General features: G+C 30.9%; 3 protein-coding genes across 3 annotated transcripts; 1 reads left to right on the top strand and 2 right to left on the bottom strand.

Moving 5' to 3' along the window:
* Positions 34,186-35,214, bottom strand: LOC110013171 (uncharacterized mitochondrial protein AtMg00810-like). Its single transcript, XM_020699157.1, has 3 exons — positions 34,730-35,214; positions 34,569-34,624; positions 34,186-34,514 (listed from the first exon to the last, which is right to left on the bottom strand). Exons 1-3 carry the CDS (start codon positions 35,212-35,214, stop codon positions 34,186-34,188), a joined length of 870 nt encoding a protein of 289 aa, XP_020554816.1.
* On the bottom strand, positions 49,351-50,743 carry LOC105178274 (putative clathrin assembly protein At4g40080). Its single transcript, XM_011101722.2, has one exon. It carries the CDS (start codon positions 50,553-50,555, stop codon positions 49,524-49,526), a length of 1,032 nt encoding a protein of 343 aa, XP_011100024.1. The 5' UTR covers positions 50,556-50,743; the 3' UTR covers positions 49,351-49,523.
* LOC105178417 lies at positions 57,595-58,851 on the top strand. Its single transcript, XM_011101879.1, has one exon. It carries the CDS (start codon positions 57,595-57,597, stop codon positions 58,849-58,851), a length of 1,257 nt encoding a protein of 418 aa, XP_011100181.1.

Here is a 66,264-nt window from a genome sequence, read left to right as displayed (position 1 = left end):
TTAAGGATCTTCAAAATACGGAAAGGATTTTCAACCACTTCTTAAGGAAATAAAAAACTCGAAGTGAAAATGGGAGGAAATTCACACCTAAAGGGTTCGTGATTGAAACAGGCTTGCAATAACCTGTCAAAGCTTGTAATCCCACATGATGAAGATAAATTGATAGTCCATACAGACGCCATGACTACAAACATGCAACAGTGCTCATGAAGAAGACCACTACTGGTGAAGATATATGTAGATGTACAGGAGGGTTGTTCAAAGAACAACAAGCCAAAGTTTGGCATATAAATAAAAAGGAGTTCTTTGTTGTTTAGAATGCATGTAAGAAATGACCTTTATCTCTACTAGCCAAAGAATGTATTTAAAAAGTTGATAATATGATATTAAAGCTTTCCTAAAAATAAACTTGAATAAAAAATCAAGAAAGCTTGTATTATTAGATGTCAACCTAAATATCAATATTATCCTTATAATATTGTTATTATTTAAATCTAATAAAAATGTTCTTGCAGCTTTCTTGGCAAGAGATGGAGGCATCTGAACAATCTTCATCACCATAAGGCTCAGGCATCTTAGAGAAGACCTTGAAAAGTTTGATAAGAAATTTGGACAACTGACAATTAAAGCCCAAATAGTTGGCCAAGTCCAACAAGCTAATCTTGAAACTGTCCCAATCACCATTGGGAGCACCATCATTATGAGACGAGTTACTCGAACCAACTTGAAAGGCATCACTTTCAGTGATGGCTCGAGAATTAAGAGGGAGGGATCTAAACCTGCAGTTAGAGAGTAGGGCCTTAAATATGTAGCACCAGATTCAAGTATTGCTTGCACAAGGCTATTACTAGGCTCTAGTGAAAAGACAACAGTTGAATTACAGGAAGTGCAAACTATTAATAATTGCAACAGAATGAATCCTTTTAATTAAGAGATAAGAATTCGAATTTATTCTTCAAGAAGTACAGTCCTAGAGTTAAAAAGAGAAAAAACTGATACTAACAGATTAAACTACCAGAGAACTGCTTAACTAATAAAGGTAACGACTAGCTAAAGTTGTCAAATAAAAAACACGACTTTCTTTACTCTCAAATGAGTACACTGTAGCTCTATCTTCTTTCTTACCCCTTCAATCAGCATTCTGAAGCTCTGCTCTCTGATCTTCAATCATCTCTACTGGTTTATCACAAACTCTTGATGATTTAAATTAACACAGCATCTCTAGAGTAAAAGAGAAAAAGATTAACCTTAGATCGATGACAAACACTTCTAAGGTTAATATTAACGAATCACTATCTTTTGTTTCCGCTTGGTAGGTGTACTAAAAAATATGGAATAAATTGGTTTTGTGCAGAGGAATCAACCCAAGCAAGACTGTAGTAGACGCATCAGAAAATATAACCAAATTTGGATGCTCGAATGGTCAAAATGGGCATTGAAGGAGACAGCAGCCTTCCTGATCCTAAGAGAAATTCAAGAATGATATGATTTTAGAGCTCTTTTTTCGATTCACACTATGTCACCAAGATTTTTAAAAATCTAAAAGCTTCCGGAATGGATCAGTGGAACATTTATGACTCATGAAAAAATAATCCGCACCTTAAACGAGGAGATATTTTGGAGCTTAAGTTTATTTCAACAGCTCCAGATATCGCAGGAAAATGGTCTCATCCAGTATTCCATTCTATCAAGTTACAGAGACCTGACATGGTAGTGTTCAACAAAGTCAAAGCTACCATAGAGAAATTCCCTTGGTATCATCCCTCAATAAAGATGAAAGATCTACTAGAAGAGCTTGGGGATACTTGGTCCATCTCACTGAGATGGACAAAGTCAAATATCCATTTAAATTATTTTTGAATAAATTAAATTGATCATTTTTGTTAAACTTTATGATAGAGGAAACATCGAGTTTGCAGAGAGCTTATTTGAAAAGAAGAGAATGCTCGTTTGGGAGAATAAGCTGCCTGTAACAAAGGCCACAAAGAAGATGCGTGCAACATGATGCATGCCAAACAATGGTATAACCACATATGCTCTTGTTGTAGAAAACAAGAAAAATCCTTGTTCGACAAAGATCCAGGTTACCTAAAAGAAATTAAAAGGAAGACTATTGGTAGAAGAGGACAAAGGCGCTAATAGTAAAAACAAGAGAAGGACAACAACTAGCAATCACATGGTCGACAAGCCATAATGACCACAGCCAGAAAGTTGAAGGATCAAAATTGGTAACGAATGCAATTACGTCATCTAAAGCAAGTTTAAAGTCCATCATTAAAGTTCGCAGACTTTTATAAATAAAGAGGTAGGAAGCAGATGGAGGACATCAGAAAACTTCCCCAACACTTCAGAAAAATAAATTGAGTCTTTAGAATTTTAATTATTAGGATTTTTCAGTGTATGAAGATTTCCCCAAAGAGTTAAGTCCTTTTTTCATGAGAGGTTAAATAGTTGTCTCCTTAAATAGAATAATAAATATCCAAATAATATTTCATATATTTCTTCAATAAGTTCAAGGCTTCTGTTCAACTTGCTTATCCAAAATCTTAAATGAAGTCTTTATTTTGCAGCATCTTTACGCCCTAAAATAGGAAAAGAAATAGGTTTTGTTGTTTATTGTTGAATGAGCTAAATACTTGCGAACCATCTGTATGATAATGTGGTTGGAAGAAATCTATAAAATTGAGGACTTGGAATACATGGGAGTAAGGCAGTCAAAAAAACTTATAAAAATTTATATAGGCTTAATTTTATTTTTAAAAGTATATTGATCCTGATTATAAACATAAGTATTTACTTTATGGTATTACTCAACTATTGATAAGTCTAGGTTGAGTCCTACTTTATCTTAAATTATTTTATAATTAATTAGTATTTTATTTATGGCTTTATATATCCTCCCCAAGTGAAAAGGTGCATATTAACCTCTAATATGCAACTTTCCACAAGTGAAGACTAAGCTAGCATGAAAAACACAAAAATTTACATGTGCTTTTTGGTACTTGTAATGCTACTGCTTGTCTTCTTCCAGCTCTTGATTGAGTAATATATTGTGAATGAGGGGTTTTCCCAGACAGGAATTTTTCACTGAAAAAGGGTGGATAAAAAGGTGAAATTTCAGGGGGAAAGTGAGAGAGAAACGCACAGTTAAGTGGGTCAGTGAAATTGTCGTTGGCAGTGGATGGAATCCATGTGACAAACCACACCCAAACAAATGGAAATCTGCCATCCTTTTCTTATGATAAAAGACCACTTTTATTCTCCAAAGACTCTAGAATTACATCTTCTAAATAACACTCCTAATTATTTAAAAAATTATTGAGACCTCCTAAATATATGATGTAATTATGTAATCTTTAGACGATAAGGTGCAAATATGAATTTTATCATTACAGAAATTTTAATTTTTTGAAAAGAATTTTCAAAACATATAAAAAATTTGATGTTTAGCGGACGTTATTATATAAACATCTGATATTGGACAGATGTTATTAGCAAAAATATGTAAAATATTTACAAAAGCTTAATTCAGGGTTTAAAAGCGCATTTTGACAATTCAGTACGAAATTTGGATGAGATCCCCTAACGGAAGCTAACAACATGGACTAATTATAGGATATCGATAATTTTTTAAACATAAAGCGGTAGTTTTAATTGTATGAAACTTCAGGAAAACTCGACGTAATTTACTCCTTTCTTTTCTATTGTTTTTTTTTTTTTTTGTTTTGAATACAAATTAACATTTGCTTGTTATTTTATTACAACCTTAGTTTTTTAAACCTTCTGCAGACCAGTTAACTTAGAGCAACCTAGATTAATTCTCCCATGGATTATATATATTCCCGTGATGGTGTGACCTAGTTCTGCCAGGAGTTCCCTGTTCAGCCATGTGCAATAGGAATGAGACTTACGAGACCTGGATCCTCGAATATATTCTCCTACGGTACTAGTTTATGAGATTTACACCCAAGAACACGAACCACCATTTCACGTAAAATAGTTGATATAAATTATATGTATATAGTTGCATACAATACAGTACTATTTCCTTAAGGACAATCGGAGGTCATTTGTTCAGATCTTTTCTTTAGAAAAAATATAATTTTCATTGTAATATTATCGTGGTGGAAAATAAAAGACGTCATGAATAATCGTTAACTATATATAGATGAGGGACAACTATTAGGGTCTGTTTTAGCATATGCGGCTAAAATAATAATCATAGTTAAATATCATGATAAATATTTCATCATAGGATAAACCATAATAAATGTTAAAAAGTTATGTTTGGTTTCATTTTTAACTTGTTGTGGTGTGCTCTGTGGAGATAGAGAGAGAAAAACAAAGATAAATAAGTATGTGTTAGAGATAGTGTGTATGTTTGGATTTTTTTTTTTTTTTGAGATAATATAAAATAAGTATTGTATGTTTGATTCTGTTTAGTGGGAGACAAAAACTACTATTCATTGTCAAATCATGTCTCTTTTATATATATATTCATATATAATGTATGAGTATGTCAATAATGTTTTTAATTTTAGGGCTTATAATTAGTGTAGACTTATTTTGACAAAAAACAAATGAGGCACTCTTTTAATACATCTCAAAATACCACCAAAACTTTCAAAAGCAATTCAAGAGAAATATTTACCATGTCGGAGATGGGCCAAAAATGAAAACAAATACTATGTTAAGTTTCGACATTGATTTGCTTGTTTTTAGTTGATAACATTGATTTTCTTATGTTTTTAAGCCGTAATAATTTGTCATGTAGGAAGTAATGTTTTTTTTTTAAAGGTAAATTACATTGATATTTTTGAAATTAGGCCAAAATACATGACAAACATCCCGAGTCTTCTGCAAAATTACAGCCACATCCCCTAAGGTTATAATTGTAATTACAACTACACCTACTATTCACTAGCAAAATTTACACAAACAACCCCTGAATGACATTACACCCCTAGAAGATGTAGCTATATTTTATAAAAGCATAAAATATTTGTGTATTATGATCTAACCTCTGAAGGTATCAATACAATTTACCTCTTTTTTTTTTTAAGAGCGATTGGGTATTTGTGTGGTGTTTATTAATTCAATTAAACATTCTTAATGGTGAGCATTAGGACAAGTTAGGTCTGAAGTATGTCTGGTAGAATCTAAGTACTTTATGTTTATCTCTTGAAATCTATGTCACAAGATTGGTAGCAATGCAACTAAGTATTGTTGATAATTTGATACTTTTAAATTATTGATTGATGATTATTAATTGGTTATCACTTAATATATATATATATATATAATAAAATATTTAGCTCAGAAAAATATGATTATTGTCATAGTTAATTATCATAGTTAAAATTAAAAAATGACAACTAATACTAATTAACCATGGTTATGCAACAACGACTAGCCGTTGTCTTTGTAGGTGAGTCCAGAACATTAACCATAAATAAAAACTCTGATAAATATTTTAGTTAAAGTTATAATGAATTAACCATAGTCAAAATTTAAATTTTCGTTGATTTTGTATGATCATAGTAAATAATATAAATTTGTCTTGATTTTTAAACCAAGGTAATTTATAGAAAATAATTGATTTTTTTGCCGTCACTCGTAATAAAAGAAGTTTATATTATGTTAGAGTTTGCAGATTTAGAGTTTCTTCACTTGTTCCCTTTGTTGTATGTGAACTTTTGGTTAGTACTGTGAATAATAAACCATTCAATTTGTACCATTCAAACATATATATTATAATTTTGACACAACAATTTCATGAAATTTGTCCCAGTATTATTATCTAGATAAATCAAAATCCATCACAAAATCGTCTTTAAAATCGTCTCAGTTGATGACTAAATTTGTTCGTTAAATAGGCAAGCTTTGCGGCAGTCTTTGGGATGATAACAATTTGTTCGTCTCAGTTAATAAACCATGGCTATCATACCTAGGCACCTGTATATTATGTGATTATGGTGCAATGGAGACACATACTCATCTATTCTTTCGATGCCGTTATGTCAGAAGATGCCTGACAGCGATTCGACGGATTGTTCGGTTTGAATGGCCTAATAGAGAGTGGTCATGGGACGTTGAGTGGGCTGCAAGGAAATGGAGAGAAAAACATATCATTAACTTGGCTTATCGTGCACTCCTGACTGCTTGCATTTACCACATTTGGAGAGAACGAAATTTGAGACGCTCTGAGCATACGGAGTGACCAGCGAATATCATAGCTACCATTATTGTCGAAGATATTAGACAAAGGATTATCAGTGTTAATTTATCTCGTTCTGTTAGTTCATGTGCGTTATATAGATTATGGCGTATCCCTTAGCCTATCGAAGGATAAACCACTAGTTGAGCACTGTTGTACTGTACGATCTTGTTTTATTAATGAAACTTACATTTACCCAAAAAAAAAATAATTGTTTTTTTCCAATTGGTTGTATTCTGACGTCACTAGACAAAAAGTTACTATAGCCTATATTTTTAATGGTTATGAATTAAAAATTATGGTAGATAACTATTATTAATTATAATTAGATAAAATCGATGAAAACACTTAGTTTATTCACCCTGAATTTTTTTCCATAATTATAAGCCATGCCAAATGTTTTTGCCAGGACTTTTAGCCATGACAAATATTTTGGTCATACTTGAAATCAAAAAATATTACATGACCATGATCAATGATTATTTATTACAATTATGTATTTTTAACCATCATATTAATTATAGTTAAAATTTATATTTCTTCCCCTGGTAATGCGGGTTGCAAATTTTGATATGCGTCGGATTTCTCATAAGATCCAATGCAACATAGTTAAAATATTATTTTGATTATAATTAATTATTAATTATGATTAAATTAAAAAACAAGCATGGGTAAATACTAATTAATTATATTATGTATATAATGATTATTAGTTATTGTTTCTATAAGTGATACAAAAAAACAGTCATCATATCTAATAATTATGACAAATGTTTCGGCCATAACTAAACTATGATAAATATGAATTAACTATAATCAAAATTTAAATTTTTTGTATTATTTTATTTGATCATGATAGATAAATTTAATTTATCATGACACTTAAAATGTAGTCAATTACGCTGTAAAGAATAATCCATTTTTATTTTTTTTTGAGTGGTCAAACTATCAGCTTTTGGGTTCTTGATAACTTAATTTATAATAATTGTCAGATCTTACAAATTATTAAAAATTATTAAAAATTATATGTTGGAGTTATTAATGATGGCTATATATCCGTAATATAATAATAATTTGACAGATCAAATATATATATAAATGTTTTCTTTTTTTAAAAAAATAAAGACTCTAATGTTTGTTCTCCAAATTTCTTAATTTCAAGCTGATTGTTTTTTTTTTAGAAAAATTATTACCGTTTTAATTCTTTTTAGTATTATATCGATTCAACAAATATATCGATATACTAAAAATAGTAAACAATAAATTGCAATAACTCTCTATAACAACCAATACATCAATATGACTGTAAATAAATTACAGTTGCTCACACACAAATACATTTACCTCTGGTGGAACTCAAACTCATAATCTCAAAATTTAATAGAACCTCAATGTATATGTATATATGGATATATTATTTAAAAAGATGAACTATTATTAATTTGAAAAAAACTCGATTACAATTCTTTCTATCAAATATAAATACCTAACAAAAATAATTACAACAATCATACCCTAATCAATCATGTTAGATAAATGAAATGTAAACAACACCTACTATATATGCAGTAGAATAACGCCCCACGTATATGTGGTTTTCGAATCAGTAACTTGGGACTTCAATTTCGTCAATTGAGTTAGGTCTTACTGATGGGACCTCAGCTTTAACATTAAATTAAGACATCATCAACAGTTAGATGGTGATTTAGATAAGAACAAAAATATAATAAATTATTGATTACATAGAGACAAAGAGCCATACTAAGATCAATTGACTATTCTTCTCTTGTTTTTCTATTTCCAGTTGGAATAGTATACTGCTTTTCCAGTTCACGGAGCAAACATTATAGATTTTCCAGTTCACGGAGTAAGTATTATTTTAGTTTGCTAAATATGCCTAATTTTATTTAAGTCTAATAACTACGTCTATTTTTGTTTAGGTCTAGTAACTTAAGAAATTGCTTACTTTTAGTCCTCTGGTTGATTTTCGGACAATTTTACCCCTATGAGTGAATATGGACTAAAACTGTCTTTCAAAAGTTGCAAGGGGAAAATAAGCAATTTCATAAGTTGTTGAACCTAAACAGAAATGGACATAATTATCGGACTAAAATTAAAATTAAACATACTTAACGTACTAAAATAATACTTTTCCCTATATTTTGCCTTAATTCTTTACACTCACTTGCTATAAATACATTCTCATGTAATTAGCTGCTGATGATTTTTTTCATTTAATTTCGTTTTATGAGATTAATTAATACACAATTTGATGAATAAATTGTATACTGCTTTTCCATTTTTACAGTCATCTGTCAAGAAATCTATTATTTCATGATAGTGTAAAGATTTATTTATTTTTTATTTTTAGTTAATTTATTATCAAGATTATTATATGCTAGCGTAAAAATTATTTGGTACGTGTAATTTACCATTATTATGAAATTGATACATGAGTTTTGTATGCATGTCATATTCGAGTTTCTTCATAAATATCAAGTTGCACTAGAAAACAAAATTACTTGCCTATATATTAATTGATATGGACTAAAAGTCAGAGTAAATAATTATTATTAATCATGGTTAAATAAATAGATACAATAACTCACCTTATTCACAATGGCAAAAGTATTTCGTGTGGCTCTTATCTATGGCGAAAATGTTCTTCATGACTTTTAGCTATGACAAATATTTTAGCCACCCTTATCAAGATCATGTTCAGTGAATGTTGCGTGGTCATGGTTAATAACTATTTACTATGTTTATTTTATTTTAACTATAGAAATTAGCCATAATTAAATATTATATTTCTTCTAGTGTTAATATTGTATTGATACCTAAACCTATCGTAATAATTTTATGAAGGCGTATATGTCCTTTAATCTAAAAATAGTTTCTCTCTCTCTCTTTTTTTATGTGAATCAAACCTAGTCGTGGATTCATTTGTTTATTACGGTACATTCCATGGTTCAATAAATTATATGATTTTAATTATAATAATAAAATTATTAGTAGGTATACATATTTTGTTCTTTACTAACCAAATAAATTAAAAATATTCTTGATGGGCGCCACTAGTTTTGATAAATAAAAAGTTATGGGATTTTAAGAATAAGCAATTATAAAAGGAAAAAGTATTATTTTAGTCCGTTAAGTATGCTTAATTTTAATTTTAGTCCGATAACTATGTCCATTTTTGTTTAGGTCCAGTAACTTACGAAATTGCTTACTTTTAGTCCTTTGGCAGATTTTCGGATAATTTTACCCCTATGCAACTTTTGAAAGACAATTTTAGTCCATATGCACTCATAGGCATAATATAATTTTAAATTTTAAGAATAAGCAATTATAAAATAATATTTTAAATTTATTTTTTTTAAACTTACATCTAGAAAAAGAGTAGAATAATATAATTTTATTATTGTACGAAAATAACACAAAGAATTACACTACAATAAATAACGAGGGTAAGAAGTGTAAAAGTTCATAATTTAAAATAACAAATAAACTTAATGTCACCTTGATAAGGTAGATATTTATTGGAAAAAAAAAAAGAAGAAATAGGAGATAAGATTTCACATTTAATTTCTAAAAACTAGAACTTAGGGAGAAGAGTCGTGAAACTAATTTGCATTTTTATTCTTTTTGTTTATTTTACTCTCTATTTTTTTTTCTAAATCATAATATTTCAGAAATTAAATTCAGAAAAAATATTTTTAGGTTAAACTGTCATTAATTTTTATCATCAAACCTCCAAAAACATCAACATAATTATACAAACTACCCTTGTATTTTGGCTTTTAGGGGTAATTTATGTAATTACGTAAAAAAATATAGATAATTTGTGTAAATAGATTATAGATTAGATAATATAAATGTAATTATTCCTCTCACTAAAAAAAATTGAGTTTTCGATACACTATAAATGACCATGGGATAAAAATCGTAGTAAACTAATACTATTAACCATAGTTAAAAACAAAATCAAAGCAAAAAACTTAATGTTTGGATTCGTTTTCGAAGTGTTTTGTTGTTTTTATAGAGATAAAGAGAGAAAAACAAAGATAAATAAGTATGTGTTAGATATAGTAATAAGTATTGTGTGTTTAATGTTGTGTTTTGGAAGACAAAAATTACTGTTCATTGTCAAATCACTATCAAATCATGTACATTTTATATGCATTTTATGTATGTATGTGTATATATATGTATGTATTTATGTCAAAACAGTTAAAAACACCCAAATAAGGTGTTTTTGTATGATGACAAACATTGAGTATGTTTTGACTTATTCTAGAGATAACTTGAAAATAAAAACAAACATAGTGTTTAAATTTTTACCACGATTAATCGATATTCGCCATGATTTTTGGCTATAGGCGAATATTTGCTATGGTTTTAGCCATGGCTAAAGTTTTGGATGCACTTGCAGAAAACAACGACTAATGACCGTTGCAAAGCCGTGATTGATTTATATTTATAACGATTTTTTTCTTTTAACTATAGTAATTAATCGCAGCAAAAATTTATATTTTTTGTTAGTGTTTTTTTTTCTTTTACCAGGCTAGCTAATCATTTTTCCCCCAAAATCTTTCCCTCTAAATTTAAATTTTGAACTTGAACTAGTCCAAAAATTGTAGTTATCAACTGTCCCAACTCTTCATATATTCAAACATGATTAGAACTTTCAATTATTTTTATTATAAGTACCATTTTAATTAAAGAGATCCATATCTATAGTTCCATACTTAAGGGACTCTGTAATCTTCTTCCATGTTTTGTTCTGCACCCACCTCCATTATTACTCATTAACAATGCTATTAATTGTTAGTTGCACTTAACTAAGACAAAGTTAGTTCCAGAAGTAGACCAAACACCAAAGTTTAAGAAGACCACCTCTTTTTAGGACCACTCTTGGTCAGGATTATTACCAATTAACTGTAATTATGTTTATTAATTGTTAATTAAGATCCTTCAACTTGTTCCAAAGATTTGCAAGATCATTTCTACATATATATAAAAGAATAAGCTCTATGAAATCTGTACTTGTGAGGAGATCAGAGATCACATTTTGAGTTATCAGTTTTGATTTTCCATACTTTTATTACCACTAGTTAAGTTAGAAATTCGATACTTTTAAGTATATTTTATATTTTAAAAAATGAATTATTCCCATCACTGTAATGACTGCGACTTAAAATACTATAGCAAATTGATACTATCCACCGCAATATAAGAAAACTGATATAAAAAATTAGGTTAATGAAGATTTACGATATTTTTAACTATAGCTGAAACATTTACAGTGGTTTTTAACTGTGACTATCGTTTTGACCTCGCTTGCAGAAACAACAGCTAATAGTCGTCATTGCCGCCACACCTTTTTCTATTCTTAACTATAGTAATTAGCTATTATTGAAATATTATTTCTTCTAGTGTTATTATTTTTTGATTAATTGAGACGAGCTCGAAAGTTTTGTCGAATAATTTTTTTTTTCAAGTTTGATTTGTTAAATTTAATAAATCAAATTCAAAATAAGCTTTTGTTATATATATACCCAAATCAAATTTAAATGATAAATAGTTTAATTTATTTTTCACCCTACGCACCCGAAGCATGTACCCATTCTATTAGATATTTTTGGTCAGTTTTAACTATACAAAAAATAAATAATATAATTTATAAAATAGTTTATTTTATATAATATTTAAATATTATGTACAAACATAAGATGTACCACTCTTATTGGTCATTAAAATGACATAGGGATATTTTTTTTTTATCATTTAATACATATAATAAGTGGCAATATTTAATAAGATCACTTGAATTATTGTCTAATATTATCTTCTTTGTACTAAAATTATCTGTTCGCTACAAAATTAACTATATATTATTAGAATCTAATGAGACCTGGTTTATTGGTGAAGCTAAAGTCCACCAATATATGTTTATTAAAATCATAGTTATTATTTTTTTTAATGAAAATGATAATTACATGATTGTATCAATATTTTAATTACTAAGTAATTGAGAATATACCAACTCGATCAGTACATCAATATAACTAATAAATATAAAATATATTATAATAAACTCACATAAAATGAGACAAACACTCACAAGTTTGATCACTGATGGGACTCATTCCCGTGACATCGAATTTGTTTATGGGAATTTCAACTCTAAGCATTGAATTAAAACATCATTGATGAATTATTTGTTTGTTATTTGTATTTGATTGGTACTTTATGTTTATTGATCGAAATTTAAGATGTAATTTTAATTGGTTCATTTTAAAAACAAATATATATATATATATATATATATTACTAGAAAAGATTGATCTTTGTGTAATATTATTATTAAAAAAAATTAAAATGAAAAGGAAGTAATAAACCCTTTATTAGAAAAACCCAAAAAGAAAAAATAAAATAATAGCAAAAGGGGTTACTTGTTAGAGAATATTTATTTATAATCAAATAATTATGTATCTAACCTAACTGGCAGCATTTCGATGTGTCCAAACATTTCATTATTCGAGAGATTCGATGCTAATTAAGTCTATAATTAACAACCCACAATTTGATTAATCACACTTAATTAAGCCTATAATTAAGCTCGACCATGTACTTATATAAATTTTAATATTATTAGGACTTACTTAGGTCAGTCTAACTGCGTAATTATCTCAATTTTAAATAATAAAGTTATTCTCTATAACATAATTCCAAGGGAAATGTTGTAGAAGCTGACATCTTCACCAGTCAACTTTCACTTTTCTTGGTTCTGAAGAGGACTGAAGGGGTTGATAATTGCAAATTAGGACAACTTAATTATGAAAATTAAAGACCAATGACGACTTAATTTAATAATTAAGGTTGAGTTTGGGATGGTAATGAGGTAAGTTTGGGATGGATTTGTCAAAACTTAGGACTAATTGCCTGGTCAAGAAAATTTTGAACCCGGATCCGGACTCGATTGACCCAGTAGACCGATTAATATTTTTAAAATATTCTGGTTTTTCAATATACTATCATACTTCATAAATATAAGACGATAATATTATTAATAGGATTTTTTTTAAAAAAAATTATATATGCATGTTTTAGGCATTGAAATATTAAAGTTTTTAGAATATATGTTACTTATACAAACACTAAACCACTCGTAAACTTTTTTGTTATTTTAGTTTATATATGTAGAAATATATCTTATATAAGTATATATAAAATATATAAAGAATAATTAAAAAAATAGTCTGGGCAGGTCCGAGTCCAAACCACTAAGATTCGAAACTGGCTTAAGGCTCCAAAATCGGCCCAATTGGGGCGGCTCTGGGTCCAATGCGGCCCCATTACCATCCCTGCTGAGGTTCCGTGAATTGATTGAACATTGTGTTAGAATCTCAACAGATATGTGAGTGTTTGTTTTATTAATGTGGGTTGATTATAATGTGTGTTTATCTGACTTAATGAGTTTATTGTAATATTAGTTTATTGTACCGTGAGATTATTGATTGAATCATTATATCTGTCAGTTTATTAATATTGATGTAATATATTAAAAAATGGTGGAAATTTGTGAAAAGAAGAAATTAATTATTGAACAGATTAATAATACTAAGAGGTTGTGGGTTTGAGTTCCACGAATGTGGTATATAGTCTACTTTTCATAGTGGCATCTTGTTTCTCGATTTACTTTGAATATGTTTATTGATTTATATATATTGATTTATTGGATTAGTATTGATTTTGAATATAATTATTGATGTAATAATAAATTGAATTTTATTAAAAAAATTATTCAATTTCATTCTATCACGTCTTTTTATAAAAAAACATATTACAAAACATCCTCATTCAAATATATATTTATTTTATCACGTCCAAACACATGTTCAATTTTCATACAACACCTAATATGAAAATAAAATCAAATTTTGAAAGAGTTTTATATACATCTAATGTTATTTTTTTCTTCGATTATCTATTCTGACCAAATATCGAATTTTTCTTTTTATATATATATATTTTTTTTAATTTTTCTTATACACTCATTTTTTACCTGAATTAAACAAGCTCAAATTAAGAATTCAAAAAATTGAGCACCCGTCAATAAATTTAAAATAATAAAATAAAGTAAAATCAAAATTTGCAAGTATAATAAAATTTCCAATGAAGTCGTAAATCTTCTTAAAAGAGTATTTATTTTTTTCCTTAATAAAGTACTAAAATAAAATAACGTGTACATGAGTGCATATGGCTCAAATTAATTCCAACAATTGAACTATACTCAGTGTCGGTGCTTAAAATATTCAGCAAAATTAGTGTGCATATAATTAAATCATACATATTTATTACATTTAATATTATATAAACAATTATATCTTTTTCAATAAATATAATATTAGTAACAAAATACCCAGTGACAATTTTAAACTTGTCACTGAAAATCTACACTAATTGATGATGAAAATTTTGATCTTTTCATAATATAATTATTGATGATTAAAATTATGTATAAGATTATCACTGTAGATAATTAGTGATACATCGATAGCGACAACTTACTGAAACATAAGTATAATAAGAATAATTAATTATTATCACTATATACACATACATCACTAATTACATGCTCTTCTTAGTGACTATTTTTTATTCACAGTTTTTTGTCGTGTGAATAGCAATTTATCCCCCTGCAATATTAAAAATAAGCATATTACCCTCTATAAAAAAATATAGTAATTTATCCCCCCCCTCCCGTACTTTTTAAAATGAAGCAATTTACCTCCTTATACAGGGAGGTAAATTGCTTCATTTTAAAAATCATGGGGGGGGGGGGAGGGGGGGGGGGGGGATAAATTGTTGTATTTTAAAACATACAGGGAGATAAATCGCTATTTATTTTTTCATAAGTGAGTAATTTGCTCATTTGTAATATCACAAGGGGGTTGCTTGCATTTTTCCCATTTTTTGTCACTAATGATAATTTTCACAATATAATTGTGGTTGTTAAAAACTATAAAATATATTATTGTCAAAATATATTTTCTTTTATAATGACAATATCAAAAGTATCACTTAATATTTTTTCCACTAATCTTCCTTTTTTTTAGTGTCTATTTAAATATACTTTGAAAATAAAACTCTATGAAAACCAATAAAATTTGCAAAGTGATTTGTGCCTCTAAATTTTTTTGATATATTAGTTATTATATTTTCTTAAGTACATTAATATTCGAAAAGTGTATATAGATTAAATCTTTAATCGAATTCTAAGCATAATTATAATTTATCAAGTGGTTTAACGAATTTGATTTTGAATTTTTGAGGGTTAATTTACAATTAGAATGTCACAGTACTTCAGGTCATAAATTCTATGATTAGAGTTCCAATAAATTATCCCAACCAATATTAAACGAATTATTGAAAATTTAATATATAGTTTAACAAAGTTATTGATCGTACGTTACAGGACTACAAATTGTATTTAACTCAAAAAATAATAAATTGGGAGTAGTAAATGTAGAACAAGAGGAGTATTTTTTAAGTTAATATGTAACAATTACATTATAAATTTGAATTATGAGCAATCTGAGTTAATGCACATAACAGAATTAAATGATACAAACATGATGATCTACAAATATATATTATTACCACCAAGAGGAATGCAATATCTGTATGTCATGTCTAATTACTACAACAAAAAAAAATTATGATTAATAGTAATTAATTGCAACAACTATTGAATGTTGCTTTAGCTAACGAGAATAAAATATTAGTCATAACTAGAAACCGCCCATGGGAACTGCTTCACACACACACTCATGTATATATATATATTTGAAAATCATGATAAATACTTTGATCATACATAATTACGACAAAAGAAAAATTATTTGTTTAGTCCTTTAAGTTTGTCTGCTATTAATTTTAGTCCTTCAATTTTATCCATTTTAGTCCGATAATTTTCAAAATTGTTTAATTTTAATTCTTCGATCCAATTCTTGACAATTTTACCCTTATGTAGCTTTTTAAGAGCAATTTTAGTCCATATATATCGATTCATTTTACATTTCATAACTAATGCTTGCCTAGAATGTGAGTCTAAATTTATTGGAAAAATATTTATTTATATTACACTTAGAGCATTAGGATGGACTAATAGTCTTTATCATCAAAAGTGCAAAAGAGTCATAAATTAGGATAAAAGACCAAATCTACGCAAAATTAATAGATAAAGGACTAAATCTAATATTATCAAAGATAAAGGGCTAAAATGAATTCAAACCAAAGTTATAAAGACGAAAATTTTCTTTTTTCCCTTACGACAAATGTTAATTAGCATGGTCAAAATGTAAGTTTTCATATCGATTTAATTATTTGATTTTATTTTTGATTAAATTTTTAAATATCATATTCATTTATAATAAAGAGAATAATTCTTTTTTTTTTTTTTTTGGGTAGCGTACCTCATAAACTAATTGACAATAATATTCGCCTTCATTTCCTGAAATCTTGTTGTTTTTTGACACATGCACTTAGATTAATCATTGTGGAATGCACTCAGAATTGTAATGATGATGACTGCAAGGATTTTTTATTTAATTTAAGCATTTTTAGGTCAAGGCAAAGCAAGAAAAATGACGAGTTTTTGCTGAATAAAGGTAGAACATTAATCAATTTCTAGCCTGCATTATATATGTTGGATATTTTAATCTTGTTTGTGTCTGTTGTCTGTTGCTTAACCTTTTTCCTTCGTCTAATTAAGTTCCTTAGATTACAGCTAATCTCTCTTTGAATATGAATGAAACCCGTCTTGTCATTATATTATATGTATCTGCTAAAAAGGGGCAATTCTTGTTCGGTAGTAGTGTTCTTTACTCATACGTTCACACTTCACATCTTGAATTTTAATAAAAAGAAAGCAAGAAAAAGGTATCATCAATGCATAGGTGTGGAACTTGTCAATAGGTAGGGGAAAGGAGCACTAGCCTAATTATTTTTGGATGTAGGATATTATGTGTATTTAGATTCATTATGTTTGTGTTAGATTTGGATCAGAACTCATATTTATTACAATAAATATTTGGAGTACGGGTAGGGTCTAAATCCTAAAATACTCGTTGGTGTGAAATGAATTTATTTGTTAACTTAAAGTCATTGTGATATTCATAAAAATGAGCTAGTCTAAAAGCAAGAAAGATATTGTAAGAGACTAGGAGAATGTAAGGCCTAACAGACATTAAAAGGGCCGGGAAGCTCAGTCCAAGTAAGGGCCCCTAGGGAATCCAGGTGGCAAATCCACGCAAGATTACCTACTGCGTTTACCTAGAGATCTGTCGGAATAGATAAGTTCCATGAAGGAGACAAGCTGGAGATGCCTCATCCTGAAGGTAATTGCCTTCTCGAAGATTAAGGAGCCCTCCTTGAGGAGGGATATTTACAATTGGATCTCGAAAGATGTAGGATTTTGCCATCTCATTGATGGTGTCGAAACAAAAAATAATTCCTACAATACTTTGCAAAAGTGGGAGTAGGGTCAATTCCGCAGGGACTGGTTTAAGTCGATTTCTTTAAAAGAGAAAGAAAATAGGTGGGGGGGGGGGGGGAATGTTTGATGGTGGAGAGAAATAATTAAAAATTAAAATGAACTAGAAAGCAATTAAAATTATGAGGTGAAGATATAAGAGGGGACTTTTCCGGTTAAGGTTAGGTTCATGCTTGATTCTTTGAGTTGATCATTGATGCAAATATAACACTTGTATAAACAAACAAATCAGTTATGGTCATTGGTACGACCTAACGACCTCACATTTCCTTACCTTTTCGTCAGCCAAGGTACAACTGTTGGCTGGATTCTTAATTAACAAACAATTCTGGGAACATCCATAAGATTTAAGCTATTAACAGTATTAAGAATTAGAAATGTCTAATTCTAATTAACAAATTCCTACGAGGATAATTGGTTTAAATTAGATCATGCATTCCCCATAACATAACTAACTACTTTGACATAATTAATTATGCTACGTTGCTACTAAGTATTGAACTAAACAAACAATTTTACACGGATTTGTAAAGTTCAATTAGCTAAGCAAACCTTCTTAATAATGAACAATTGGCCATATTATTCATAAATAAGATTTTTGTGGATACAGAGAATAACATGAATACTTATTTAACAAGAAAGAGCATATTAAATCTCACAACAATTTACGAATCAAGCAATCACCATAACCTTAACCAGAAAATAATGAATTTAGCCGGACATGTTAATGGAAGAACACACTAAGAAGTGAAATTCCATTAACCCCAGCAACGAATTAAATTAAAAGAGAAAGTATGAAAGTGAAGTAATCTATTGAATTCAAAGTCTTCTATTCAATTCCAAGTGTGTGTGACAAATGGAGAGACCCCTCTATTTATAATAAAAGCCTCCTTCGAATGTAGATATGGGGGGGGGGGGTTAAGTACATGATTGGTTCCAAAAATGTCAATAAATCATCAATTGCGTATTTAAGGGAGTCCCTTCCAAAATTCAGCAAATCATTTCCTTTTTTCTCTTGCGAAAATTGCATCTTTTCTTTCTTCATTTGTGTTGACCAAATCATTGAGCGTCACGTTTAGTCAATCCTGCAAAGCTACCTTGAAATCTTTTCTTCCCCTTTTGGTGCCTTCAATATCCGTTTTTGGCTCGATTTTGCTATTTTTATCCCATATCATCCCTTTTTAGCAGAATATGCAATAAATTCACAAGATTATGAGTAGTTTTGGAGCAAAAAGGAGGATTAAATCACTCTAAAATCATGATAATTTGCGTAGTACCCCCACACTTAGCTTTTTGCTTGTCCTCAAGCAAAATTAAGATCAATTGTGCATTCAAAACTACCTCCAAATTTGAACATACTCAAGGCAAATTGTAATCATGTGCAAAGTGAATGACCCAGTTCATGAAAAAGATAATTCAACATGTATCCAAACAAGTTTTCACATAATGACTATTATCAAAACCAATCATATAAAACTAGTGGACTATTTTTTCTCCACTTTTCATTCTCTCAAGTGTATATATGGCTCAAGTGTTTCTCTCGACACTTACTACGACAATGCTTCACCATAAGCTTGCTTATACACCACATCTCCACCATTTTGATATATGCACATAAATAGATCAAAAGATTTTTTATTTTGGTTGTAATGAGGCTTTGGTTTGGGGGTAGATATTAAGGGTAACGAGGTTAAATTCCAAGAAACCAATTAGAGCACCAAAGAATCGAGTGAATAATAAATCAAAGCCCTCAAAAGTTACTCATTTATCCATTTCTTCCCTCAAAACTTTTGACAATTCCTTGAACTATGCTTTTCTTATTTTTTTGTGAGAGTTCATACATTTTTCTTCCTTTTTTCTTTTTCTTTCATTTTTTTGGTGGCAAGAAAATTGCTTTCTTCTTCTTTTTTTTTTTTTCGCTCTCCTTTTTCTTTTTTTGTGATAGGCATAAACAAGAAAAATGATGTTAGCTCCCATATAGTATAAAACCACAATTTTGGAACCCCCACACTCATTTCGAGATATCACAAAGATTACAATGATCATTCCCCCATTTTGAGAATTTATTCTTTTGAATCCATTTCCCTTGATGCTCTAATGATTCTTGGAAAGGTCAAAATCAAGGGGTTAAATGAATGACGGAATATGTTTGTGTATAATGGATTGTATCAACAAAACAGGTCAAAAGGGCTCAAATGGGTTCTCTAAAGTTAAAATGTAGTGTGGTGGTCAATGAAGGCCGAAAGTGGTTTCTAATGCCTTTATCATATCCAAATAAATGCACATTTGTGTGGTCACAATGTGGTTCAAGGCAAGTTCTAGGAAGACAAAGCCACAGAAGTGTTTTTCTCTCAAGAAAGAATGAAATTTTACATGGATATGTTAAGCTCAAAATCTCACGATGTGTGTTTTAGTCCACTAATCCTATATCAAAAGATTTCAGCTCAAATCATTTTGGTAAAATAAGTTTTCAACTTGTGAATTATCCTTAAATATAAAACATGTATTCTTTTGTACATAAAGTCATTATGCTAAGAATAGTCCAAAATTGAAAGGGTTTCATTATGCCAAAATTTTCCACAAATTTTTCAAAAAAATTCCTCATTTCACTTCAAAAAGATACCAAGCACAAAAATCTTTCCAAGCATATTCAATGAACATATTCAACAACCAACAAGACCAACAACAACCAAATTCAACAAGCATACTCAACAATCATACCCCCACACTTAAAATCCACGTTGCCCTCAATGTGGACCATGACACGCAACTCAATAATTAAAATTAAAATGAGAGAGAGTTGAGGAAACGTCCCTGAGTGCATGCTGCGAAGAGCTCATGGCGTGGGTGGAAGTTTTGGTATTAGCCCCGATGTGCTTGAATAGGTCTATCAAGTTGGCCTCTATTTGAGTGACTTGTCGGGCGATATCATCCAAGGTTGTTTGTTGTGGGTTTGGTGGTGGTTGTAGTCTCTCCGTGTTGGTCTCCTCACGTTGCTCTCTTTCTTTATTGTTGTCTTCTTCTTTTTCATCGCTTTCTCTTCCTCGGTGTGATCTTCTCCATCATTGCTTTCTTCTTCCTCGGTGTCTCTATCCTTGTTTGGGTCATTGTTGTGAGATGTTCTTGAAGTGGAAGGTGTATCTCCGGTAGGTGAGCCTCCTGCATCCATAAACTCAAAAAACCTACCATTTCGAGTGACAAGGCCCATTCGTATTAAACTGGCCATGTCCAATGGTTCCAACTCACAAGCAATGTGGAGGTTATGATTAGAAGGACGAAAAACACCAATATTTATTGCAATTAAAGTGATGTAGGACCAAGAATTAAGGCACGATTTCGGTTCATGGATGATTGAAATTGTGTTGCTAACCAAAATCCAACATTAACTTTAATTCTATGTAACATACACCACAGAAAATATAATTCAGCTTTTGAGCAAATTCCAAACGTACCTCTACGACCAAAAAAGTTGAAAGCAAGGAAGCGATGAACATATTTGAGCATGGGATTTTTCAAGTAATGGCTTTTGGATCTACTAGGATGATATGCAAGTAAACCAGTAGATAATTTTCGCCATTATTTAACAGGATTAAAGTCCTCAACGGTAATCACATAAAAAATTTATGTACTCATGAGTGTGTGCACGTTCAGCGATCTTGAAGCCCAATGCAATATTAAACTCAGTTAAAGACATGTAAAAGTTTCGTCCCATGAAATGAAATTTAACTACCCCTGGTGTGTCTAACGTGAGTGACGGTGCAGTAGTAAACTCGTAAGCGGTATAGAATTCTCGTATGAGTTTCAATATATGCATGCTCAGTGCAATCAAAGAAACAGGCCAACCAATATTTTCGATCAATAAATTACTACTCTCAACAGCAAGCAAACTTCGTAAAGTATCAATATTCATTACCTTGCCAGGTACGATATTACGAGTGCAGAGTAGATTGTACTGATCCTTGGCAGAGCGGGTTGTGAATTTGAGGTTCCCGCCAAGTGCTTCGGAGGACGGCGGAAGTATGCTTGGAAAGCGAGTATTACGGGAATGAGGTCCCGATTTGGAAGAGGATCCTTCTTTCTCGACTTTGTTTGCGGCTACTCATCCTTTATTATCTCAAGAGTCAATAAAGCAAGAGGAAATGAAAAATTAGAAGAAGATATAGAGAAAAGGAATAGAAAAACCATGCATTGGCGGAAATGGTCTCGGAACAGCAGTGGTGGCGGCGGTTGGTTGCGAATGAGACAGCAAGGTCGAGGCAGAACAGAGACGTGACAGCAGCGAAACAGCAACAGCGGTTAGTGACGGCGGGCTGATAGAGAAACCGAGACCGTGTGAGCGGCGGCGAGACAGCAATGGCGACGGTTGTGACAACTTTGTTAGCGGGAGAGAAGACGACGGCGTGGGTGTCACGACGACGAGCTTGCTGCCACGGCGATGGCAGTTTTCAGCGGAGTTGGGCGAGGTGACGACGAGCAGAGGTGGAGTGGTGGTGCGACGGGCTTGAGCTGCGACGGTGGGCGATTTTCGGAGAGACGACGGCAGTGGTGAGGTCGCAGCTGTGAGAGAGATGTTTGGTCAAACACTTTTAAAAAAGATGAAGTGGTATTCCAAATAGATATGGATGCTTCATTAAACATGACACGCTTCGCAAAACTTCAATAAAAACAGTAATACTAAAATCGAAAGAAAAAAGAAAGGGTAGAATTTCATGGGTTGCCTTCCATGTAGCGTCTTTCTTTAACATTTTTTGCTAGGCTTAGAGTGGTGTATTTAGTTGAAAATGGGTTCCACAAGTTGAATTTTTCTCAATTGTTGGTGCTTGAAAATCCTCGTAGAAAGGTTTGAGCTGATGTCCATTCACCTTGAACACCTTGTGTGTTGTGGGACTCTTGATTTCAATTAGGCCATGAGGGAAAATATTAGTGACAACAAAAGGGCTCCGTCGAAAACGCAACTTACCTGGAAATAACTTGAGTTTGGAGTGGAAGTTCTTTTCGAGAAATGGTGCGATCATGGAATGCTTTGGTCATTTGATAATTTGTAATTAAGTTTAAGGGACTAAAATGATAACACTAAACTTAAATTGACCATTTTAACCTCCAAAAAGTCACACTCCAGCCACATTTTCATCGAAAAATGGTCATAGAAACCAAACTGAGACAAAAAATAAAGTTCATGGATGCTAAATTAATTTTAAAGAAAAACTTAAGGGACCAAATATAACATTTACCCTATTTTTTATCATTTATTTATTCATATGTAATACATTATTAATAAAAAATTATGATATTATAGGTAAATTTTTAAATAATTTTGCATATATCCAACTCCATATATGAAATACAAAAAAAAAGTAGTTGAATGTATTATTTGTATTATATAATTTATTTGAGAAATTATTTGTTTAGTCCTTTAAAATTTGCCTGCTATTATTTTTACTCTCTTAAGTTTACATGTTTTAGCTTTAGTCCGGTAAGTTTTAAAATTGATTCGTTTTAGTCATTTGATTCACTTTTCGATTATTTTACCCTTACATATCTTTTCAAAAGCAATTTTAGTTCATATATCCATTCATTTTGCATCTCATAGCTAATGCTAGCTCGTTTAGAATGGTACAAGAATTTAGGTTTATTGAAGAGATATTTGTTTATATTACACTTAGACTATTATGATGGACTATTAGCATTTATTATCCAAAGGCAAAAGAGCCATAATTAGGATAAATGACCAAATCTACGCAAAGTTGATAGATAAAGGATTAAATCTAATATTGCCAAAAATAAAGAACCGAAATGAATTCAAATCAAAGTTATAGGACGGAAATTTTCTTTTTTTTAATTTATTTTAGATAAAAAAAAATATGTTAAATTATCTAAATTTACAAAGATATTTAGTATTACTTACAAAAAAAATAGTTGAATATATTATTTGTATTATATAATGCATTTTGCATAAAGAATTATATAAATTACTAAATTTTAAATTGATAGTACTTAATTAGAAGAATAAAAATTTAAATCCAACAAGACGGGTCAATTCGGGATGGGGTGGCGAGCGGGTCGGGGGATTTTACGAAGTGGGACGGGTCTCGAGTGCGAACAGACCAGCCTCAGACCCGCCTTGTTGTCATCACTAATGTTTCATAGAGATTGTGAATGATAAGGTCTTTCTGTTTCCACAATGTAACACTTGAAATTTAACGGCAAATGAAGATAGGTCGTTCATTAGATCATTGGAAATGAAAAAGGGATTCGTACAGGCATCAATCAGACAAGAATTGGTAATAATCATGAAATAATCAATGCCAAAAGGAAATAGCGTTATGACTACTCTTACATCATATTAGATGCAGAAAAGTTTATTATAACTATTCAAAAGGTAAAAAGCTTAGAAGCTTATTGTGGTTCTTCAATGAATAGGCTTTCAGAGTTTTAAGTGTCCGAAAACTCAAATATACTAAAACAGAAGACATACAACTTTTATATTTTTGCTAATTATCACTAGAAGAAAATGCATTTATTATAACAAAATAATTACAACAAAAGTTTAAATTATCATAAAATACTAATACAACTATACATGTGATTAACTCTATACTAAAAATTGCAAAACTGCTCCAACTCAATTAGATCGCCAAATACGATTTTAATGATTATTCGGTCGACGGGCTTAAGTTAAGCTTTCTAAAGATTATAAATATTGAGTTGGGTCGAAAAATTATTTAAATTAGCCAACCTATACCACGTACACTCCTACTTTTATAGTACCTAGGACCACGAGTCGACTTATAGTTAAACTCTCTGAAAATAGTAGCTAAATTTCCTATGAAGCTGCCCCTGAAATGACATAGATAACATAGTAGAGAAAATTATAGTTAAGTTTAGATAAATAGCATATAGTATAGGGAGACAAACTAGTACAAATCTATAATGAAGCAAACCGTTGATTGCGGGCAAAAGATTCTGGCATGCCATGCCATGCCCACTTCTTGTTTTCTTCCTTACCATTATGTTTTTATTTGTGTAGTCCTCTATTGATGAACGCCCAAATTATGGAGAATATGTCAACCACGTATGCAGGCACCTTGTATTATGTTATTTTATATACACTTCTCTCTCCTCTCTCTCTCTCACACACACGCACACTAACTTTATCTATTAAATGACCCTTGATTTAAAGGGATAATTACACTTCTCTCCCCTAAAATTTGGTTTAATTATATGTATACTTTATATGGTTTGAAAATTATATTTTTGTACCCCTGAAGTTTGTTTCCATCTAACAAATAAGTTACTCCGTTAGTCAAAATACATTGAATTTAATGATATTAACAAAAAAACAGGATAAATATTCATATTTACCCCCGATTGATTTAAGACTGACTTATTGTAGGTCAAATAAATCTTTTTACGACCAACAAATTCAGTAAATTTTAACTAACGGATGGAGTTATTTATTAGATGATAGCAAATCTTAAAATATTAGATATAAATTTTCAAACTACAAAAAAATTTATATATTAAATTATACTAAACTTCAATAAAGAGGAATATAATTATCCCTAACTTTTATGCCACGTTCGCTCAATGGGCTAATCATCTAGAATTGAAAGTCAATCTTGAAGCCGTGTCTGATGTTACCTAGTGGTTGCATTTGAATAAATTATTAGCTAGAAAATATCACTGGGCTTGAAACCTAGTTTAATGATGTGAATGTTATGAAATGTGTAAACCTCTTATATTTTAATATATTATTATTTATAGTTTAATTTCATAATTATCTTAAAAAAATTCAGATCTACCTGTCCATCCACCAAATTACAAAATAGTAATGCTTAAGGTTTATATATTCGTCATTGCAAAAGAAAAAAAGAAAGAAAGAAAAAGCGTGGGAATATTTTAAATTGGAAACAGACAAAAGTTTTGGAATGTAATAACGTCGTATGATAATGCAATATACGAGTCGAGGCCGTACATGTACCAACAAATATAATTGGATAATTATCGTATATTTAAATTAGGCCATGAAGTATTAATTAATATATGTATACACTCTAATATATATATATATATATATATATTGTCCTCGTATGGACTATATGTGATTTTGCTAGATCTGCTGAATTCACTGGTGATGACATGCAGATTCTGCGATGAATTAAGTATATGGTAACTTGGTACTTATATATATTTAGGCTTGCAAGGTGTCTGTGTGTCATTGCACATGCATACAACAATGATTAAAGTGAGTTCAACATAATTTATGGGGAAAAGTATTATTTTAGTCCAGTAAGTATGCCTAATTTTAATTTTAGTCCGATAACTATGTCCATTTTTGTTTAAGTCCAGTAACTTACGAAATTGCTTACTTTTAGTTCTCTGGCAGATTTTCGGACAATTTTACCCCTATGCAACTTTTGAAAGGCAGTTTTAGTCATATGCAGTCATGAATATGACTAAAAGTATTCGGGTAATTTTCGGGTAAAATTGTCCGAAAATCTGCCAGAGGACTAAAAGTAAGCAATTTCGTAAGTTACTGAACTTAAACAAACATGAATATAGTTATCGAACTAAAATTAAAATTAGACATACTTAACGGACTAAAATAGTACTTTTTCCTAATTTATGATGACAAATAAAATATCGACTTGACGAAAGTCAATATCATTTTTGGAAGTCATGATATCATTGCTAAAATTGCAATGGGAAAGACCTGTCCACGCTCAATCCATCCCAAAACGTGCTATATAATTGCGATGTTCACGTGGTCAAAAAAGTTCATCGTCAATTGTGATGAATTTTGCAACAGTTTCGACACAAAATCCGTCCCAAAGTTGTAGCAAATGCATCCTACATGTGTCAAAATTTGTGGACATACTCGTAATCGTCGCAAATCAGGATGTTGCATATGACTTCGACATGGATTCCACCCCATCATAATTTGGCTATAAGCTTGGGTTGATTAAAGTGTGTTGTTTACTTGTACGAAATTAATTTTGTGATATAATTTGCGGTGGATTGTGTAAATTGGTCTCTAGTCAATTCTAGAATGAATTTGCTACGGATTTTGTAACAGATGTGCATTGCACAAGTTCATCATTTTCTTTGTGATTAATTTTGTGACCTTTTTCTCGTATGCGGATTACTAGTTTCAAAGACATCGCAAATCCGGTTGCAAATTGGAGGGTATTTTTGGTCCTAAAAATTATAAATAGTTTTGTTTATAGTGTCAAGAGTTTTTGTTGTATGATATTATTATTAGGGTATCTTTGTCAATAGATCATATAGTATGTTAAATGAGGATTAAAATTGAAAGTTTATATAAAATTATTGTCGATATCAATATTTTTCATTCAAACCCTAATGGGAGGGGTACAATCGTAAATGGAGAACTTTCAAAAGGGGTGAACCTATAATTTCAAAAGATTTTTTGGGGGGAGTGAAATTTTGTATATTTAAAAGAGGTTTAATTGTAAATAACCCTATACCATTATAACAAAATAATAATAATAAACTGCAATGATAAAATAATTAGAACTGACGATAATATATTAATTAAGTGACAAAAGTTTTTATTTTAGTACGATAATTCATGATTCAAACATATTAATTAAAAAAATTGGCAATAGCTATTGTAAGTTTCACCGTTGATACATTTGTCCTGATTTTTAAGTACGATCGATCAATATTTTAGATTCACTTGCAGAAAATAACGGCTAACATCCTTTACATAGTTGTTGTGAATTTGTAGTCGCCATGATTTTTTTCTTCTTACCACGGCAATTAACCATAACGAAAATTCATATTCTTTCTAGTGTTGACCAATAATTACTATTACAGTACACCACCAACAACTATCATCAAATCAGACCAATCACTACACATTAACGGGACTCGAATCCCCAGCCTCTAGATCACAGAACCTAAGCTTCACCGACTAAACTACACCTCATTAGCAAAAATTCGATTAAGGGGAGAAAAGTTCTAAATTAAATTGTGGGCAAGAACTAATCCAGCCTCCCTTCACTGCATCAGGGAGTCGACGGCGGACATATATATATTGTAGTTTGCTGTTCAATTTGTTTTGTCTATTTCCTTACACTAGGCGGCATGTGGACAAGGAAAGGCAAATGTATGAACATCAGATGAATAATATGTCGGCACACAAATTGTCATAATAAGAGTGATCACACCTGACGGGAAAATTATTAATAATTCAGAACAAATGCATGCATGTATATATGCTGCCAATGTCATTCTCATCAGAAACATCTTCGATCACGTCAAAAAAACAAAGGACAAAACAAATACTCTGTTTTCTGTTGCCAAAATTGTGGGCTGAAAACCAATAGCTAGCTAGGGTTTGTGAAACAAGTGGTGCTACTTCAAGTTAATTCAATGAAAACCATCTTGGTTTTGGTTTGGTGTTTTGTCTTTTGTTGTGTGTGTGTGGCCGTCCGTGCGTGCATGTGTTTTTGTGATGAGAAAAGGACCTCAAAACACTAGAATAAAATAATTGTAATTGTTCCCATCGGCCACAATTGAAAGTTCATAATTGTTCAAAAATAAATGAATTGCAGTTCCCTCGTCTACATAATCTAAAATTGTTTATTGTATTTTTGTTTAATTCAATTGAATAAAATTGAGATAAAATGAACAATTCACCAAAATTACTAGAGTACTTTAAATTGAAATTATATTTTTTTCTTAAAGAACTGAGGTAATTACACTTACACCCCCTTGAAAGTTCTCTATTTACAGGTACCTCATTTTATTAGGGTTTTGATGAAAAACAAAAATTTTTAGTTTTATCCATCATTTAATATATTTATGTATTATTTTATACTTATAAAGGGATAAATATAATATATATATATAGGGTTAAATGTAATTTACCCCCTGATATGTAAACAAAAAAAGCACTGTGAAAAAAAAAAAGTAAATTATCCCCTTGTGTTTTTTAAAATGAAGCAATAAGTGGGTAATTTGCTTCATGTCCCAAAATACAACAGAGTAATTTGCTACAAAAAATTTATAGGAATTTTTTTGCTCATTTCACATATCACAGGGGCCTAAAATGCATTTAACCCTTTAATATATATATATATAAATATATTGATACATACCGTGGTCCGACTACGCCAAGGGTCGAAAGATCTCAAATATTATAAATTCGCAGGACCGTAAAAGTGAGCTAGAACGTGGCTAAAAACTGAGGGAAAATGAGAGCGAAAGTATGAGAGGCTTAGTTAATAAAATGACTACAAAAATATCTCTATCTATAATTAGAATCAATTATACACTGTTGGATAGCTACACGTATCATTTAATGAGCAAAAGAATCAAATTAAAGAATTTTTTAGAGGTCTTGCCCAGTTAACCCTAAAAACATGGGAACTCGTTTTCCTGCTACTTGATGAATTGATTAAAGCTGGCTTATGTAGTTACCTAGAAATTTTTTTGGTATGGCATGGCTTATGATGCCATAAGTATGTATGATGTGTCGTTCCTATTGTACATTGAATCGCTTTGCTGGATTGGCATCGTTTTTTGGGCCTACCAAGTTAGAAAAAATAAATATATCCTGGGCATGATTACCTTTAGCAGAGTCAGGCATGCTGGGCTACTTGGAGGAGGCTCACTACCTAATCTTTTGGGTTTTGAGAAAAAATATTTGACGGGTATCATATAAATAAATATATATATATATATAAGGAGTGGGGTTGAAATTATTATATTGTTCTTCTTATAAATAAAAATTATTACATGAGAATATTAAATAAGGGTAAACATCAACATCGTTCGTTCAAATCCTAACAAAATAGAGTTAGGTATAAACGATAAATTTTCAAAAAGAGGCCAAATATAATTAACTCGAAAACAAATATATGTTTAAATGTATTTCTTCAAAAAGAGGCCAAATATAATTAACTCGAAAACAAATATAAATTTAAATGTATTTCAATAAGCACACATTTTATCAACCAAAATTCAGTTGCTCTAACACCCTCATATAGAATAAATAACTAGCAGTTATGGCACATTCAATGTATGTGCAAAATATACAAGGAATATTACTTATACTAATATAATTATATAATATTAATTAGATACAATAAATGTAATTTTTTGTTATATAAGTGGTATTGTGTTTTTTTATGAAATCAAATAAAGAGATGTGGTAGTTTTTATTAATTCACTGCAATGTATTTACAAAACGAATTGTCATTTGTTTTTACCCATGAGGATCATTTAGTACATATGTACGCTTGCACACCAAACTTGTTACTCTACACTTCTCAACTGTAATACTAAATAAGGATCATTCAGTATTGCATGCTACAACTAATGGATATCAGCTTATGCTCCCTCCTAACTTCTTATATTCATAATTAAACATAGGATTAATTTTGATTAGATTAGATACGGAGTCCAATCTAAAAAATTAAACAACCCCTTAAAGCAGATTTTGAACCCACAAATTAGTATGGATGACAACGGAGCGGGGTTACCAAAATTTAGGATCCGCCAGCCAAGAAAATTTTGGCTCCGAACCTTAGACCCACTAGATTGAACCCGATAAGCTCGATTAATATTTTTTAAAATATTAAAAAAATATTGTGTAAAAATAGCAGTATCCTAATTTTATAAACATAACACAGTAATATCATCGAAAGGTTAATATTCTTTTACAAATTTCTTTGTGCATGTTTTAGGCATTGAAATATAAAAAATTTAAAATACATTTTACTTATAAAAATTTTAGAATGTTTAATTTATAAACTATTTGTAAAACATTATTTTAATTTATAAAAATATTAAGCTTATGTAATATATGTAAGTATAAGTAAATTATGCGTATATTTTACGTATATACAAATATATCTTATATAAATGGTTCATGTTCGGATCCAAACCACTAAGTCTTAAAACCGATGCCCAATTGGCATTGGTTTTGGGTCCGAATTTGGTTCTAATTCCAACCCGAATGTATTGTCATCCCAACAAGTAGATGAAACCAGTACCTTTACCGCCCACCCACCATCGTTAAAGATTCACAGCCCAATCTAAATTAGTGCACTTACACAACCATATGTTTGGAGCCTTTGGGCATAGATGTGTTTCGAGGTAAAAATAAATAACATAAAAAATTACACGATAATAAACAATTAGACTGAGAAATGTAATTAAGGTTCACAATTTAAAATAATAAATAAATATAAAGTCACCGTTGATAAGGTAGATAGTTATTAAAAAAATAAAATTAAAAGAATAGAGATAAGAGATGAAATTTTATATTTAATTTCTAAAAATTAGACATAAAGAAAAGATTGGTGAAATTATTTTTTATCATATTTTTTTGTCTTACTATATTTTTTTCTTAAGTTATAATATTTTAGAAATTAAATCCAAAAGGATTACTTTTGGCTAAACTGTCTTTAAGTTTTATTTTGAAACCACAGCTTCCTACCCAATCTATTAATATGCCAGTTTAATTTGATATTTATTACAGATTTATGGTCCAATTATTATAATAATTTAGTTGCAATTTATTGAGATTTAATAAGTATTTGACTGTTTATATATTTATGTGGCCTATTTATAATTGAATTTATTATAATAAGTATGAGCTTTAATTAGGCCACTTAATTAACGGTCAAATTTTTACTACTATTTAAATGGCTATTTTAGCTTTATTCATTTGGCACATTAAAAGAGATATATTTTATATAACTTATGAGTTTGACAAACATATTTATATTCCCATAAATATTCTAGAGTTTTGGCAACGTGACTATGGACTAGTTGCTAGTCTCCTCATGGTCGTGCACATGGGATAAGACACTTTGATAGTTAATGGAGTTTTATTCTAGAGTCATGGTCAGTCGTAAGACCTTGCTTGTAGGAACACAATCATGGTTTTATGTCAGGGACAAGTGTCGTGACTCTCTGTCGATGCAGCTTTTCTAATTTCTAAGTATATTTCATTTATTTCCTTACTATATTTAATTGTGATAATTTATATAATGATGTTTTATATATAAAGTTATTCTGAAATATAATTATGAACACAAATCACATCATTTCCACAACAGTAATTATTGTTTAAAAGTTGTTATTATCAATAGTAAATGACCAAAAAAAATATGAAAAAATTATCATTATATATATTTTGTCATTAAATTGTTATTATACATAGATGTGACATCCAAAATAGTTCCATCCCAACCATGAAAGATCAAATATAAATATTCCCAGCTCCAATTACAAAATGTCATATATTTAAAAAATTATTATTTTCTACATTATAAATTATTATAATTTAAAAATCGTAATAAATCAATATTATCTACTACAGTCAGATAAAATTGATCTAAAAACTCAAATTTAGACATGATTAATCAACATTCATCGTGATTTTTTAACTATGACAAAAATATTTATCGTAGTTTTTAACTACAGAATCATTAGCTAATACCTTATACGTAATCATAATTAATTAATATTTGTATTTTTTTATTTTTAATTATAATAATTAATTATAATAAAAGTATATATCTTCTGGTGTGTGTAAAAACATCAATAGAAGCAATGAGAGTAATAAAACTTAGGATGGGAGTTAATTATATTAATGAAAGTTGTGATGATGTAACTTGTGAAGTGACAAAAGATATTTATTATGTCAAAATAAAGGTACCTATGCTAGTTATAAAAGTCTCAAATGTTTAAGTGTAAAGGCTGCCAATTTTGATAATCAATAATTAAGGTATATATTGTCCGAATTAATGTAGTCAGAAGAACTTTCTTGTCAATTATTATCATAATAATGCGTCATTAATTATTGATAGTAACAATTAAAAATTTACAAATATCAAAATGCAATACGATTTTTGTGAATTGTAATATATTTTTTACCGTAAAGTATGCATATAATCACATTTACCCTCTAAATTATAAAAGGTAAAAAAGTCCACCTGCATAATATGGATCAAACTTTTGTGACGAAAACGCTCTTATTATTTTGATCCCTTAAAATATGTTTCTTGTAATTATTTTTCTAAAATATGATTTTGTATTATAAAAAAAATTATTATTTGAACTAAATCCCGAGTAAAATTTATGATTTTTCATAAGTAGTATAGAAATCACTGTAAACTCTTTAAATTTCCAATCCTTATAATTTTAGTATAACTATTAAAACAATTTACATAAATTTTTGCCTTGTATTATTACATATATAAATATTGAACTTCTTTTTGAAACAAAAAATTATCAATACAATTTTAACATATCGAACATATTTATGTACCGTAAAATATTGGATTCATACATATAATTAATCCATATATTTTATAATCTTGTGAGTAAAAATATGATATATGTTTTAATTATTTGTACATGGAATTGAATATATGATATATTTTATATAACATATTTTTTTTTCTGTTATATTACATGCTTAATGTATATAGTTACATCATAATTTACACATTTACTTGTATTATTAACATAAATAATTTACTGTGCAAAACATATTTACATTTTTTGAGATTGTTAATATTTTTTGTAATATATAATTTACAAAAAGCTATCAATTTTAAACATTATTTGTTAAATAAAAATTTGAGTAAAATTTTAAAATCACTAAATGTAATTTTTAATACATATGTTGAGATTCTAAATATTAATTGGTAGAATTAGGATTAGAAAATTATTCGAGTTGAGTCGAACACATCATTGTTCAGACTAATTTGAATTATTATTGAGTTTTAAAAATTGTATTTGAATTTGGTTGGATTATTGGTTCGATTGAGCTCAGACAAAATTTAATTGATCAAACATAAGTAATGAGTCGAACTCGAATAATTTAATATTTTTAAATATATTTTATTATTTTTGAACTAATTGAATTGAGTTCTAGTCGAGTTTCAAGTTTCGTTGTTGAAAAGGGATCAAGAATTGATCTCAGATTGAAGAAAAGTTAATGACAGAGAACTAATCGTGCAGCAGATTTACAGAAGGAAAAATTCTGTATCTATTTTTTTTTTGTAAGGAAGGACAAAAGGGGCTCTTAAATACAGGAAGAGCCTAACTAACAATAACAACTACTGAGTTGTTAATACACTTAACGGATATATAAAAGTGCTACTGTAAAAAAACACAACTTTGAGAACAAAGTGAAACTAAACTAGAAGCTACTGCTCATTCTTTTATTTCTCTGCTTGCAACTCCTGTTCTTGTGGGAAGTATGAAATGGATGGATGGATCCCCCCCCCCCCCCCGCAAGATAGACTTGGGTTGAGGTCACCAAGGATAGCTTTGGACCGTAAATGGAGGAAAGAACTGCAAGACAATGATTTTGTGAAGGTGTTTGCAATTTAGACACCACATAAGTTGGTTGAATCAATCATTCCTTGAATTTGTTACGCACCACATGGCAGTCTATTTCCAGGTGCTTCGTCCTCTCATGGAAGACCGGATTTGCTGTTATGTGAAGTGCGGCTTTGTTGTCACAGTAGAATGGAATAGGAGTCTTGACTTCAACACCCAAATTCTTCAGAAGGTACACCAGCCATGTTACTTCACAGGTGGTAGTGGCCATACTTCGGTACTCGGCTTCAACAGATGATCTAGCCACCATGGTCTGCTTCTTGATTTTCCAAGATATGGGAGTCTCTCCCACAAAAATGCAGAATCCTGATAAGCACCTTCTTGTCTCTTGGCATGCAGCCCAATCTGCATCACAGAAAGCTCTAAGTGAAAAATCAGTAACTGAGGGAAAATACAAACCTGTTGAGATGTTGCCTTTCAAGTATCTGACAACATGAATTGCTGCCTCCCAATGCCTCTCACAAGGATGTTGAAGGTGCTAGCTTAGTTGTTGTACAGCGTAGCACAGGTCAGGCCTGGTGAAACTCAAGTATAATAATCTGTCAAGCAGCCTTCTATACCTGGAGGGGTCAGTGAGAGCAGTCCCTGTGTCAACTGTGAGCTTCAGTCCTGGAGGTAATGGAGTGGCAACATGCTTGCCATTATTGAGCCCAACATCCTTAACAATATCTTGAGTATACTTACGTTGAGTGACTACTAGACCTTCAGGGGATCGTGCTAACTCAAGCCCTAAGAAATATTTAGCATTTCCCAAGTGCTTAACTGTAAAAAGGTCATCTAAGTAGTCCTTGACAGTGATTATGGAATTTTCAGAAGCAGCAGTAATTAGTATATCATCAACATAAATCGGTAATGCAATGAGGTTAGTGTCAGTCCCTTTTGTAAACAAGCAATGGTCATGACTACATTGTTCAAAACCAAATTTTCTTATCTTGTTAGTGAATTCTTCATTCCACTTTCTAGATGCTTGTTTTAAACCATATAGGGATTTTTCCAGTTTACAGACCTTGCCCTGTGGGATTTTATAACCTTGAGGAGGTTCCATGTATATATCTTCATCAAGAGTGCCATGCAAGAAGGCATTATTAACATCAAGGTGGTGGATAGGCTATTTCTTTCCCACAGCCACAGCTAAGAAGAGCCTTATAGTGACTGCTTTTGCAACAGGTGCAAAACAGTCATTGTAATCCTCTCCTTCAACTTGGCTATAGCCTTTAGCAACTAACCTTGCTTTATACCTTTCCACAGTACCATTAGGATTGAGTTTTACCTTATACAGCCATTTGCATCCAATGGCTCTTTTGTCAGAAGGCAAATCTATTACCTTCCAAGTTTTGTTCTTTTCAAGTGCATTGACTTCTTCCTGCATAGCTTTTCTCCAGTCAGCCTTCTCCTGAGCCTGTTTGAAGTCCTTTGGCTCCTGCACACTTAACAGATTCTCCACAAAGCAAGAATGTATATGTGACATATGCAAATTGCTAGAGTTTTTTGAGTTGTAGCACTCATAATCATTCATCCAGTTCGGTTTATTGGTAGGTCTGTTGGATCTCCTAGGCATGTGAGTATCAACCTCAGGTTCTATGACATCATCAACTAACGGCTCATTACTGATTTCATTTTCATCCACTTGATCAATGGCAGGCAGAGGACAAACTATGTCACTATTATCATCTTTGGAGGTTTTAAAGGGAAATGTGTTTTCATGGAATGTTATGTCTCTGCTAATATGGATATTGCCTGTGCTAAGTTCCATTACTTTATATCCTTTTATGCCATGGATATATCCTAAGAAAACACATTTCAAAGCTCTAGGTTCAAACTTTCTCTTAGAGGGTGAGGTATTAGTGATAAAGCAAAGACATCCAAAGACTTTTATATGATTATAAGAAGGTTTTTGGTTGTAAAGTAACTCATAGGGGGTTTTCCAGTTTAAGGTTTGAGTAGGTAACCTATTAACCAGAAATGTAGCCATTAGTAAAGCCTCAGTCCAGAATTTTAAAGGCATGCTAGCTTGAAACATAAGTGCTCTAGCAATTTGGAGTAAGTGTTGATGCTTCCTTTCAGCCACACCATTTTGTTGAGGTGTGTGGATGCAAGTTCTTTGATGTATTATACCCTTTTCATGAAAGAAAACTTGACATTCCTTATTAACAAATTCAGCACCATTATCAGTTCTGATTCGTTTGATCTTGGCATTAAATTGAGTCATTATCATGTTATAAAATTGTTCAAGCTTAGAAAGAGTTTGAGATTTATGAACCATCAGGTAGGCCCAAGTAGTTTTGCTAAAATCATCTACTATTGTAAGCATGTATTCGAAATTGTTTATGGAGTACTCTCTGTATGGACCCCACACATCTATATGAATAAGCTCAAAAACAGATTTAGTTTTGGATTCACTAAGGTGAAAAGAAGTTCTGTGTTGCTTTGCCAATGGGCATATTTCACACTCAATTTGTTGAATGTTGTTCTTATTACAAAAATTCATACGTCTCAATACATCTAGGTTAGTGTGTCCTAACCTATTGTGCCATAGAATTTCATTACACACAGTCTTGCATTTGTTCATGTTACACATGCCAACAGATAGATTTTCTTCACTGACAGAGGTGTTCAAACTAATTGGTTTTGTCATGTGATGCTGTGGTTGTCTTTCTAACACATAAAGTCTCCCTCGTTTACCTACAACAATCATCCTTTTACTCTCAAGGTCCTGCAAAACACAAGTCTCATTTGTGAAAAGAACACTAAGGTGACTATCTTTACACAATTTGTTGACAGAGAGGAGATTATGCTTAAATGGAGGGACATATAGCACATCTTTTAGTATGATGTCTTCTGTAATCTTAACTTCTCCAGAGAATTTTACTTGTTGGCTAGTTCCATCAGGGAAATTAACAAAAACCTCATTATCAAGATTATGAAGGTGTTTAAAAGCAGTTATAGATGCACACATGTGGGCTGATGCCCCACTGTCAATAATCCATAATTTAGAGGTGGTAAGTGTGTTGTCAATAATCCATAATTTGGAAATCAGAGAAGTTCGAGCTCATTCGGCTGCTATTTTGGTCCTGCATGATTTTGAGCATTTCTCTCCTGATCATTTCTAAAAAGTTAGTGTCAGGTTCACTATTCATGGTTGTCTGCAAACTGTTGGCTTGTTGATTGATTCTCAGGTTAGTCATCCTTGTATTTGTAGGTCTGCCAACATTTTTCCTCTGATCAACCATGTTTTTGTACCAATCAGGGTAGCCCACTAGTTCGAAGCATCCCTCCTTTAAATGTCCTTTCTTCTTGCAGTGATCACATTGGAGTTGCCTTTTATCAGTAGTAGGTCCTTTCTTGAAATTTGTCCTCAGGTTTCCTTGTGTCTTTGTCTCAGTAATCTGGACTGCCATAACTCCTTCCCTTTCTACTTCAGCAAATTCAGAATTAACTTGTCTTTGTCTTTCAACTCTATGGACCATGGAGTATGCTTTTGCAGCGGAAGGTAAAGGATCCATGATCAATATCTGGTTCTTGGTATGATCATATATATCATTGAGGCCCATGAGGAATTGGAACAATTGGTAAGGAGCGTTTCTTTCAGACATTCTTTTGCTGGCTCCACAAGTGCACACAAGTAGGGGGTCTAAAGATCCCAATTCATCCCATAATCTCTTGAGTTTTGTAAAGTATGTAGCTACAGCGGAATTTTTCTATGAGATGGATGCAATTTCCCTTTGTATTTGATATAGAAGTGGACCGTTGCTTTCACCAAAACGCATCTCGAGTTCAACCCACAAGTCCCTTGCTGATTCTGCGTACAAAAATGCTTCTGCAATCTCTTTCGATATTGAATTCAATATCCAAGAGACTACCATGTAATCATTTTTCTGCCATTGCTCAATGGCTTCTTTGTCTTCCATCGATTTTGTTTGTGTGCCATCAATGTAACCCAATCTTCTTCTTGCTCCAAGGGCTATCTTGATGGATCTTGCCCAAGATAAGTAATTGTTCTCGTTCAATGATGCAGATACCAGAGATATGCTGCGATTATCATTTTCTTGAAGTCCCATATCAATGGAGATTCTTTCTTCTATTTCTTTTCTGTCTGTCATTTCTTGTGTCAATTCTTGTTTCAAGAAATGAAGGTGCGGTGTGTGAGGCTAGGTATGAACAGAATGCAGAAGCAGGCAGAGTATTTTGTTACACCTGCTCTGGTGGCATGTTGAAAAGGGATCAAGAATTGATCTCAGATTGAAGAAAAGTTAATGACAGAGAACTAATCGTGCAGCAGATTTACAGAAGGAAAAAGTCTGTATCTATTTTTTTTTCTAAGGAAGGACAAAAGGGGCTCTTAAATACAAGAAGAGCCTAACTAACAATAACAACTACTGAGTTGTTAATACACGTAACGGATATATAAAAGTGCTACTGTAAAAAAAACACAACTTTGAGAACAGAGTAAAACTAAACCAGAAGCTACTGCTCATTCTTTTATTTCTCTGCTTGCAACTCCTGTTCTTGTGGGAAGTATGAAATGGTTGGATGGATTTCATCATTCGTCTATTAAACTTAGCAAATCGAAGTCAGAGCGAACTTTTAATAATGTTGAGCTTCAGAAAATGAACATGGGAATTTAATAACAAACCCAATAAATTTAGAACTAAAAATATAAAATAAGAGACAATTTTTTGAATTATTATTTCAAAACGCCAGCTATATTACTTTCTTTTATTATATTGAGGTAGGGCATACAACGTCTTATATTTATAAACCAAAGATATTTTAGTATAATGGTTAAGGTTGGTGTTCAATAAATACTTCTAAAATTATAGTTCAAAATTTCGAGTATTTTTATCAAATTGATGTATTAATTGAATTGAGATATTATTTCATTTGTTGATATATTGATATAATTATATAATTATCGCCCCTATCAACAAAGGAAAAAGAATATATTAAAAAAGAATATGGGTAAAATGTATCCAATTGGACAATTATGATTTTGGTCTCTATACTTAACCACTTATTATTTAGTTTTTCGATCCCCAAACTTTTGGGTTTGATAATATTAGTCCTCAAACTGTTACTTTTTTAATAGTTTTTGCCCCTGCCATTAGGTTTGGCATTACAATTGATGGAGAAATGTTTGTCATGTGCACGTGAGGCATAAATACTAGAGAAAAAATAGGGAGAATTACGATTTTGATCCCTAAACTTAACCACTTATTCCATTTTGGTCCTTAAATTGTCGGGCTTGACGATATTAGTCCTCAATCAACCATCTTTTTACCAGGTTTGTTCTCTCAATTTTTCCAATTCGCCCATTCTTTCCTAAAGGACCCTAGCTTGATTTCCAATTGATTTTCTCAAATTCACTGATAATTTTCTGTTATTCACTAAATTAAAATAATTTTCCTCATTTTCCTTCAAAACCCATTCGAAACTTTTGAGTTTTTAGCCCCAAATCCCCAAAGTGTAAAACCTTCAAGCGCTAATCATGATTTGGATATACATGAATTTTTCTACCCAAATTACGAGGAGCCCATGATGTTAAAAATGGAAGTTTAAATTTACATTTGCAGAATAATAGAAACTAGGCTTTTGAGGAGATTTAAGAATGAGAATATTTTTTCTCCAATTATTTTTCCAATAAACCTTCAAACTTAAACAAAAATGGTGGATGTTGTTTTTTCCCTCCAATGCCGCCTCCCAATTCTAACTGAAAATATAACGACAAGAATCAAAATTATAAAAAAAAAGTATCAATTTGAAAACTAAAATTGTGAAGCTGAAAATTTTGATAACTATAACTAAATAAGTGGAGACCAAAATCATAATTCTCCCAAGCCAAAGTTACTCATTTTGTAGCTTTAATCTAGCAATTAAACAAGATCCAAAAACATGCTTTTTAGACTTTTCTCACATTGGAGTAGGCATGGCAATTGGCCCTTGAAAATCGGGGCCCCGACCCGGACAGGGCATAAAAATTCCCGGGTCCGGGGCTTCTTAGGCATGCCCCAGCCGGGTCTGGTGTGGGGTACGGGGCTTGTGCTGACCCACCACCCACCCCGTGTATATAAATTTTACATTTTTTATTATATATTATTAATATATGATACATTATTATTAAAAAAATTACAGTATTATATAAATCCTAAACAACTCTATATAAGAAATACAAAAATAAAACATTAGTTGATAAGAAAATTAATAATTTAAATGAATGTATTCTTTGTCTTATACAATTCATTTTAAATTGAAAATTATATTAAGGTATTTAAATCTAAATAGATATTATTTATTAAAAAATAAAATATTAATTGAATGTATTTTTGTATAATATAATTCATTGTAAATTGTAAAATGATAATAGTTGATTAGAAAATTGATAATTCAGTTGAACGTATTATTTGTCTTATACAATTCATTTTAGATTGAAAATTATCTTAAGTTTTTAAATTTAAACTGATATTATTTATTAAGAAAGAAAATATTAGTTGAATGTATTCTTTGTCTTATACAATTTATTTTAGATTGAAAATTATATTAAAGTGTTTAAATCTAAACTGATAATATTTATTAAACAATAAAATATTTGTTGATATATTCTTTATATACTATAATTTATTATAAATCATAAAATGATATTACTTAATGAAAAAATTAATAATTTAGATCAACATATTACTTGTCTTATAAAATGATATTACGCCGCCGGCAACGGCCGCAGCTCGCCACCTTCACTCACCCCGCAGCAGCTCCGCCGCAGCTCGCAAGTCAAAACCCCTCTGTCTCTATTCTCTTCCCTTTTGGTTTCTTTCTTCATTCCTCCTTTTCTTTTCTTTTTCTGTCAAAGGCTACTATTCCAGCTCTTATTTATCCCTTTTTCTTTTGTTTTTTCCCCCTGAAATTTGGTACTTTATGCTGCAATTTATCGTTATTATTTGATGTGATAACTTAATTTTCTTGCTTTGATAAAATAATTTTCTAAAATAAATTTTTGATTCGTGCTGTAATATTTAAATACGTTGCTAATTTTTCTTGCTAAAACCATGATATAGTGGGGCGAGCCAGGACCAGGGCGGGGTGGGGCGGGGCGAGTCTCGAGTCCAGGCGGCCCCCGTAACCATTTTTTAGCGTTAAGTTATTAGGGACCTTCATTCCCCAAATGGGATATAATATCATATTATAATGATAGTTAAGAGGGTAGACGTGATTTCTTGGATAAATTGAATTTTGGGAAAGATCTATCAGAAATATATCAATCTAGCGGCGTATTTTATAGGTCTATAACAGTTGATATGAATTTCGCTCTTAAAAAAAAAAAAAAAAAGATGGATATGGATTGTAAACAAGTTGTAGCTTAATATGAATAGTGAATTGGATTGGGTTAGATCAATTTATAATTAAATTGGCTCCATAAAAAAGAACGGATTGGACTAGTCCAAGTTCAATTGAGACGGGGCTACTCCCATATATCAAACATGGAAATGGCCCAAGATTACCTGGGCTTCGGCTAGGCTAATGGATTGGCCCATGAGAGTTTTTTTTCTTTTAATAATGCATGACATATAATTTTTACTTTATTATTTTAAGTATGCTACTCTTAAATCTTTTCAGAACTTATATTAAGTCCTTTTTGGACATTTTACTATCTGTAGCTTATTAGCCAAATTATTATTTAAACTCATTACATAATCTTAACTTCTTCTCTTTCTAGTTATGAATTCTTTATTGAAAATTTTTGCTTGATTTAATTACTATTTAGTTATTTTGTAAACAATCATATAAATTTAATTAATTGTCAAAAAATACCTCAATTGCATGAAAAATAAAATAGGCACAATTGAACCTGGTCAAGGCCTTGTCCGATTTCAACTGGGACAGTCCATGATCAGGCTTGAATTTAAACACGAACCCACTTGAAATCATTTAAAGGCCCAAACCGCCCTAGAAGCAAGCATGAATAATATGGGCCGGTCTTGAGACGGGCACTTCGGGGCTGGTCCTCCTCGACCCACTGTCCAGTTTGAAGCGTAGCTCAAGTAACGAAGATGAGATTTTATAATCAAAAGTTTGTCAATCTAAATTTTTCTAATGTAAGGGTATCGACTACTTTAATAGTATTTATTGATTTACTGTAATAATAACAATTAATTAGTAATGCATATTTAAACTATTTATAATTAAAATTCATAATTCTCATCTCTCCACTCAAACTATATATATATATATATATATATATATATGGATTACTAAGGTTTGTCAATGGACTTTCTTTCTCATTTCCTTTTAAAGAATCAATTCTTTGGAGACTCATTACATTTCGGTCGATTCGCCAACTACATTTGTGGGCTCGTGTAATAAATTACTTCACTGGACAAAGTTTCCCCATAATTCTTGTGGACCATATGGATGAATCACATAAATGACATGCAACTTTCAAGGTATCATTTACTTTTACAGAATAAATAATTGATTGGACATGATTAGATTATTTATGGGATATAATAATTTAATAAAATTATAAAGTATTCTTTTATATGAATTAAATGATGGATATAAATATTATATAAAATAATGTTGTGTTCCATCGTTGCCACTTCTGCTGCCACAACTCCCCTAATTTTCTCCTCGACCACAGATCCCATACTACCCCCTTCAACTCAAATTCATAACGGTAATTACTGTGGAAATATCATTTAGTTCACCTAGATCTGTTTGAACAACCTCAGTTAATCTTGTTTTCCTTTGATAAGAATCAATACGATCTTTATAAGACTCCCCCTTTGAATGAAATTCAATGGGATGCCATCACCTAGCACCCTCCCCTCTCTCTCTCTTCTTTCGCCGCCTTTTACCCTGCTTTGGCCAAGTGCCGCCACCATCCAAACTTGCTCATTGCCTGCAAGAGCTATAAGAGCATTGAAGATGTTTTTAAAGACTTCTACTTCGTTTTAATTTTATCTGTTGGATTATTGTGTATTTAACTTTAAGAGAATTGAAGATGTTTTTAAAGACTTTTATTGTGTATTTTTAAACCAGAGTCTAATTTATCTGTTGGATATATCCGGTGATTAGTACCAACCTCTCAAGCCTAAATCTGTTGCGCAAAAACCGACGGTCCCCTAACATGTGTAGCATTGTTTCCTTGGCCAATCAACAGTTTGCACACTCCTGCATGAAATAAAATAAAGCACAATTTTTATAAATAAAACCAACACTCGGAGAATCCTCTTTTATTGACACTTAACTACTCACCAAGTCTACAGCAAAAACACAAAATTAAATTAGACTTAATTTTTCAAGACTCCCCCTTGGTGCATACTTACTATCAACTACTCCAAGTCCAGCTCTGGAACTTTCAAACTTAATTAGGCTTTAGCCTTCATAAATACATCAGCAACTTGTTACTAGCTAGTTTGACTTCCTTTAAATTGATTTAAGAACCTTCTCTCGAACAAAGTTTAAGGTTTAGGGTTTAGGGTTTAGGCACTACATAGTTGACCCTATTCCTATTGAACGCTTTAACCAAATGCATTCTCGTGCAGTTGTTGCTACTGTCATGTACTCAGCTTCAGTACTTCATAATGCAATAGTTGATTGCTTCTTGCTACGCTACCAAATTACAACTGAAACACTTTCAAAACAATAGCCTTAAGTTGGTGAATATCATTTGTTTTGCCTGCCAAATCAGCATCTGTAAATCTTCTAAATATAAAATTATTACTTTTCTTGTACATAAGACGGTAATCAAGAGAGCTTTTTACGTAACGCAAGATTCTGTTAGCCACATCTACAATATGCCAAAAAAAAAAAATGATTTTTAGGACAGACAATGTCCATCGCAATTTGAGATGGATTTGCGATGGATGACATCACCAATATCATTCAGATGCAGTTGACAAAATTTGAGATGGAATGCATAGAAAATATAGATTCGTCACAATTTATTACAAAAAGCGTCCCAAGAAGTGACATGTCCTACATTTGGGATGGTTATTTTGTGAGGGACGCCATCCTTCTCAAATTAGAGACAGTATTGGTGAATTGGAGATGGGTGAACAAGAAAAACAAGACGCTGCAAATCAGTTGCAAGATCCATTCCAAATTTGAACAACTTTTGCAACAATGTTATCACTAGTTACAAATTTATGTACCGGCCGCAAAAATCCTTCTAATTTTGGTTGAATTTGAAAATATGGATGGAAATTTCAAATTTGGTATGGAGTATTTTAAAATAACCATCCTAAATTCCGTCCAATATAAAAAAATAAATAAAAAATTTTAAAAACCTAGGGAAATGAAATCCCAAGAGCCGTCTCAAAATTGGTCCCAAAAGTTGTGCAAAACTCATTAGTCTTATTTTTCGAATACGACATCTCTACATATCTACATTATTTTTCGAATATGATGGTCTGATTTAAAATTGGATGTCCGATTGAAGGATTCACTACAACAATAGAAAATCATAGTAACATCAATCCATTACTTACAACTATGAAAATATATTTGTGAGATATTAAAATCATATGAATATGATTATACTTCTTTTTTATATGTCATTCAATGTGTTGTTTCACAAACTTATTACTTTCTATGTTCATTTATGTTTTTAGAACAAATATCTAATTACTTTCAATTTTTTTTTAAAAAAGTATGTACTAGTTATAAATTACTATTGCGACGAGTTTTGGGACCAGTGTTGTCTTTTAAAAATGGATTTGAAATGAAATGCATGATATAATATCACTTTTATTTTTTGAATAATTATAAATTAATATTATGATGGTTATCGTGATGAATTTGGAGAGGAAGTGTCAAATAACTTCGTTATAGCCTGCTTTAAAATGACATCAAAACGACATCATTCATGTATATTTCTGGTGATTTTTATAATGGGTACCCGTACAAAAAAACTTTAATATATACTCAACAGTTAATATATAAAATTTGTTTGTCATAATTTCTTTGATTTTTATGATTTTTTATGAAATTTATTAAATTTTCCTGCAATATATATTGATGACTTTTTTTATTTTTTTGTAATTTATTTACATATATCATTAGTTTTTCTATATTTTCTGTATTTTTCTTTATGTAGTTTTAGAAATATTAAGAAAACGTTCGAGCATTCCCAGCGTACAACAAATGACTTGATACCAAGTGATGAGTCTAATGATGATGACTACCAGGACGAGTATGCCGGTTTATATTAAGCTTTTTTTTTAAAAAAAAAAATAATATATATTTTCGTTTAATTGTGCTTTTATTATTTAATTATAGTTCACTTTATTTAATATTTCAATTTATAGAATTTTAAGAAAATAAATTTATAAATTCAAACTCAAAAAATTTATTATAATTAGAATTTTTAGTTTTAATTATCGAAATTAAAATTTAGAAATAAATTAATCTAAAACTAAAATGATTAAAAATATATAAATTCATAAAATTCAATTTACTAAAAATTAAATTAAATTAATTTTTAAAAAATAATTTTTTAGAGGATTTTGTAACGGATTTTTTTTTAACAAAAGTTAACATGTAAACAGAAAACCGTTTCAAATTTTGCCACAAAATCCTTTGCAAATTTAATTTAACTAATCTTTGCACATCGGACAATATCTATGACGGGCTAACAAACTTGTCTCTGTCCGTTCCAGATTGATGGATTTATTTAACCTGTCATAATTTTTTTCCGACTCTACCAGCAAGGACGAATTTATAGTTTTCCGTCACAAAACCCATTCCAAAAATTCATTTATTTGTTCCAAATTAATTAAAATCCGTTCCAAAAATCCATTTTAAATAGTTATTTATTTTATTATTTTTTTTGTAGTGCTAGATAAGGACTTCGTGGACTTTACATGAATTGCGGTATAACAGTAATTGAAAATGCAATATTTGGCCTTGTAATTGTTAAATAATTTTTAGCTACCAACAATTGTTGAAATCTTCTCTCATTTTCAGCAACTTCCCTTCTTCTTTATTCTGCTTAAAATATGGTTCCATTTACCAAAATGCTCCAAGAGATTCTTTGCATAATTTCTCCGAGGTATAAAAAATCCCTAGTCCTAAATTTTTCATTTCTCATATGAGAAATTTCAACTTTATTCTCTTATGTGATCAGCATGTCGTTTGCATATAAAAAAACCAACAAGTGTCCCTTTTCGTTATGATTCAACAATAATATATCCACAAAAGATAAAATATTGATCCATTTTACTGTACGAAGGACGTGGTGCTTGTTTGAGGCCATACAATGCATTTTGCAGCAAACAGACATGATGAAAAATTCCTCAGAAACAAATCATGGAGGTTGTTCCACCAACACCTCGCGATCCAATTCGCCATAAACAAATGCATTCTTTACGTCAAGTTGCCAGATCTTCCAACTCTTATAAGCTGTATGGGAAGAAAATTGATCTTTGCTACTGGACTGAAGTCTCTCCATAGTCTACTTCGTAGCTTTGAGAAAAACGATGAGCAACAAGACAAGCTTTTTACTGATCAATCATACCACCTGATTTCTTTTTCAAAAAATATACTAATTTGCAATGCGATCTTTCATTATTGCTTCCCATTCTAAACAACCTTTAGTTTTCTCATAACACTCAGGTTCCACTGCAAAAAAGTGGGGTATTTTGGATGAGTTTAGGCACGATTTTTTTGGCTTTTGGCACGGTCATAAATTAAAAAAATTATTTTGAACTGGATTTTAAAATGCTTCACGATATGTCGTTATAGACGGTATTACAAAAATATAGGAATGATTGGTGAAGGACCATACCCAACTAGAACGGATATTTTAATACACTGGTGCTGAGCGTTCCTATTTTTTAAATAGTTTTTTCATTGGAACGCATTGGATAAATTTTGGAACAGTTATGTATTTTAATTTCAGTTATATTTGGAACGGTAATAGTAATACTTATGCCTGATTTTTGAAATAGTATGTATTTGTCCTGGTGATGTATTTCGAAACTGTAATTAGAATTGTATTGTGATCTAAATGTACAATTTTGTTAGGCATTGGTTTTTTTTTTTTTTTGGGTTTGGAACAGTCTTTTGCAATTGTTTTCGGAATCTTTTTTGGAACACAATATGACGCTTGAATTAGTTTACGTTGCGATACATTTGAGAACGGTCAAGCCTATTTAGGACTACCTCTTTGGAACTGTTTTCCAAATGGTTTTAGAATGATGTCTTTTTTTTAGATTTGTAATGTTATCTTTACATTTACTAAAAACGTTCCAAATTTTTTATTTTATAATAAAATTTATGTTAATAATTTAATTTATATATTTAAATTTTTTTAATAATAATTTTTCGTTTTTCTTTTTGGTAATTTTTAGTAGACTCCAAATATGCAAACTTCACAACAAAGTAAAAGAAATTAACGTGAACATAAATGATTAAATACAAAAAGAATAAAGGTCTTTTTTTAGGTGAAAGCAATACACTGTTATTATTATTATTTTTACTAAATTAATTACAATCATTAAATATCAAATATTTACATGTAATAAGTACCGACAATTGTAATAATCATATATTAATCATTAATATCAAATAACTATATTTAATAATCAATTATATTAAAGTAGAACAAAACTTACTATTAAAGTAGAATAGCATCCCACACATTTATGGGGTTCGAACCATAACCTTAAAAATATGAAAAATCAATTTCGCCAATCCAACTAGACCTTGTCCGCAATTTCTCTATATATAGAATTTCAAGTACCTACAATTGCAAACGTGCCTGTGTGTAAATTTAATTACAAGAAATTTCATGCGCCAAGAACAGAATGAAACATTTATGCAAAATGATATAAGTGACAAATGCCAGTTTCCCCATATTGATTTCCCTATTAAATCTTCTGATACGTACATAAAATAAAAGGAAAACAAGAAAGATATGAACATAGAAAGGTATATTTGGCAATTCTTCAAGCGTTATATTGTAAAGCCTGTACGTATTATATACATTCCAGAAAGGCAAAAAGTAAACCTAGATACAAAAATATTTGATGGTTAAAAAATATAATAAGGTACAGAATATCTACAAACAAATGGTTTGCACCCTTGGGGGAAAATTCTTATAAAGACTAGATTTGACTAAATTAAATTAATTATATAAGGGAAATATATTTTTTTAGTCCGTTAAGTATGTCCAATTTTAGTTTTAGTCGTATAAGTATGTCCATATTTTATTAACTCCAGTAACTAGTAAAATTAATTACATTTAGTTCTTCGATGGATTTGATTTATAATTTACGCCGGAAAAGTGGTTTATAGTCGTATAAGTACTGACAAAGGGATTTACGCCGGAAAAGTGATTTGATTTGATTTATAGTCGTATAAGTATTGACAAAGGGACACCTAAATGCGTTTTTGTCGATTTATAATCCTATGTGGCTAAAATCATGAGGTGGAAGACAAGTTAGCCATCTTTTGGAGGGAAGAAAGTTAACTTTTCCCTCCAAAACACTTTTCCTAACCAACAAAATATATTTTCTTCTCCCCATGCTTGCACAAATCCAATTTTCTCTTTTATCTCTCGGTTCCAATGTCTTCTTCCATGGAAGGATTACTTTTTTATTACTGCGAAAAGAAAGCAATGGTTCAGACTTCTTAGACTAATCAAAATCCAAGAAGGAGGTTCCATTCCTGTCAAGATTACAAGGTAATAAGCTCACTTTTTTCCCTGATCAAATTTTGTTTAATTTTTTTCGAATTTTTTAAATGAATTTAGTTTTGTAGAGAGAATGATTTGCCCAATCAACATACATGCCACGTATGCAAACATGTACTCTCCATGTGGCATGACACGCGGTTAATTGGCCAAAAATTGGACCAACTAATTTATACGTTGGCAAGTTCCAGATAAATTTAAAATTTTGGCAAAAAAAAAAGAGTAAAAAACCCTCAAACGGACTAAATCTAATCAATGTTACAAGTTACTGGAGTTATTAAAAATGAACATACTAATTAAAACTAAAATTGGATATACTTAACGAATTAAAAAAAATATTTTTTTCATTATATAATAAGTGTGATATTAATTATATAATGAATATATAATGAATATATTACACTTATTACACAATTAATTTAAACGAGTACTAGGATGTCCCCACCTTTGACATCACTTATACCTACCAGAGCATTTGAAAAACCTTATATGTACTGACAAAGGGGCAGGTTGTGCTTTTTAATTAAATGAATCATCAAAACCTTCCCCATTACACAATATAATATCTGCAGTACGCAATTATCCTATTTTTCTATAGTAACCCAAATTCAAAGGAAAAATACACAAAAAATGTAACAAGTTCTATTCAAAACAACCAAAGAAAACTATAAGTCCTGTCTTATATCAAACCTTCCTGATCGAAAACCGACCGAGTCAACAGCCCCCAGGACTCGCTGGTCGAACCGGGCCGACTCGCTTGCCTTCAAACTCAGCAAACTCCCACCTTCTTTGTACACCTTCAAACTCCCAACTTTATCCTTCAATTCTTGAACTAAACCCCACATCATCTCGATTGAAGGCTTTCTCACCAAGTACAGAACCGATAGCCTTTCTTGACAATCTTGTAATCTCTTCAACGCACAGACGAGCTCGACCGAGTCACCGAAACTCAGCCAACCCAGCCTCTCGGTTATCTCGCCGAGTCTTAGTAAAATCTCATTAACTGATGAGATGTAATCGTTTAGCAGCAATCCCATGATTTCTTTTACCAGCATGTCGTCTTCGCGTGCAAGAGAATCCGGCACGTTGCAGATTTCTTCGATCAGTGTAACTATGGAATCGATGTCTTTGATCAGGTCGAGGTTCAAGAACGACGAGATTCTGTGCACTTGGTTTTCTTTGACCATGCTGCATGAAGACGAGCAGGGAAAATAGCCCAATACCCTAGAAATGGAAAGCAGGGTTTCCAGATATCGCGCGTACCACCGAACCCATGAGGAAAGGGCCCACGTGGTGGCGGTGGCGCCGTCGCGGAAGGCCGACAGTTTCAGGTAGTTGTATCCGCCATTGGCCGGATAAATGGAGAGCTGGTCCTGGAGAATGAAGGGTCCCCGCTTGATGATGTGATGGATGATCAGAAGGCACTTCAGGGCAACTACGCAGTTTCCGGTGCGGTGGAGGCGGTCCATGAGGGCGGTGATGATAGGGGATGCGGTAGCGCGTGAGCTTTCCCCGAGGAAGAGGAGGGCGGAGATGTGGTGGTCATCTGGTGGGGCGCAAGGAGTGTGCGTGGTGGCGCGCAGGACGGCGAGGCGGATGGATAAGGCGTTGGGTTTGGAGAGTAAGGCGGCTTTGGACAGAGAAGCCTTGTCTTTGATGAGTCCTAAGAGATCTCTGAAATTAATAATTCTTCCCATGGATTGAAGGAAGAAATTGAAAGGAGTCGTGAAGAGTGGGGAAGACGATTACTACTACTATTTAATTTTGTTTTACTTGTAAAAAAATATATATAGATATAGGTGTTTATATTTGAAAAGGTCTAATGAGTTTCCTTCTAATTACAATTAGGTCTAATGAGGGATATTTGTGTTGAATGGTTAGATAATTAACTAATGTCCAATGTCATTAAGTTTAATTAAGTTACTTTTTAAAATGTTGGATTTTAATTTTTCGATTATTTCAAATTCACATTTTTATATATTTTCACTTGTTGATGCGGTGTGGAATATTTTTAGGTGATAGTTAAACGACTTAAATTTTGTGTGTTTTTATTTTATTTTGAATTAAGAGTGTATTAAGATTACCTCTTGCACTGGAAAAAATATAATTTTAATTCTGTAATTTGGGGTGATAATTTTGGTTCTACACGAGCTGATTTTCACAGCTTAATCATGTAACTTTTAAAATTTTGGTACTTTTTACCCTTTTTCGGCCAATTTGGACAAATAATCACCGGTGACTTGCAATAATCCAATTATATTGTAGTTTTAGTCCTATAACTGAGTTGGCATTAGTTTTTTAGTCTTATAACTTAGGAGAGTTGGCATTTTTGGTCCTACATGAATTTATTTGCAATTTCCTGCCAAAAGGACTAAAATTATCAAAATTATAAAATTAAAGGACTAAATTATAAAAAATAATTCATACAAGACTAAAAATGTTATCTCTTAATTAGTTAAAGGATTAAAAGTGTAATTTTTTCCTTGCATGAATGGTGAGCTTGATGTCTTACAATCAAGAGGTTATGAGTTCGAGTTTCACGAAATATACATAATTAGTCTACTTTGAATCACTAGATGAAACATAACATTTAATTATTGACCACAATTATGCAATGATTGTCGCCTGTAATTTTCGCTAGTATGGCTAAAATATTTGTTATGGATAAAAGCCATAACAAAAATATTTTCATCGCTTACGCAAAACATATTATTCATCTGAATAAGCTAAATTTTTGCATCATTTCATCTAATTATGGTTAATAATAATCATTCACCACGACTTTAAGTCCATATATGGCCACTAAAAATATAGGCAATAATAATTATTTCTCTAGTGAATATATAATAGCATGTTGTTTCTTTGTTGACTTTGAAATTGTTTCTTTATTTATTTTAAGTTAATTTAAAAATATTGATCTATTGTGCATGATTATTATAATAATAGTATCTGAATTGATTTAGAAATATCGATATTTTTTTAAAAAGATAAAAAATAATTAATGAGTGAATATGGAGTGGAAGCTATAAAATATTTAAAAAGTAACTTGTAAAACTTGTTTGCAAGTTGCAAACCTCAAAGAAGTCAATATTCGTACAAAGTAATTTTTATTTGAATGGATTCTGAAAAAAATAATGAGGTATTCTAACTTAGGTCAACAGGTCTTAAATGGGCTAAATTTCGGACTAATTGAAAAAATTATAAAACTTGACTGAAAAAATACCTTATTTGCAACAATGTAGTAAAATATTGACATGAGCAGTAATCGGTTAGATTTTTCTAAAAATTTTAATTTTTTAAGTTAAAATTAAGTTATTGTGATTTGAAATTTTACCATAAAATCAAACACTTCAGACACTATAATTTTGATTTCTATCCATTTAAATACTCTCAAAATACATCCATCCGTAGTTCTACATTAATTTAGGGAAATATCCTGCACATTATAATTACATATAAGGACTAAATGCATTATTTGTCCCGTGATTTAGGTTATTTGACATTTTCATTCTTTAACTTTCTAGAATGGTATCTTGGTCTGAAAATATTTTAATTTATAATTTCAGTCATCTTGTCAGAAGGGTGAACTTCAAGAAGAAAACAACTGAAATTGCAAAAATTAAAAGATATAGGACCAAAATGCTACCCTAAAAAGTTAAAGGATAAAAATGCTAGCAGAAATGGGCCAATAGGAACAAAAGTACCAATTTTCAGATGTCACGTAAAAGACATGCATTTTTCCTGTGAAAAAAGTGAACTCCAACAGAAAACAAGATTAAAATCACAAGAATTAAAAAGACAATGATCCGAAATGCTATCCTAAAAAGTCAAAAAAGACAATATCAAATAAATTAAGTTACGAAACCAAAAATACATTTAACCCCCACATATAATAAGGTAAACTAAAATTTTCTTTTGTTTTTATATATTATCTTAGCAGTATGACATCAATATATATATATATGTTCAGTAGTATATATATATATTTTTAAGAAAAAAGTGAATAGCAATAAACAATAAAACCTTGGGAGGAAAAGCAACGGAAACCATAATTAAATTTGAAAAAGAAACAGAGTATGCATGTCAACGAGGCCTTGTCTGAATGGTGAAATTGCGAATCTCATAAATATGGCTTGGTAGTCTATATTTAATAGTAATATCTTATTTATTTATTTATTTTGAATATATTATTTGATTTAAAAATATCGTATATTGATCAGTAGTTGAGTTTTCATCTACTATTATATCCATGAACAATATATATGAGGGAGGAAAAAAGTAGAGTATTAGGCTAATTATTTATATATACATAGATGACATTTCACCGTATAATTCAATTTAATGAGAGAAAACGAGTGATGGGCACTTTACGGGTCCAGCGGAGAAATACTGAGTATTATTCGTCGAGTTAGGGCCTACTCTTCCATGTGCATGAATATGGAATTAATTGAAATTAATTATATTGAATGTTCAACTCCTATTGCATAATCATAAGTTATTTCATACAATATAAATGATAACGATTTGAAATATTTATAGTAAATCAATATTTTTTTACTAAAATCAAACAAATTATCAATCTAAAAATTTAATTACTGATCATAAGTTTAATTATCACTAAGATGTTTGTTATGATGTTTAGTTATAATTAATGTTTTGACTTTACTTGCGAAAATTAATGATGTATACATAACGTTTGTTTAGCATTCACAGTCATAGTTTCGGGGATAATTATATCTACACTTGCTGACCTATGGTCTATTTATACAAATTACTCACGTCGTTTGAAAAATTATACATACACCCACCAGAAACGTTGACGTTGTTTAGATAAATCATCCTTACTTTATAGAAAATTACATAGACATCTCTAAGAAACGTCAACATTATTATACAAACTATCCATGTTTTGTCAGATGTGGTTTCTGTAATTATGTAAAATATAGGATGGTTCTGGTCGATATAATATTAAAATTTTCAAACAAAAAAATAGAAAGTATATTTCCTTTGATCTCTATTTATAAAATCTTTTTATATATTTATGAAATGCTATTGAGTTGAGCTATAACTATCAATTAATTAATATAATTAAAATTGTCGGTGGGCCAAATTCCCGTGGCACAAGAGGCCAATTGTGAAAATCTTTGAACAGACAGGTAAAAAGGTGATAATTATTTAATATGATCCTATGTTTATGAACTATTTTTTTTGTATTGAGATAAAGGATAACATTATAATGTTTAATATATACAATCAAAGTCAATGAGGTCCAAATCAATTGACGAAGTTGAGACCCCATAATTTTAAAGGTTGTGGGTCCGATCCCTTGTGCCTATATTGACTAATAGGTATTGTTTCTACTAAATAGTAAATATTGATTAGATTTCATTTATTTGATACTATTGATTAGAATATATGATTGTTGTAATGATTGATTTCCGACATGAATGATTGTAATCAATTTATTTCAATTAATAATAATTCGTCGCTCTTACTTCAATATATATATATATAATCGACAATGTTAATTTTATTATATGTTGTTCAAGGTTTTCTGGCTACTTCAATATATATATAATGGACAATGTTATTTTTACTAGGGAGAAGTATTATTTTAGTCCGGTAAGTATGCCTAATTTTAATTTTAGTTCGATAACTATGTCCATTTTTGTTTAGGTCCAGTAACTTAAGAAATTGCTTACTTTTAGTCATTTGGCAGATTTTCGGACAATTTTACCCCTATACAACATTTTAAAGGCAGTTTTAGTCCACATGCACTCATAGGGGTAAAATTGTTCCAAAATATGCCAGGGGACTAAAAGTAAGCAATTTCGTAAGTTACTGGACCTAAACAAAAATGGACATAGTTATTGGACTAAAATTAAAATTAGGCATACTTAGCGGATTAAAATAATACTTTTCCCTTTTTATTATATGTTGTTCCAAGTTTTCCCAGAAAACCTTGTTAGCATCTCTAATTATTTGAACTCTGAATTCGTAGCTTCTTCGAGATTTTTCTTGCACTTAGTTTATGTGCTATATATGTAGGTTTAATTGCATTTTTAATTTTATAATTATATATTTTTGGTATTTGAGTCTTGAAACTTGCTATGATGTTAAACTGATTCTTTATCATTACTAATTTTGCCATTTGAGAAATTCTCAAAAATGGTCAAAAAATGACATCATAATTAAAGTCAATTTTAAAAATTTCGATAAATCTACAATTCAACAAGTCATAGAAATAAAGCGTTAAATAACTATAATTATAAGACTAAAAATGCAATTAAATTTTACATATTTATGTTGTACCAACCTTCATTAAAGAATGAACCGGTGGCAATAATCTAGTTCATATTTCAGGATGAGGAATAGTGGTCCTTGTTGACCATATGAACTATGATGTTAGCCAATGATGCGACATGCCAACTTATTCAAAAATTAAAATAATTTTAAATTTGTGTTAATTAGCTTGCACATCGAGTTGTCAAAATCCCACTAGAGCGTTCACAGAATTACATAAAACAAATAATGCAAACAATATATTTAGACATATATGTCAACTTGTATGTTATGCACTTTTTAAACGAGTCGTTATGGCACGTCGTTTTTGTATGTATGTAATAAATAATTATTTATATTTTAAAATATATTATAAATAAAAATAAGATATATAAACAGACACATCATATTTAAAAATAAATAAATAAATATAAAAAAATTAATTTAAGGATAAACCGATACAAAAAACATTACTGTGTGCGAATTTTCATAGCAGTACAGATAGATAGTATAGATCATATAAATAAGAAGAAAAATTTGAATCGGGGTGGTTGAAAACATAAAAAGACATTTTTGATAATTTAAAATAAATTCATACCATGAAAACATTATTAACACTTAATGCAAACAATGTCAAATCAAAATAAATTATGACAATGGAAGCACAAAAATAATATAATAAGTTTGCAAAAATATATGTACATCCATAGTTTTAAATAAAAGTTCGACATTAATAATCAGAATCTATTTCATGATCAAAATTATTTTTAAATAAAGAAAAAAAGAAAAAAAAAACTCATTGTCTTCATCTTCTTGTAAATCTTCATCATCATTGGAAAAGATGTTTTCAAATTATCCATCCATACCATCGCGGTCTTCTTTCTTCTCTTAAACATTACTGAACAAATCAGTTTAAGGTTGTCAAGTTCTCTAATTTAATTATTTCCTCAGACATGCTATAATAATCAAACATATGATCAGCATTGGAGCTTTTCCACACGTAGACACCACTATTCGTTATTGATTTTGAATTTCCATAGTATTTTATGTGGAACTTGAATTTGTTCACAAGGTAGTTTTTATAACATTTTGTCAATTAATGTGGTGAATTGAACATATGAATTATATGTTCATCAATACTATATTGAGGATCCACAACCTATTTACAAGTTAAATATTTTAATCAATATTTTATATATAATTAGCAATAGCTTGTTAATATTTAAGAAATAGATATATTTATATATTTATTTAATTATTCTGCAAAAATTCGATCGCGAAACATTCCTAGTTCAATAAGGGTTATTGACGGGTTCTCTTACATCAAAATTGCTTCAAACTTTCTGTACTAAAAGTAAATGTTTGAAAGTGACCTTTTGATTAGTAAGGAAGAAGAAATTTGCAAAATAAGGGACTTATCAATTTTAGAATTGAGCTCTGCGCAATTTAGCAATACATATCTACATATAATCATCAATTCATCATCTTCCAAGATTCTATCATGAATTGGAGGACTTAATGGTCATCCTGGATGTGTAAAAATTCATAGACATCATTAGCATCTACACATCTCCTGTCATCATTTCTTGGCTCGAGTTAATCTTGTCTGCACAGTAGACTCAAACTAGACATTTTTTTCAATCAATGGAGGCCTCAACACATGCTTGATTTTTACTTTTTTCTTTATGTGGTGAAAAATTTTGAAGTATTATTATTAACTTATATAATTGAACTATAGACTTTTAAAAATGGATGGGAGTTATATTAACTTTTGAAAGGATACATCCATCGATATTAGATCAGTCCTCCGACCCTGGCTTCGTAAGCAACATGAATAGGTAATTAGTTTTTTCATTGACTTAAAAAATAAGAAATACATTTTCAAGTTTACAAAATGTCTCAACAATATCTACTGAAGTTGCTCTATATCTTTCACTCGCAACTTAAGTGTACAACTTTTTTCTAAAAGAGCAACTTAGCTCGGTTATGTAAAACTACAACTTTTATGGTAGTTCAAACTGTTGTTGGTTGCTGTTTCCAGCTGAAGAAGAGAAACTCACCAGTACACTGTTCGTGCAGATGAAAACATAATATACAAAGTTGCGTTTCTCTTATTTAGAAATGCGCTTTTATTAGTTGTTTGTTATAGCTAGTATTGTATTTATTAAACGTGAGCGCACCTTTGTTAGTGAGAATGCGAGTTAGTTATAGTCAGTTGAGAGCTGAAATCTATATATATGTAATCATCTTCTTCAGTGAAGAAAACAACAAATCAGAGCTATACACTCTTGCTGTAAATTTCTACTTTGAAGAATTCCTCTTTTCTATCAGAATGATTTTCTACATTACTTCCGTTGCAAATTTTACATGGTATCAGAGCCATCATTGATGGTTTCTGATTCCTTCCTGCTTCATATCAAGAAAATCAAGATTGATACCTTTTTTATCACAAGAATGGCTGAGGACACAGAAGCCCTCAGATTACAATCCAACGACAATCAGGGCTTAAGCTTGGTTTCCACTCCCTTAGATGGAACCAATTTTCTATCTTGGAGTAGGTCAGTAAAACTAGGCTTAAGGGCGAAGATGAAGATGAGCTTCATCAGTGAGGATGGAAAGAAATCTGAAGAAAACTCAAAAGAAATGGAGCAATGGGACAGAATGGATTCCATGGTTACATCATGGATCTTGAACTCAATTTCAAAGGATATAGTGGAAAGTTTCATGTACACCAACACCTCAAGAGAGCTATGGATTGAACTTGAAAACAGATTTGGACAAAGTAATGGTCCAACGGAGTACAGGTTGAAAAAGGAACTTGGAGCACTGACACAAGGGTCTTCATCTGTTTCAGTCTATTTTTCAAAAATCAAAAAACTATGGGACGAATTGGCTTGCATTACCTATACACCAAAGTGCACTTGTGGGGCGGCAAAGGAAACTGCAGAAATTAGAAGCCATGATCAAACCATTCAATTCCTCATGGGATTGAATGATATCTATGATCATGTGAGGAATCAAATCCTCATGATGGAGCCTTTACCAGCTGTTAGCAAGGCATATGCAATGATAGACAGGATTGAAAAGCAAAAGGAAGAAAGCACTGCACAGCCAAACACTTCTCAAAACATGACAATGCAGGCTTATAAGAAACCTGAGATGCAGAAAAATTTTCAAAAGAAAAAGAATGTGCAAGATAAAAGACAGCAAATATGTAAAGAATGTGGTAAATCAGGACACTTAAAGGAAGCATGCTTCGAAATACATGGTTACCCAAAATGGTACAAGACATTGATGAAGCAAAGAAAAGGGAACTCACATGCAACAAACAAGGTAGCTACAGCTGTGGATGTTGGAAATAATGTTGTGGATGTGAAGGCCATAACTGAGATACTGAGGAGTGAGTTCCACAAGTTTCTTGGAGGATTAAAACCCAAGACATTAACCATAAGGGATGAGGACAGCTATGATTTCTCAAGTATGACTGCAGAACTTAATTCCTCCAATATTGAAAATCTTGATACATGGATTCTTGATAGTGGCACTACATCTCATTTGTGTGGAAATGATCTTATGTTTACCAATGAAAGAACTGATTTAAGAGATGTTTTTGTACATTTGGCTGATGGAACTAGACATATGGTCATAAAATCAGCTGACATAAGATTAAACAATAGAATTACTTTTGAAAGATACTTTATATGTGCCTGATTTAGAATTCAATTTACTGTCTCTCAGCAAAATATGTACTTCCCTACCTATTAAGATTGAGTTTCTTAAATCTTATTGTATTATACAGGACCATAAGACTAAAAAAGTCATTGCAGTGGCCTACTTAATAGGAAAACTATACATCCTGAACTCACAATTTTTTGACAAGAAAATTATAGATTAATACCTTTGCAGACATAGTGAATTTGGCCTTCATGCTTCACAAGTTTCTTTGAGTATATGGCACAAGAGACTATGACATCTATCTCACAATGTGTTCTTGCACACTGGATTGTCTAAACATGTCAAAAATCCTATTTCACATGTGAAATACGCCCACAAGACAAACAACAGAGGCTGCCTTTTCCTACAAGTGTTTCTGATTCAAAAGAATGTTTTGAATTTCTTCATATTGATCTATGGGGTCTCCATAATAAGTATTCTATATCAAAATGTACTTATATGCTTACTATTGTGAATGACTACTCTAGATGTACATGGACTTATCTTTTGCAACAAAAATCACAAAATGTGGAATTACTGAAAACCTTTTATAAGATGATTTACACTCAATTCAACAAAAGGATTAAAAGAATAAGGAGTGATAATGGTTCTAAAGTTTTAGGAGAATAATGCCAGAACTTTTTCAAAAATGAAGGGATAATACATCAAACAACATGTACATATACTCCACAACAAAATGAAGTTGTGGAGAGAAAGCATAAGCATCTATTATAAATGGCTAGATGTCTGATGTTTCAAGCAAATTTACCTAAGATATTTTGGAGTGAGGCTATTTTAACTACTACCTTTTTGATAAATAGAATACCTACCCCCATACTGAAATGGAAAACCCCTTATAAGGTTTTATTCAATAAACCTGTTGATTACTCTTCTTTTAAAACTTTTGGATGTATGTGTTTTGCTACAAACAACATGCCTCACAAATCAAAGTTTGATGTTAGGGATGTGAAATGTGTTTTCTTGGGATATGCTTCAAATTAAAAAGGCTATAAAGTTTATGATTTAAAAGGAAAATGAATGATAGTGTCTAGGGATGTTACATTCTATGAAGATGTGTTTCCTTATGCAAAGGATTCTAATGATCCTATTACTTGTACACTACTTGTTATGTCTGATGATAACTTTGATGATGCAGAAATCTTTGAAGAACCTGATATAGTAACAGAAAATAATACTGAAGTACAGGATAATGAAAATCAGAATGCCACTATCATTAGAAGATCCACTAGGCAAACATCACAGCCTAAAAGACTTCAGGATTATATATGTTCTCACACAGACACTAATCTAAACATGTCTGCTATTATACAGTCTCCTTACATCCATAAATGTTTGCTTACAGCTACTAATAATCCTGCAGAACCTAGCAATTTTAATGAAGCCATTAAGAGTAAGGAATGGAAAAAAGCCATGAATGATGAAATAAAGGCTTTACAGGATAATTGTACTTGAAAAATAACATAACTACCCAAGGATAAAAGGGTTATAGGTTGTAAATGGGTTTACAAGCTTAAACTAAAACAAGATGGAACTGTAGATAGATTCAAAGCTAGGCTTGTTGCAAAAGGTTATAACCAAATAAAAGGAATAGACTATCTTGATAGTTTCTCACCTGTAGCCAAGGTTGTAACAGTTAGAACATTACTAACTATAGCTGCCAAACAAAACTGGCATTTACACCAACTAGACATAAACAATGCCTTCTTACATGGATTTTTAGATGAAGAGATTTATATGTTTCCTCCTTAGGCATATTCAGTAGCAAAAGATCATGTTTGTAAGTTAAAAAGATTCCTATATGGATTAAAACAAGTCTCTAGGCAATGGAATCAAGAGTTTACACTACAATTAGAAAACTATGGATTTATTCAATCTAAGTTTGATCATTGCCTATTTACAAAACAAACTGAAAAGGGGCTATATTGTCTATTAGTATATATAGATGTTGTGGTACTTACAGGACCTTGTGAGGAAACCATAACACGCATTAAAGATTACTTGGATAAAATATTCACTATCAAAGATCTGGGAAAGGCCAGATTTTTCCTTGGTTTGGAAATTTGCAGGTCAAAGGAAGGAATTCTGCTATCACAAACCAAATACATAAACGACATTATTATAGACCTGGGGCTGACACAAGCAAGGGCTGCAAATACACCCCTTCCAGCAGGCATCAACCTCTGCAAAAAAAATAAAGAACAAATGCAAAATCCAAAATCATATAGAAGACTGCTAGGAAGGTTGGTGTATTTGGGATTTACAAGGCCTGACATATGCCATAGAACTCAACAATTAAGCCAACATATACAATATCCATGCAAGTCACATTGGGATGCAGCTATTCACCTAGTCAAATATCTGAAAGGAACAACAAACAGAGGGCTATTGTTTGGCAGAGATGATAACTTTGAACTTCAAGTTGATTGGGCAAGTTGCAAAGACACAAGGAGATTACTAACATGTTATTTCATATTTATTGGAAAGGCTTTAATCTCGAAAACAAAGAAGCAGACAACTGTCTCCAGATCATCTGCTGAAGCAGAATACAGAAGCATGGCTGCTACTATTTGTGAGTTGGTTTTGATTTACAATCTGTTGCAAGACCTCCAGATTATTCCATCTAACACCTATTCAATTTTTTTGTGACAACCAGGCAGCTCTTTACATAACAGCTAATCCGGTCTTTCATTAAAGGACCAAACATATTGAAATAAACTACCATTTAGTGAGGAACAAATACAAGCAAGTCTTTATTGCACCTATGCATATCTCCTCAAAATTTTAAACAACAGACATTTTTACTAAAGCTTTACTAGCCCCAAATTCATGTATTTAGTGTCCAAGTTGGGACTTGTCAACATAATGACAAGCTCCACTTGAGAGGGGTGTGTAAAACTATAGCTTTTATAGTAGTTCAAACTGTTGTTGGTTGTTGTTTCCAGCTGAAGAAGAGAAGCTCACTAGTACACTATTTGTGTAGATGAAAACGTAATATACAGAGTTGCGTTTCTCTTATTTAAAAAGGCGCTTTTATTAGTTGTTTGTTATAGCTAGTCTTGTACTTATTAAACGTGAGCGCGCCTTTGTTAGTGAAAATGCGAGTTAGTTGTAGTCAGTTGAGAGCTAAAATCTATATATACGTAATCGTCTTCTTCAGTGAAGAAAACAACAAAACAGAGCTATACATTCTTGCTGTAAATTTCTACTTTGAAAAATTCCTCTTTTCTATCAGAATGATTTTCTACATTACTTCCATTGCAAATTTTACAGGTTATGACTTCCCAAACCGCCTTACATAGTAAATTTCAGAATACAAAAATTGAAAGTAACCTCTGCATAAATATGTGACAATCATGATTGTTTGACCCATGATATTTGAATTCAGCTTCATTTTCAAGTCGAACTATATTTAATGCATAATCATCTGATAATTTTAGATGTTTAACCCAGCTACACACTTACTTCTTTGCTCCTTAGAGTAACTGCAGAGTGCTTTAGGCTTTCATTACTTACTATTGGAATCATAAATTAAATTTGTAATTCTAAATCAACGCTCGCATTAGAATTATCCCTTATTTCGTCTTTCACATCCATAGTAGTGTAGAAAATACTATTAAAAAATTTAACCTAGTTAAGTGTTTTGTTAAATCCATCAATATTTTCCTTATCACTTTGTATACTAAATATGATGTCAGGAAGTTTCTCCACACATTCGCACATTTGCTCTCCAGATAAATATGGAGGAGGCATTGTTGTAATTTGATTTTTTAAAAAATTACCTCGACTTTTTTATAAATAAATTATCAAAGGACAAGAACTTAAAATGATAGTAAACCAAGATGGTTTCCTAAAGTTTTAAAGTAAAAACGACTTTGTAAACTCCATACGGTAAAGACAAGTCATTAACCCATTAGTACTCTGCCCCGACACATAGCATTAGACGTCAGTAATAGTCAATAAAAGCGTTGCTCTCATTTTTTGGAAAATTATCATTCTTGCAAATATCGTAGGTATGGATACCATCTGTTTATAACATCTTTAATTGGTCTCTCAGAGGATGTAAGAAAACATCCAGGTATTTTAGCCCGAGGATAACTATACACAAGAACATGTTTGCTTGTTGCATATGCATGCATGGTAATAAGCATAAAAGATTGTTACTATATTAAATTTTGAAGTGATACAAAATTCTATTGTCGCTATTTGTGTGGCTGATTATATATAGTTAGTATTAAAAAGGTGTTTAGGTAGCAAGAAAATATTTTATCACTTTATAAAAATTATAACATTGTGAATAAATCAATCTCTTATATGATTTAATGAGTGACAAGAAATAAATATTGTCACTTAATATGATTGATTAATAATTATATTTAGTGAGACTTTTTCGTTACTAAATATATATATTTCAATGTCATAGCATTATATATATATATATATACTTTAGAAATATATCTTGAAATCCAAAGGAAGAAATACTCCACAACTCATGTATTATTGAGTTTCACCAAGAAAAAACAATGCTCTGAGCAATGAAAAGTAAATGAATAAGTGGATTGGTATGATCTGTCAATGAAACATCCAGTCCAATCCCTTACTAAAACCAACTGCTAGTACAAGTGAATTTTCTACCTTCAAATTCAAGATTATCAAAACTGCAATCAAGCATCATATTATTAATTAAAAATCATAAAAAATGCCGGTCGCCATGACTATTATAAGTTGGAACTGTCGGGGCTTGGGGGGGCTTTGACAGTGCTTCAACTAAAAAAGTGGGTCCGAGAATGCAGTCCCCTGTTAGTGTTTTTGTTGGAAATAAAATGTGAAAATTACATATTTGAGAAAGTAGCAGAGAGATTGAATATGTTTGGAATATGTGTGCTAGCGGTTGATGGATGTGGGAGACTTGGGTGTTATTCTGGAGCAAAGAAACCGTGGTTCAACTAAGATCATTCTCAACTAGTCTGCATAGATGTCAATGTTCTAACGAATGCACATTTAGCAAACTGGAGATATATAGGCTTCTACGGAGTACTAGATGTGTCAAAAAGAAAACATGTGTGAGAACGACTGTTGCAGTTAAATTCTGAATTTGATGCATAATGGTTGTGTATTGGAGATTTTAACGAAATCTTATCCAATCATGAAAAGACTGGAGCATCACGTCTCCAATGGCAAATTGATGATTTGTACAGAACGTTGGATGGGTGTAACTTGTGTGATTTAGGTTTTCGGGGTAACAGGTGGACATGGTTAATTGACGTTACAGGTTGGCGACTATCTGGGCAAGGTTGAACAAAGCATGTGTAAACTCAAACTGGAGTTATCAACATCCAAATACAACTGTTCTTCATTCAAAAACTCTATACTTTGATCATTCGATGCTAGTGATAGAATGAGACTCGATAGTAAACAATCAAGGCTGACAGAAAAAAGTACAGTTTCAGTTTGATACTAATTGGACACAATTTGAAGAGTGTGTGAAGGTTGCAAAGGATGCTTGGGATACCGAGGTAGACGATGATCCTGGTAAAAGATTATTTTAGAAGATCCAGAGGTGTAGCATGAAGCTCCTTTAGTGGAATAGGGAATATTTTGTGAAGCCTGCGTAGGAGGTTAAACAGTTCGTGGCGATTTATGTTATATTACAGGAAGAATTAATTGGGTTAGAGGAGTATAGGGAGATGGTGAATATTCGAGAACAACTTGAGGAATATCAGGTAAGAGACATGTTGAATGGAAATAAAGGAGTAAGAATTATTGGTTGAGTGATGGTGATAGAAATACAAAGTTTTTCTATACTTATGCACCTACTTAATACCGTCATAACATCATTGATAGACTGAAAAATGAGGCTGGGGTCTGGAACGAAGATGAGGAAGATATACAGGAGATTTTGTTGTGGTATTTTACAGGAATCTGTGACAAATGAAGTTCTATCAACTATGCAGCCGTGAGTAACTTTTGAAATGAAGCACTCCCTTGTTGCACCTTTCATTGACGCGGAAGTCAAGAGGGTTGTTTTCGGTATGTTTCCTCTTAAGTCTCTAGTCTTGATGGTATGCACCTCTACTTTTTCAACAATATTGGCATATTATTGGTTGTTTTGGTTGTCCTTCGCATTTTAAATGAGCATATAATGCTGCAGAAATTCAAAATGTGGTTCTTGTTCCTACATTGAACCTGCTTCCAAACATCGTCCAATAAGTTTATGCAATGTCATTGTCGTAGTGGATATATATGAAATTATAACAATAATATTCATATAGATTATATTAAATATATATTAATTTATAGAAATAATATTGAAACTTACAAAATTGTTCATTAATCTTGTCTTTAGATAATGTAAATAAAAATACCATATTTTATTATTATCTAAAATTAAAATAAGAAATATATTGACTAATATATCTAATATATGGTAAATTTTAAATATAAACTCGATATAATATTAAATATATAAAAATACTTAAAAAGAAAAAGTGTTAGCTCGCGATCCAACTTGCAAGCTCATGAACAAAAATAATAGAGCTCGCCAGCAGCTCGAGCTTCAAATTAAATCGGCTCAACTCATCTTGCGTCTATACATATTAAAATGAAGAATCATTTGAGAAAACTTCAAAATTAAAATTAAAAGAAAAAAAAAAGGTACGGGACCACCTAGCAATTTATGTCTAATGTGGACGAAACTGAATTTTACTCCTTTTAAACCATCATCATGTTTAAAGAATGAGTTTTTCCGTCTCCTGTCGTTTTCTTCTCAAAGCAGACATATCATCGCCACACCACATTACTGTTTTGTTATTTTAAACGTGGAGTCAGTCCAAACTTAATTCCAAGAGTAGGGGGAAAAATTTACTTAAATAAAATACCATTCCTACGAAATCAATGAGTGCATAAATAATGAGTATTTAATTTGAAGATATTTTCTTTTAAGCAAAAAAATTAATTATTTTCTATACCATGAATCTATATTACATACTACAATTAAGTAAAATCGTTACGTAAAATTAAAATTTGACTATATTTTTATCTATATCGGCAATAATTTTAGATATGGTAAAAATATTGATGATAGGTTTTTAATTATAGTTAATATTTTTAGTATCACTTGTGGAAACAACGGCTAATTTTAGCATTTATCACGATATTTTATTTTTAATTGTGAGATTAAACTAACAAACTGGTTTTGAATTAGAGTTGTGAGTTTGATTCGAAGCAAAAGCGTATTTTTGAGAAATTTATATCAATGGGATATGTTTCTTATGCTTTATATATATAGGGTGAATAGCAATTTATCCCTCTATGATATTGAAAACGAGCACATTACCCCTTTTATAAAAAAATATACCAATTTATTCTTTGTACTTTTTAAAATGAAGCAAT

The sequence above is a fragment of the Sesamum indicum genome, linkage group LG15 (genome assembly GCF_000512975.1).
Source record: "Sesamum indicum cultivar Zhongzhi No. 13 linkage group LG15, S_indicum_v1.0, whole genome shotgun sequence".
Taxonomy (NCBI): Eukaryota; Viridiplantae; Streptophyta; class Magnoliopsida; order Lamiales; family Pedaliaceae; genus Sesamum; species Sesamum indicum.
Note: the sequence above shows the minus strand (reverse complement) of the source record. Positions and strands in the feature narration are given on the sequence as shown.

Excerpts from the sequence above, each read along its gene's own strand:
- LOC105178417 (XM_011101879.1), top strand. The coding sequence starts at position 57,595 with ATGGCTGAGGACACAGAAGCCCTCAGATTACAATCCAACGACAATCAG.
- LOC105178274 (XM_011101722.2), bottom strand. The coding sequence starts at position 50,555 with ATGGGAAGAATTATTAATTTCAGAGATCTCTTAGGACTCATCAAAGAC.
- LOC110013171 (XM_020699157.1), bottom strand. The coding sequence starts at position 35,214 with ATGGAACCTCCTCAAGGTTATAAAATCCCACAGGGCAAGGTCTGTAAA. Across the intron at positions 34,625-34,729 it reads GCTCTCACTGACCCCTCCAG|GCATTGGGAGGCAGCAATTC; the intron begins GTATAGAAGGCT and ends TCCTTGTGAGAG. Across the intron at positions 34,515-34,568 it reads GAAAGGCAACATCTCAACAG|ATTGGGCTGCATGCCAAGAG; the intron begins GTTTGTATTTTC and ends TCTGTGATGCAG.